The sequence below is a fragment of the Pseudorca crassidens genome, chromosome 9 (genome assembly GCF_039906515.1).
Source record: "Pseudorca crassidens isolate mPseCra1 chromosome 9, mPseCra1.hap1, whole genome shotgun sequence".
Taxonomy (NCBI): Eukaryota; Metazoa; Chordata; class Mammalia; order Artiodactyla; family Delphinidae; genus Pseudorca; species Pseudorca crassidens.
The window spans coordinates 6,576,501-6,637,448 of NC_090304.1; the positions used below are offsets into that span (position 1 = coordinate 6,576,501).

Consider the following 60,948-nt stretch of genomic DNA (forward strand, 5'->3'; position numbering starts at 1 on the left):
ATTTTCAAATTGTATTGGTATCTTCTAATGCAGTCTTCCTGCTTATGCTGGGTCCCTTGCTATTGTCTACTATTGGGGTGAAATTAATGCCTCCTGGTTTCAGCTTGCTGCTTTAAAACTGACCTGTGAATTTTCCAGAGAGTAACTGTTCTCAGGTCTATGGTTTTCTTGTTTTCCTGCAGAGGTGCTGACTCCATGAAGGTCTCTGGGGGCTGTTGATGGTTTGTTCTTACCAACTTGTATTTTGGGTTGAAGGACACACTTTATCACCTAGTTTTGGTGTAAAAATCCCCCACAGGATTTGGTTATATTATCTAGTTGCTCTGTTTTCAACTGGGAATTCGTGGAGATTCAAACCCTGTACCTCAGCTGCAGCTCCTGTCTTACCCATTATTCTTTGCTAAGCCACTTGAGGATGCCAAAGGATTGAGTGTTAACCATTAAAGGGAATCCAAGGGGCTGCTGGTCACAATTTCTAAAGCTAAAGGCACTGCAACCAGCATGGTTTAGGTTTTTCAGGAATTTACAGTAAACCATCAATTACAAGGCTTGTTGTCCCCACGTGGGTGACAATAACTCCACTTACCAGATCGTGGACTTCCAAGGCCTGTCAATGGCCATCTTGTCCCATTCAAGGGACGCCAACTAAGTCAACCCCTTTCCTTCATCCTGGATGGCTCTGCTGTTTTCCCGTGAGCTTGTAAACAGGATTTGCTGCCAATATGGCAATTCTGAAAGGGCTGGAGAAATCCATCCAGAAGTGACCTTTATCTAGACTTTCCCAGATGTGTCCCCAAGTAGCTTCTCCTAAATGTTTTCCTACTGTTTCCTCCAGCTGCTGACTGATATTAGGGTGTCCCCTCTTTCTGACCCCAAAGTTTCTCTTACAAGGTGTGCTTACAGTTGCCCATATAGACCCTTTCTGCCTCCTGACATCAATGGTCTCTGGAACAGTTAGTAGCTCCAGAAAGTCTCTAGGGGTAGGACAGTTTGAGACCAGTTGGTAAATTCCTTATCCATTCACTATTCCACCATTAGGTTATGATCATACGTGTGTAATTTCCCACCAATTCCATATCTGTCCCTGAGTGGCTCCCAGGGATGGCCACAAGGATGTGCCTCTCAGCTGTGGTTTCCCATAGCGGTTCAGTTCTAATTTCCACCAGGCAGAGCTGTGAACTGTCTCATGAGCATTTTCAATTGGAGCCATATCTAGTAAATTCTTATAAGCCAACCATAATCCACGTGTTGCAGGTAGGCCACTGGTTGAAGATAAAAATTTCCGGGACTTCCCTGGTGATCCAGTGGTTAAGACTCTGTGCTCCCAATACAGGGCACCAGGGTTCGATCCCTGGTCAAGGAACTAGATCCTTCCTGCATGCCACAACGAAGATCCCGAGTGCCTCAACTAAGACCTGGTGCAGCCAAATAAGTAAATAAATAAATAATTTTTTTAAAAAGAGATTAAAAATTCCACATTATTCCTACACTCAGTGGGGTCAACCTTTGTGCACTTTATGTGAATCTTTGTGCATCATATCTGATCAGATTTGTTAATCCTTGAGATTCTGTATCAGTTAGTTATCGCTTTGTAACAAACAACCCCAAAGCATGGTAGCTTAAAACATTATACATTTATTATTGCACACAAGTCTATGGATTATCTGGGCAGTTCTTCTGGTGTTGGATGTGTTCAGTTAATGCTTTGTGGTCAGCTGTGAGTTGGGTAGGCAATTCTGCTGATGTTGGTTGGGATCTCCCACATGTTTGGGGATCAGCTGAATGTAGGCTGGTCCAGTATAGTCTTGAAAGGGACAGCTGTGCTCTCTTCCATGTGGTCTCTCATCCTCTAGCACCCAAGCCTGTGCTTGTCCACACGGAGGTGACAGGGTTCCTAGAGAGAAGTGGCATACAAAGCCTTCTGAGGCCAAGGCATGACATTGTGTTACTTTCTCCACGTTCTATATGGCCAAATCAGTCACAAATTCAACCCTGCATCAGAGTGTGAGGAGACCACAGAGTTCCAGGGCAAATGGTGTGGATGCAGAGAGGCCAGAAACTGGGGCCACGAATGCAGTTAACTTACCACAGCCTCCATGGGTTTCCCTACGACAGCCAGTTATGGTGACAGTGAATTATGCCTGCTCACACCTTGATTTATAAGAGGTTCATTATTCTATATTGCATTCCTAGAATTGATGTTTACCCGGTTCTGAATTTGTATTATTAGGCGGTCCGGTGGTTAGGACTTGGCACTTTCACTGCCCTGGCCCAGGTTCAATCCCTGGTCAGGGAACTAAGATCCTGCAAGCTGCACAGCACAGCCAAAAAAAAAGATTGTGCTATTAGGTTTCACAAGCACCACCCATAAATAGAAAATTTGAATCCACAGAACTTTATTTATTAGTAGCTAGAAGCCACTCAAGGCAGCTCACTATCATCCATGTATCAAGCGTTCAGCTGCAAGTAAAAGAAAATCAACTCAAAGTGGTTTAAAAATAATTAAATGTAATATCTCACAGATGGGGAAATCCAGAGGAAGGGTGGTTGATTTAAACTTCTGAGAATATCGTCAAGGACTCAGGATCATCCCATGTCTCTGTTCTGCCAGACTCAGCATGAGGTTCATCGTTTGAATGGGAGAAGCTGACGTCAGTGGTTAATATCCAGAGGAGAAAGAGAGCGGGTCTTTCTATTCCTGGATCTCTTTCTCAGAAGAGAGGAAGCTTCCTCCCCACCAAATCTCTGGTACTGGTTATTTTCCATTTGCACCTCCAGACCCACTTGCCACCTTCTCTAGCTTGCTCCAAGCCCTGGGAGGGCGACCTCTACAATAGCATCAGTGGGCTCCTTTGCCCATTTGTTGCCAGGCAATGTGGCCAACAGGAGTCCTTGGCAAGAGAATAGAAGGCAGGAGGAGAGTGAGTTCGAGGTATTCAAACCTCCCAGCTCCATTTCTGCTGGGCCACCATGGACTGGTGGCAGTTTCTGTATCAAAGACTGGAGCCCTCTCTCCATACAGCTTCCACTTTCTAAATTCAGGCTGAGGTGTGGTGATGGCCCTCTGCTCTTGCTCTCCGACCCTTGTTTCTCTAAACCATAGCTTTGTAGATAATACTGTTGTCCCAGTTTGTGCTATCTGCTTCGGTCCCAGGATTCTGACAGACGCCCTCCCCTACAGGTCTATCCCATTGGTTTCATTGGCTGGAATTGAGTAAGATTCCTATATCTGAGCCAGAACATAGTGGGAGGGAGCAACAATGTAAAATGATTATAAAGAAGATGATAGAGATGGAAGATTCATAAGTGAAGTCAAACATAGGATAACTGGCATTCCCAGTGAAGAGATCAGAAAACAATGCACAGTAAAATTATTAAAAGATATAGTATCACACTTTTCCAAAACAAGGAATGGCCTTTATATATAAAGAGCTCATAGATGGAAAAAGCACACATGTCCTAGGGGAGAGGAGGAATCACATGAAAGGATAGAACAAAGCTATATCCTGAAGGTACTAGATTCCACAGATACAGAAAGATTCCCATTAACATTCATGGGGGAAAAAAACTTGTTATATACAAGTAGGAAAGCATTATTCATTCATTCAACAAATATTCATGCTAGATCTTGCTCAAGACACTTGGGATACATCAGTGTACGAACCAGATGAATGTTTCTCCCCCTGTGAAGCTTACAGTCTAGTGAGGACAGACAGACCAAACAACGGACATTCTGTCTAAGAAAATTAGGAGAGGGAGTTCCCTGGTGGCCTAGTGGTTAGTATCCTGGGCTTTCACTGCTGTGGCAGGGGTTCAATCCCTGGTGGGAGAACTGAGGCCCTGCAAGCCATGTGGCGTGGCCAAAAAGAAAAAAAATTAGGAGGTGTTAAGTTTATGGAAAAAGAAAATGTAGAGCAGGGTTGTGGGATGGGGAAATTGGTTTGGAATTTTAAATAGAGTAACAGGAAGAACTTCTTGACAGGTAGAGCTGTAATGGTAGGCCATGTTATACTGTGGCAACAATAATCCCCAATTCTTCATGGCCCGTATCAGCAAAGAGATGTCAGGGAGGAAGATAGAAACGAGTGTGGGGACTTCCCTGGTGGCGCAGTGGTTAAGGATGTAGGGGACACGGGTTTGATCCCTGGTCCGGGAAGATCCCACATGCCGCGAAGCAACTAAGCCCGTGCGCCACAACTACGGAACCTATGCTCTAGAGCCCGCGAGCCACAACTACTGAAGCCCGCGTGCCTAGAGCCCGTGCTCCGCAACAAGAGAAGCCACCGCAATGAAAAGCACAAGCTCCGCAATGAAGAGTAGCCGCCGCTCACGGCAACTAGAGAAAGCGCGTGCGCATCAACAAAGACCCAACGCAGCCAAAAATAAATAAATAAATAAATTTTTAAAAAATAAAAATACGATACAAATGAACTTATTTACAAAACAGAAATAGAATGTTTGTAAATAGAAAACACACTTATGTTTAACTAAGGGGAAAGCAGGGGAGGGATAAATTAGGAGTTTGGGATTAACAGATATACACTACTACATATAAAAAAGATAAACAACAAGGACCTACTGTATAGCACAGGGAACTATATTCAATATTTTTTGATAATCTATAATGGAAAATATTTTGAAAAAGAATATATATATATTGCTGTACACCTGAAACTAACACAACATTGTAAATCAACTATACTTCAATTAAAAAAAAAAGAGGGTGTTGGGTCTGACAGAGCTGAGAACAAAGACTCCAGAACATCAGTTCTCAGCTAGGCGCAGTTTTGCCCCCAGGGCAAACTGGCAATGTGTGGAGACATTGATTATCACAACTGGGGGAAGGTGCTACTGGCATCTAGTGGGTGTGGTCTAGGACTCTGCTAAACATCCTTCAATGAACAGGACAGCTCCCACAACCAAGAATTATCCAGCCAAATGTCTGTAGTGCTGAGGTTGGGAAAAGACTATGTACTGTATGATTCTAACTATATGACATTTCAGAAAAGGCAAAACTATATTGACAGTAAAGAGATCAGTGGTTGCCAGGGGTTCAGGGGATGGAGGGAAGGTGTGAATAGGTAAAGCACAGGGGACTTTTAGGGCAGTGAAATTATTCTACATGAAACTGTAACAGTGGACACATGACATTATACATTTGTCAAAACCCATAGACTGTACAACACAAAGAGTGAATCTTAATGTAAACTACGGACTATAGTTAATAATAATATATTGGACTTCCCTGGTGGTGCAGTGGTTAAGAATCCGCCTGCCAATGCAGGGGACACGGGTTCGAGCCCTGTTCCGGGAAGATCCCACATGCTGCGGAGCAACTAAGCCCCTGTGCCACAACTACTGAGTCTGCACTCTAGAGCCCGCGAGCCACAACTACTGAAGCCCGTGTGCCACAACTACTGAAGTCCACGCGCCTAGAGCCTGTGCTCTGCAACAAGAGAAGCCACCACAATGAGAAGCCTGCGCCCCGCAACAAAGAGTAGCCTCCACTCACTGCAACTAGAGAAAGCCCGTGTGCAGCAGCGAAGACCCAATGTAGCCAAAAATTAAATAAATGAATAAATAAATAAATTTATTTTTTAAAATAATAATAATATATTGATATTGGTTTAACAATTGTAACAAATGTACCACACTAACACAAGATGTTAGTAATAGGGGAAACTGGACAATGGAGTGCAAGGGTGAGTATATGGATCTCTATGTATTATTTACTCAACTCTTCTGTAAATCTAAAACAGTACTAAAAATAAAATCTATTATTTATTTTTGAAAACCATGTTGATAATTTTCTCTTAGACTAATCACATTTCATGTATGGATAAAATGTATTATTTGTAAGTTTCGAGTATACACTGCATTTTTCAGTAACGCAGAGACTATGTAGAGGGACAGCTGCACTTTGTTTTGTTTGGAATTTTGCCAAGACTTGGTCACCCTTTCAGAAAATCACATCACCAATAGCAAACTAGTGGTCTTGGAGTGGCTGGTTCGCCTGTACTGTGTATGCATCCACAGCCATTGCATGAACAGTGGTTTTATAAAGAGGGGCCAGAATCAGACTGCTTCACTGTGCCTGAGCATTAACATATTCAAACACACATTATTTTATTACTAGATACTTCTCTCTAGCCTGGGTAGTACAATTAGGGTATTTTATTGACATTAACTTTTGCATATATAGATAGGTTTTATTACGGATGAATTTCACTGCAGGATAGTAACAAAATATTTTCTCTTAGAAGGATGACTGAGTCTGATTGAGTGGAGAACCCCTCCTTTAAAATGAAATCCACACTCCTTACTCAGCCCTCAGGCCGTTCATAACTAGACCGGCTGTCGCAGAAGCTCTGTCCCCTCCTCCTGCAGTGCCTGCCAAAGGGATCTATTTGTATGTCCCAGAATGTGTCGGCATTCTTATGTCCCTGACCGTGGTACGGGTTGTTCTCTCGGTGAAACGCCTTCATCGTCTTCGCTCACAGCCTCACAAATGCAATGTTCCTTAAACCTCAGTTCTTCATGTACTTCCATGGAAACTTGTGTCACAGCTGTGCCCCCCCCCATTAAGTGTATAAATGAATTCATTTTCAAGAAAAAGTATATCTTATAATAAATAGGAAACCAGTAGCCCTAAAATAAGTGGCCCTAAAAATAAAGTAACTATAAAAATAGATAGAATTAACGTAAGTTATTAATCTCTATTTAGGTAAATTTGTCAGCAGAAGCCCTGAGGCCAGTTTGTGTGTGTGTGTGTGTGTGTGTGTGTGTGTGTGAGAGAGAGAGAGAGAGAGAGAGAGAGAGAGAGAGAGAGAGATTAACAGGTGTTAGAAACATGCTAGCACCGCAGTTGAGACTTTCCCCCTTGTTGTACTCCGAAAGCTTGAAAGCAAACTGAAGAGAGAATAACTTTCTCACTCACTGTAATTTAATGATGTCTCCGTTCTCCCTAAAATCATTTGTATATCACTGCAATCCATTTATTAACCAAACATTTATCAGGCACCTGCTATGTACCGGGCAGTGGCGCTAGATGTTTGCAATAAACAGTAAATCAGGTAAGTAGGGACTTTCCTGGTGGCACAGTGGTTAAGACTCCACGCTCCCAATGCAGTGGGCCCGGGTTCAATTCCTGGTCAGGGAACTAGATCCCACATGCATGCCACAACTAAGAGTTCACATGCCACAACTAAGGAGCCGGCGAGCCACAACTAAGGAGCCCGCCTGTCACGACTAAGACCCAGTGCAACCAAATAAATAAATATTAAAAAAAAAAAGGTAAGTACAGTCTTTGCTTCACATACTCACAGTTGGCTAGAGAAAAACAAAACAAAACAAAACACAAGAACCTGGAAATGGCCAAAAAATGTCATTACTAATGAAAATAATTTGTGATTTAAAACCTCTTATTTCTCCAGCATCCCCAATACGCATGGCGATTGAAGAGAAGACAAACCCACTCGTAAATTATATGAGTTAGAGAGAATTAATTACAAAAGGGCAATGGTCTATCACCTTTCAAAGTTTTTAACGGAAAAAAGTGGGAAGTGGATGCATCTTAATGTTTGATAAGATGTGAGGTGGGACCGCTGAAAGTTTTTTTTTTTTAAGCGGCGGTGGTAGGAGGGCACCAGGCGAGGCTAGGGAGCGGGTCTGGGCTCACCGCCGGCTCACTCATTCCTCCGGACCCTTTGCTTAGCCCCTCACTGCTCCGGAGCTCAGCCACACCGCCACCGGGAAACCCGCCTGGAGGCCCCGGTGGGACTCGCCCCTCCGTTGTGCGCCCCAAAGTCCCGGCGCTTCCCCAGGCACCCACTGGAGAAGGGTCCATCTGTTCGTCTGTCTTCCAGACCGGCACCTGCACTTGGCCCTCCCCTCTGCCTCCCGGGGAACCCATCTAGGCGCAGCCCGCCAGGACCGCTGGCGTCAGACGGTCTCTCTGGCTTCCCCCAGCAACGGCCGCTCTCGGATTACACCCTCGGCCGGGGCTTGGCGGGCGCGCGGCGACCCGGCCCCTCGGCGGTCTCCCAAGTTAGCCGGCGCTAGCAGCGCCACGGCACCACCTCCGACTTGGCGGAGCCGGGAGAACACTGAGCCAGGTCAGCTCCACAGCACTCCGCTGCGGGGGTGGGGGGGCACCTTCCCCACTACCTCCCCCCACCCCGCCCGCACTGGTCCGGGCCAGGCGCCCGCAGAGAGGGGAGGCGGCGGGGGAATCTTCCCGGGCCACCGCCTCTTGGGCGGCACGGGGTGCGTTGGGGTCCGGGGACGGCACGGTCGGGCCGGGGTCAGACGCGGGAGTCTGGAGTCCCCAGTCCTGAGGTCGGGAGGGGTGGTGCGACCCTCTGTCCCCGCCCCGGGGGCGGAGCCGAGGTCGGAGCCTGCGGAGCCTGAGACTAGGCGAAATCGGCCCGAGGCTCCCTGCCCGGCTCCAGCCTCCCCCTACCCCGCTCCAGACTCGGGGAGACCCGACCCCCCCTTCCCCTGTCCACCACCTGCAAGACCTAGCCTCCTGGGTCCCCGGCTCGGCCCACGGGCCCCGGAGCAGGTGCAGGTGCGGCTTCCCCATCTCTCTCCCACCCGGGCGCATCCCGCTGGGCGGCCATGGCGCGAGGAGACGCCCCGCAGGACAGGCGAGTTGGGGACCGGATGGGGTGCGTATGGGGATCCGGTGGCCGTGGGCAGCTCAGACCCGCTCCCTTCGGGCTCTCCAAAGCGCAAAGCAGACCAGCTGGAACTACAATTCCCGTCAGCCGCCTCCCTCGGGTGCCTGAGCCTGGGTGATGGGGGTTGTAGTCCGCTCTCTGGAGGAGCTGCCCTGGGAGGTGGGAGGGGCCGCCGAAGCGGGACGTCCTCCGGGTGACCTTCTCAATGATCCTCACAGCTACCACCTGGTCGGGATCAGCTTCTTCATCCTGGGGCTGGGCACCCTCCTTCCCTGGAACTTCTTCATCACAGCCATCCCGGTGAGACTCATGGCTGGAGTGACAACCCCACGGTCACAACCACCGTCCGTCCCTCCAGCTGCCTTTCCCCACCACGCCGCCTTTGATTCCACATTAGGTCCGTTTGTCGGCTGAGGCAGGATCCTCAGAGAGGGGAGGTGCCTCTCTCATGGCTAGGACGAACAAGCTTTGAGGGATGCCCAGATCCTAGAGGGGCAAGGCCACCAGGTCAGGGGATCCTGTGGAACCAGCAAGGAGCTACCCACCTACTTCCCCTGTTTGTCATTATTCCTTGCTAGTCACTCAAAAATTGGGTTATCCAAGCCTTTGGTTTTCTTTGAAATAGCATGAATTACATTCATTCATCCAACAAATAGTTAATGTACACCTAGAATTCCTGGCACTGGGGGTACAGAAGGAAACATAGCAGAGGAAGGTTTCATCCTCACGGAGCTTACATTCTTTCAAGGGAAGGCAGGAATGTGGGGCTGGTGTTCTCCTTGGGACTGGGTTATTCTTATATATTAAATGCAACAACTTTCCAGATGCCTCTTTAGTGCCTGGCTCTGTGCTGGGCCCTGGAGACCCAGAGATGAATCAGCCCATGGTCTTGAGAGCAAGATGGGTGCATAAGAAGTATAAATAATGTAACATAACACGTGCCATCCCAGGCTTGGAGCAGAGCCCTGTGGGTCCCCAGGGGAGGGAGCAATTCCTTCTGCTTAACGGAAGAGGTGATTTGTAACTTGGGTAAAGCATTTGTGTTGGGGGAGGGGAGTGGTAGGAGGGGAGAGGGCACTCCAGGCAGAGACAGCAGCCTTGCAAAGACACCGAGAGGCAGGAGAGTACCAGCTTATTCAGAGAAAGGGCCAGAGCTTGGGGTGACTGGAGCTTAGCAGGACGGAACAGGAAATGGGGCCCAAAAGGGAGACCAGGGTCTGGTTCTGAAGGGGCCCAAATGCTGTTCCAAAACCTTGGGGCTTTGCCTTGCAGGCAACAGGGAGCCATGGACGGGGAGCGGGGGAGTTAAGCAGAGTCGTGGCAGGATGTGTGTTCCAGAGAGAAAGCAGTTGGTCAGCACCTGGGCCTGAGCCTGGCTTACAGTAGGAGCTCCATAAGTACTGGGGAACCTGGAAGCTGCTGCAGGAGTGGGGGTGGGGGCTGGAGCCAGGGCACAGGACAGGAGGGGTGATCCAGAGATGGAGCAAAGCCCAAGTTGGGGGTTCTTAGTGCTTGGGCTCGGTCCCAGACTTCAGCCGTTCAATTCAATGCACGTTCATCGAGCTCCAACTGTGTGCCAGGTGCTGGGGACAGTGCAAAGACAGAGAGTCAGTACCGCAGAAGTTAACGGAGCAATCCCAAGCATGGGAGGAGGCAGAGGGAGAAGGCTGGGGGGTTCCTGAGGGTAGGTTGTAGGGTGACCCTGTACCCCACTCCCCTGGCATCCTGGCAGTACTTCCAGGGGCGTCTGGCAGGGGCCAACGGCACCACTGAGACCCTGGGCACCAACCACACGAGCCCTGCAGATACCTTCAACTTCAACAACTGGGTGACACTGCTGTCCCAGCTGCCTCTGCTGCTCTTCACACTCCTCAACTCCTTCCTGTACCAGTGGTGAGAAGCCCTGCCCCTTGGGCTCAATGCCAGGCCATCCCTCTGTTGTCCCTTCCCCGCCTTTGCTGAGGCAGCTCCATCTGGGCCCAGGGAAGACCTCCCATGCTTCCTCCCCTCCCCCCTGCATCTCTCCCCAGCCCCCACTGTCCAGCCCTGGGATGAGACTCTTGCCCCCTCCCCTCACCTGGCCTGGGCCCAGCGATGCCCACGCTGCCCTCCTCCGTTCTGAGCAGCATCTCTGAGACTGTGCGGATTCTGGGCAGCCTGCTGGTCATCCTGCTGCTCTTTACCCTGACGGCGGTGTTGGTCAAGGTGGACATGAGCCCCGAGCCCTTCTTCTCCATCACCATGGCCTCTGTCTGGTTCATCAACTGTGAGCACCACTGTCCTTCCCCATCTCCCCACCCAGCCTCCCAGGGCTTCAGCCCAGCCTCTTCTTTTTACTGAAAGGGCCCAAGGTATCCAAGAAGGGAAGACAGCAGTAGCATCACCCATATCCCTGATGAGAAACTGAGGCCCAGTGGGGAAGAAAAGTCACTCATCCAAGGCCCCACAGTGACCTAAGAGCAGGTCTCCTGGCCCCTAGCCCCTCACACCTAGGGCTGCACCTCGGAGGAGGGATGAATGTGGGGTGTTACCTCGGAACATGCCTACCCAACCTAGTCCGGAGTCCCCTAGGCACCCTGCCAACACCTCCTCCAGGGAGTCCCCAAGGCCTGCCTAGTTGAGCAGCGGCCCCCAATCCTGTCCCTCCACAGCCTTCTGTGCGGTTCTGCAGGGCAGCCTCTTCGGGCAACTGGGCACCATGCCTTCCACGTACAGCACCCTCTTCCTCAGCGGGCAGGGCCTGGCTGGGATCTTCGCTGCTCTTGCCATGCTCATGTCCATGGCCAGTGAGTAGACTTGGGTGGCTGGAGGGCAGGGGTGGCCTCTGGGAATCTGGGGAGCAGAGAGAATGTGCCAAGAGCAGGATGCCTTGGGCTTTGGTGGAGATGGAGGTGATGGGGTGATGGGGGAGCTGGGGATTGGGTTTGGGGCTCTTGAGTTATACAATGAGAGAATGACTAGGTGAGGATTGGGTTAACTTGGGGCCAGGGGCAGGATCCCTGAGGCCAGCACTGGCATGTGGCAGTAGGCTGAGGTTGAGGGAAGGGGGCACAGGTTTGGGATTCAGATAGACTTGGGTTTGAATCCCGGTTCCACTGCTCCCTAGCTGGGGGCATTGGCTGGCCCTTACCTGTGTCAGGTTCCCCACCTGAATGATTATTATAGCTCCATCCTCAGATTGTAAGGAGCATGCAGTAATAATGAGCACATAGTAGGTGCTCAACAAAAATGACACATGGGGAAGAGCGAGAGGAGTGAAGGGCTGGGCTGGGGCCCCCGGCACAAGGGTCCTGAGTCTGTTAGTGGGAGGAGTGGAAGATGCCGGGAGGTGAATCTGAGACATGCATAATGCGAAGCAGGAAAAGAGTTGCTAGCCCTGCGGGAGCTGGTGGACCAGCCACCTCCCTTCTGCAGCTGAAGTTTCTGCACAGGTGGCGTGGATGCCCAGACCTCCGCCCTGGGGTACTTCATCACGCCCTGCGTGGGCATCCTCATGTCCATCGTGTGTTACCTGAGCCTGCCCCACCTGGTGAGCCTGGTATTGGGCTCAAGGCCCACTTCAGAGCATCACAGATACAGCTCTGAGTCTGAGGCCCTGAGAGAGGCCAAAGGAGGCAGAGGGGACCTGGGCCCAGCCCTGATCCCCAAAGGAGTCAGCCACTGGGGGACCCCAGCCTCTAAGTCAACAGGGTGGGGAGGGATCCAGGCACTTCAGCCAAGCCAGGCAGGGACAACGCTTTCCTTCTGCAGAAGTTTGCCCGCTACTACCTGGCCAAGAAACCATCAAAGGCACAAGGTCAAGAGCTGGAGACCAAAGCTGAGCTCCTCAAGCCTGGTGAGCCCGGGACCCTGCCAGGGAGGTGGAGGTCCCAGCAGAGGCTAGAGCCACCACCACAGGGAAGCATTTCCCCTCCGTCCCCAACTAGAACCCTCATCCCTAGTAGCCTCGTGTAATCAGAGGCAGAAGATCTTGAAGGGAAGTCAATGGGCTTAAAGTCATCCCTTTGCCCTCTGGGCCTCAGTTTCCTCCTCTATAAAATGGGGAGGCAGTAGAGCTTCAGGCATACAAGTTCTAGATCCTAGTGTGTCTGAGTTTGAATTCTAGCTTCATAACACCCAAGCTGTGTGACCTTAGTCAAGTCATGTAACCCCTCTGAGCCTCAGTTTCTTTATTTGTAAAGCAATGGCAGTGAAATAATCCATTTAAGGTGCTTAACTCTGCCAGGCACAAGTGTGGGCTTAATAAATAGTAGCTCGGCATCTTTCCATTGTTAATTCTTTGCCTGCACCCTGGGCTGGTGGAGGGTCACATGTTTTAATTGCTTGGAATCTCCTTCCCTCGGGCCTGGTTGTCACAAGTGTGGGTCACAGGCATGACCCTGCCCTCCCCTCTTGCCCCAGATGAGAAGAACGGGATTCCCAACAGCCCCCAAAGGGCAGTGCTGACTCTGGACCTTGACCCTGAGAAGGAGACAGAGATGGAGCCAGAGGAACCCCAGAAGCCAGGGAAACCTTCAGTTTTCATTGTCTTCCAGAAGGTTTGGCTTGGATATAGCCCCCAACCACCACCCCTGGGGAAGAGAGGGCTGCTCTCTCCAGCCTTCCCCAGAGACTCTTAGAATGCGCTGAGGCCTGTACTCACCTGGTCCACCCAAGGTGACAGGGTCATGGTGGATCAGAGACATGCTGGGCCAGGCCCCAGTGCCCTGTTCCTGGGCCAGGGCTTGAGCAGGAGGGTTTGGCTGCGTGTTGGGCTCTGGGTCTGCCTGCCTGCTCACACCCTTGCCTCCGACCCCCAGATCTGGCTGACGGCGCTGTGCCTCGTGTTGGTCTTCACAGTCACCCTGTCCGTCTTCCCAGCCATCACAGCCATGGTGACCAGCTCCACCAGCCCTGGGAAGTGGAGTGAGTGCTGGGAAGCGGAAGAGGACAGGGCAGTGGGAATGAAGGGCAGAGAGGGAAGAGGGCAGCCAGGACCAGGATAAGCCCTCTCTCCCTCCCAGGTCAGTTCTTCAACCCCATCTGCTGCTTCCTTCTCTTCAACGTCATGGACTGTCTGGGACGGAGCCTGACTTCTTACTTCCTGTGGGTGAGCACACCTAGGCTGGGGTGATCTGACGGTTTGGGGAAGCAGTCGGGGATCAGAGGGTGTGAAAGAGCATAGAAAGGTGATGTCCCAACAGTCCCACTGGTCTGGGTCTGGTAATGGAACAGCTGGCTGGTTTAGCAGTGAGCACCTGGCCCCTGGAGATATGCAAGCCAGGGCTTAGACTGTGAACTCTTTGAAAGCAGAAGCCTTGTCCAATTGACCTGTGTCTCCAGCATCCAGCCTAGGGCCCAGGCCCTAGTGCTTAGGGGCGGTTATGTGGAGTTTCCAGCACCACGTGGGAGGTCAGACAAGATTCCTAGTATTTAGATTGCTTTTAGCCAAGATGCTGCTTCTTTACATGAAAACTTCCAAGGACATACAACAAACAAAGTAGATCAAAGAGCAGCTGCTCTGGGAATTCCCCAGCAGTCCAGTGGTTAGGACTCCGAGCTCTCACTGCCAAGGGCCCATGTTCAATCCCTGGTCGGGGAACTAAGATCCCACAAGCTGTGCATCCAAGCCAGGACAGGGCCTGGATCCCCAGCTTCCAAACCCATCTTCCCCAAAGGGGTCTTTGGAACCCAGGGTGATCAGAGCCACCGACGTTGAAAACCGAAGATGCTTGTCTAGTTCTGCCGTGGAGAGAGCACGAACTGGAGCTCAGGAGAGGCAAAGTCTAGCCCCAGGCTGGTCCTTGATTGCTGGGTGGCCTTGGCCCAGCCGCTCGCTCTCCAGAGGCCCAAGTGCTCGGTCCTCACTGGCACACATGGAGTAGGTCAGGGGAAGTGATAGTTGAGTCTATCTGGGGTGTCCCCGGAGCAGAGACCCTGCTCCCAGGGACCACCCTCACCCCAACCTTCTGCCGCAGCCAGACAAAGACAGCCGGCTGCTGCCCCTGCTGGTCTGCCTGCGCGTCCTGTTTGTGCCACTCTTCATGCTGTGCCACGTGCCCAAGAGGTCCCGGTTGCCCATCCTCTTCCCACAGGACGCCTACTTCATCACTTTCATGCTGCTTTTTGCTGTTTCAAATGGTTACCTGGTGTCCCTCACCATGTGCCTGGCGCCCAGGTCTGGGGGATGGGAAGGTGGGGGGGAGGGCCTGGGAGCAGGGAGGTGGGCTAGCTCTTTGAGGGGCCTCACTGGTGCCACCTGTCAGGTCAGGCTTTAACTGCTGAGCCGGTCCCAGGCCAGGAGCTGGGGAGAGGAGGACTTGGCTGGGGAGGTTCCTTCCCAGTAAAGTAGCCCAGGCACTGATTTTGGGGCCTCCTCTCTGGTCCTCAGTTTCGCCATCTGTGAAATAAATGGGTTGGACTGTCATTCCTTAGGGCCCAGCTACTCCCCCAAATTCTCAGTTGCAAGGGAGCTAAGGTTTTGATCACAAGCAGAGTTCCTGGGCTATTTACTCTAGGGAAAATGGAGTTGAGAATCCGGGGAGAGCAGAGGTGACCGGGAAGACCAGGTAGGGGACATTTTGCCAGGAAGGAAGGCAGTTGCATCTAGGCCCCAGGGGCGTGAGAGATGTCTATGTCCAGTGGCCCCATTTTACAGATCAGGAAACTGGAGACCAGAGAGAAGGGCCTAATTATAGCGACCAGAGGTTGGGTCAGCCCAGACTAGAACTCAGGCGTCCTGTTGTTAGGAGGGCGGAGGGCACAGGGCTGGGTCCAGGTTGGGCCTGACATTTTCTAAGAGCTCCTACTCCTGTGTGTTCTAGGCAGGTGCTGCCACATGAGAGGGAGGTGGCCGGCACCCTCATGACCTTCTTCCTGGCTCTGGGGCTCTCCTGTGGAGCCTCGCTCTCCTTCCTCCTCAAGGCGCTGCTCTGAAGTGCTCCGTCCAGGTCTCTCCCAGCATCTTCTCTTCGGAGCTGAAACCCAGCACAGGGGGAATGGTGGGCCAGGCTCAAGCCTCTGCTGGGCTGGGGCCCCGCGGTCCGAGGGTCCCAGGAAGAGGCGGGTGCTGCTCTCTTTCCTGGGCTGGTGGCCACCTCGGGTGCTGCAAGGAAGAATTCACCACCTGCCATTCTAACCCTCCCCAGGAGTGGAGTTGACGCAGAGACAGACTATCTAGATGCACACAGACCTCACTGAAAGGATGATGATCAGGAAAAAGAGGGCCGAGGACAATGGCCCTTCCTCACCACCAGGAGTGCATTTGTTAATCGTGAGAAACTCACTGGCCAAGTGCTGGGGCTCAGAGGCCACAGGTGGGAACTTGCCAACTGTGTGGCTCGTGTGGCCGCAGCTTCAGATTCAGAGTGGGAGTGGGGGCCAGCCCTGGACAGGAGCTCCTCTTCTCTCCAGGCCTCAGTGACACCATGGTCAAGTCTCCTGGACTCCAGAACAGAGGATTCCAGGGAAGTTGAGGGGACAGGGAGAAGGAGTTCAGGATCTGAGGGTGCTCGAAGGACCCTCTGGGCCTCAAACAGGGTTTTCTTCGCCAGCATTTACTGTGTCCACTCCCCAGAGCCCAGCTGGGCCTGGGTCGCAGAACTGCAGTTAGCCTGCATGTGTGCGCCGCACTTTACAGTTTGCAAAGCTCTTCTGCACCCGCTGTCTCACTGAAGCCACACTGAGGCCCTTGGAGGGAGGCCAGCAGGGATTGTGCTCCCCTCTGTACAGGTGAGGAAACCGAGTCCCAGGGGGAAGTGACCAGTTCTTGGCAGAGCCAGGACCCAGCCCCCACCTCCCTGTAGGTGCTGTTCTTCCTGCCCACGGCCTGCTTCCCTTTTCCTTGAGGGGCTCAAGGCGAGAGCCCTAAGCACTTACTCCACCTTTTTGCTTGTTTTTTCTCTCTGACCCTGCTCCTGGGTCTAATAATAACCTTCTCCATTTGTACAATGAATTCACTTTCCAAAGTGCTTTCAGCTCTATTGGCTTTGATGAGCTGGGTGGGGTGGGGATGATTGTACCCACTTGACAGATGGGATGACCAAGGCCCTGAGAGTGGCAGGGATTTGTGGGCATCCCTGCGCTGGGCCCTCTTGACCACATCATGGCCCAGGGGTACTGGCCTGCAAGGAGCCCTGTGCTCCCGGGCAGAGTGCCTGGCCGCATGGATGACTATCGCTCTCTCCCCCACCGGTGTCCTCTGCTTCCCCACAGCGAAGGAGTTGTGACCCTCCTCCCAAGGCCATGGGAAATAGAATGTAACTTGTGATGGGGCTTGTGAGGACACTGCAGAATGTGTAATATGAAACTCTTAGAAGAGAGGGCCAGTGATCTCAACTGGGAAGTTGGGGCAAGCATCCCTGAGGAGGTGTCCCCTGAGCTGGGCCTTGAGGGATGAATATGAGCTTGCTGGGCTGAGGTAGGGGAGGGGCATCCCAGGAGAGGTACCAGAAAATGTGGAAGGCATGGACACGGAATATTCAGGGAACAGTGGGGACTTCTGGCGACAGGTCACGGGGGAGCGGAAACTCCTAGGGTGTGAGGAAAGGGACGGGAGAGGATGAGGCTGGGGCAGTGGGCTGGGGACAAACGCTGAAGGGCCTTAGGCCTGAGGCCTAACCAGGGGATTAGAGAGAGGAGAAGGCACACAGAAGAGAAGGCTGCTGCCTCTACAGAGGCCGTTTAACTTGGTGGTTAAGTGCATGTGCCCTGACCCACAGTCCTGGGTTCGAAGCCAGGCCCTTTCCCAGCAGTGGGAACTGGGATTCCTGGAGACTGCAGTCCTGGAGAAAGCACTGGAGTACAGACTGACATTTACTAAATGGTAGTTGTAGTTCTGGGATTATTTTGTGCAGACCACTAGACCTAGCTGTACCCTTTGGCTGGGACTGGTGGGAGCAGGACCCCAGTACTTCCTAGGTCCCCTTCTCCTTCTCTACCTTCAGAGACTGTTGTCTGTTGTACCCAAAAGCTCCCTAGACCTGCCAGACCCAGCCACCCCGGGGAACCCAGTGGTACTGGTCCGCGTTCAGCCGGGTTGGGCTGAGCAGTGGACGATGGGCCCAGAAAGATATCCTTATGATGTCACAACATGGAATTCCTTCTTCCTGTCCTCCTTCCCCCTGTACCTAGCCCAACTTTCCCATCAGATCAGGATGCAGCTGGTTTTGATGTTAGAAAAATTCTTGGGCTGATGGGCTACACTTGGCTCATCCCTCTCCTGATGCCCAGCCCCCCTGGCCACCGCCACATCCCCAGCCTGACACAGCTCTGCCAACAGGCCCAGGTTCCCTCAGAAGCAGCCAGTGTCCATGAGCAAACAGTTGGAGAGGGCTCTGTGTGGAGGGCACTGAGACAGGCTTGGTGGAGGGACACAAACATTGCAAGGTCAGTCCTTATCCTCCAGTTGCTCACCTTTTTATGAGGAGGACACCTGCTGGTTTGTAAATTGATTCAGCTCTCCAATTAAAAGTCAAAGATTGTCAGAATGGATTTGAAAATGATTCAACTATATGCTTGCTATCTACCAGAAACTCACTTTAGAGCCAAAACCACAAATAGGTTGAAAGTTAAAGAATGGAAAAAGATATTCTATGTAAACAGTAACCAAGACAGTTGGGGTGGATATACTAATATCAGAAAAAATAGGCTTTAATTAAAAAATCATTGAAGAGACAAAGAGGGATATTATATATTCGTAAAAGCGTAACTCCATCAAGAAGATATAATAATTATAAACATATACACACCTAACAACAAAGTCCTAAAAACTATGAAGCCAAAATTGACAAAATTGAAGGAGAAACAGACATCTCTACAATGATAGAGACTTCAGGATCCCACTTTCAATAAACGATAGAACAACTAGACAGAAGATCAACAAGGAAACAGGACTTGAACACACTCCAAACCAAACAGGCCAGACATACACACAACACTCTACCTAAAAACAGCAGAATATACCTTCTTCCCAAGTGCACACGGAACATTCTCCAGGGAAGATCATATATTAGCTCACAAAACAAAGTTGCAATGATTTTTTTAAAATATTTATTTAAAAAAATATATATTTATTTAGGGGCTTCCCTGGTGGCACAGTGGTTGAGAGTCCACCTGCCGATGCAGGGGACACAGGTTCGTGCCCCAGTCCGGGAAGATCCCACATGCCGCGGAGCAGCTGGGCCCATGAGCCATGGCCGCTGAGCCTGCGCGTCCGGAGCCTGTGCTCCGCAACAGGAGAGGCCACAACAGTGAGAGGCCCGCATACCGCAAAAAAAAAAAAAAAAAATTATTTAGGCTGCACCAGGTCTAAGTTGCGGCATGCAGGATCTTTAGTTGCGGCACGCAGACTCCTTAGTTGTGGCATGCATGCAGGACCTAGTTCTCCGACCAGGGATTCAATCCGGGCCCCCCGGAATTGGGAGCGTGGAGTCTTACCCACTGGACCACCAGGAAAGTCCCTGCAATAATTTTTAAAAGAGTAAAATCACACAAGGTATCTTTTCCAATCACAGTGGAACGAAACTAGGAACCAATAATAGAAAAACTGGAAACCTCACAAATATGTGGAAATTAAACAACATGCCCCTAAATAACTAATGGGTTAAAAAAGAAATCAAAAGAGAAATCAGAAAATGCTTTGAGACAAATGGAAATGAAGGTAACATACTAAACTTTATGGGATGCAGCAAGAGCAGTGCTGAGAGGAAATTTGCAGCTGTAAATGCCTCATTAAAAAGGAGGATATCAAGCAAATTAAACCCAAAACTAGCAGAAGGAAGGAGATGATAAAGATTAGAGTGGGCATGCCACGGAGCAACTAAGCCCGTGAGCCACAACTACTGAGCCCGTGTGTCTAGAGCCTGTGCTCCGCAATAAGAGAAGCCACCGCAATGAGAAGCCTGTGCACCGCAGCAGAGTAGCCCCCGCTCACCGCAGCTACAGAAAGCCCGTGCGCAGCAACGAAGACCCAATGTGGCCAAAAAAAAAAAAAAAAAGATTACATTGGAGATAAACAAAATGGAATATGAAAAACAACACAGAAAATCAATGAAACCAAAAGTTGGTTCTTTGAAACGGTCAATAAAATTGACACACCTTTGAGTAGACTAAGAAAAAAAGTGAAGACCTGAAAATTACTAAAATCAGAAATCAAAGGGGGTCATTACTATTGATTATACAGAAATAAAAAGCATTATAAGAGAACACTATGAATAACTGTATGCTAACAAATGAGATACCTAGATGAAATGGAAAAATTCCTAGAAACACACAAACTACCAAAAGTAACTCAAGAAGAAATAGAAAATATGGACATATCTATAACAAGGAATGAGATTGAATCAGTAATCAAAAACCTCCCAGGAAACTCCAGGACCAGATGACTTCCCAGGCAAATTCTACCAATCATTTAAAGGATTAACACCAGTCCTCAAACTCTTCAAAAAAATACAAGAGGAGGGAACACTTCCTAAGTCATTCTATGTGACCAGCGTTACCCTGATGCCAAAGCTAGATAAAGACATCACAAGAAAAGAAAACTACAAACTAATATCCCTTAGGAATATAGATGTAAAATTCCTCAACAAAATACTAGCAGACTGAACCCAGCAACATATTAAAAGAATTATACACCATGACCAAGTGGGATTTACTCTAGAATGCAAGGTGTTTCAACCTGCAAAAATCAAACATTGTAATACACCAAATATGAAATGAAGGGGAAAAACCACATGATCATCTCAACTGAGGCAGAAAAAGCATCTGACAAAATCCAACATCCTCTCAAGATAAAAACACTCAACAAACAAGGAATAAATAAGAACTTCCTCAACCTGATAAAGAGTGTTTATGAAAAATCCACAACCAATTTCATGCTTAATGGTGAAAGACTGAAGTCTTCCCCCTAAGATCAGGAAAAAGACAAGGCTGCCTGCTTTCACCATTTCATCTATTCAACTTCGTACTGGACATTCTAGCCAGAACAACTGGGCAAGAAAGAGAAATAAGAGGCATCCAAATTGGAAAGGAAGAAGGAAAATTATCCATAATCACAAGTGATACACACACATACAGAAAATCCTAAAGAATACACACACCGACACATACAATTCGAGCTAATAAATGACTTCAGCAAAGTTGCAGGATTCAAGAATACACAAAATTCAGTTTTATTTCTATACAGACAATTTTGGCATCAATTCTGATGCGTGGTTTTTTCCCCCCCATACCAAGCAATTCTCTGACACCAGCTAAGTGCTCTACAACACAACTCAGTTCTGACATTGTCTACCTGGAGACAGCATCAGATTCCACAAGCTGGAGCCGCAGAATATAGGTCTCCTGATCACTCTTCAACTCAACAACCTTGGCTCCCTACTGTGTGTGGAGTAGCCGGCGAACACCTTATCCTGACGTTCCAGGTCCTCCCCTGACTGTCCTAAAGCACCTTTCCAAGATTCACAGCGCTCGAACAGTTACTACAATACATATCAAAGTACCTGCCCTTCCCCACAGCCTCTCCTCTTTGAAAGAGTCCATGGAGCAATCATTCCACAAACACTTATCAAGCACCTTCTGTGTACGCTGACTGGTGTTAGATATTCGAGGCCTTCTGCTTAAGTGTGTGTGTGTGTGTGTGTGTGTGTTAGGGAGGCAGGTGTGTGGATACAAACAAGGTCTCTGCCCTGGGAGAAGTGCTGGGGGAGGGGAATCAGTGCGCTGAATAGATTAATAATTTAAATGATCAAGCATCACCGCCACTGCCACCATCAAGTTCCAGTACTTTAGACAGAGCAGCTCCTCCAGGGTGGTTTTCTCTAGTTCCTGCGGAAAACATATTGGCCCCCAATTTAGCATTGGCCAGAATTCCGGTTCTGGTTTTTAGGTGCCACCAAACCCCGGGCCCTCTTTCTAGGGAGAAGGAAAAGCACACCTCCAACCTCCTCCCATAAGGTCCAGGTACCTGGAGTATGAAACGGCCAGGAATGCAGGTTGAACAAAGACAGAAGAGAGGCCCGGTCCGGACGGAACTGGGTCCCACCTCCTGTTCAGTTCTCTTCGACCCGCTGCTCCAGACATCGGGTTGTGAAAATTAAGAATCATCTCCACTGTAAAACACGACCGACGAGGATGGGATTCGAACCCACGCGTGCAAAGCACAATGGATTAGCAGTCCATCGCCTTAACCACTCGGCCACCTCGTCCCACGTGCAGCACTCTTTTCCACATTCCTTTATCTCTCATCTCCGCGCCTCCCGGCACCCTCGCAGGCATTCCTCAGTACAGACGTGATGAGACCTAGAGGAGGGAGAGACGGCGGACAGAAAGGGGCTTTTTGTGTTCCTTTCCGCCTGCCACAGGCGGGAACCCGCGCCATCCTTCACCACTCTGCAGCCAAGCTCTGCCACAATTTCCCCTCCCTAAGTCGGGGACGAGCGCGCCGGGGTTTCAGGACGCGCTTGGTCCAGGAGGTCGCGCACTGACCCGGAGGAGGGGGGTGCCTGTTTCTGGGAACCCAGCAGGCGCGGCGGAGCGGTGGCGGCCAGTTTCCAGCGTTTACAAAGCGCGCGGCGCGGGCAGAGAATGCAGTAGCTCCTCCCGGCGCACAGGGGGCGAGCTGGCGCGCCCGAGGCCGGCGCGGGCGGGCGGGCGCGGCTGCGCGAGGGGCTCGGCTCGCCTCGGCTCGCTTCGGCCGCGCTCGGCAGGCTGCGGTAAATCCGGGCTTGCGGCGGCAGGCAGAGGCTGCGGCCCGGTGGTCTCTGCTGCGCGCCGCGAGCCCCGAGAGCCATGCAGATGTCCTACGCCATACGGTGCGCCTTCTACCAGCTGCTGCTGGCCGCGCTAATGCTGGTGGCGATGCTGCAGCTGCTCTACCTGTCGCTGCTGTCCGGGCTGCACGGGCAGGAGGAGCAAGACCAATATTTTGAATTCTTTCCCCCGTCCCCGCGGTCGGTGGACCAAGTCAAGGCGCAGCTTCGCACCGCGCTGGCCTCCGGAGGCGTCCTGGACGCTAGCGGCGACTATCGCGTCTACAGGGGCCTACTGAAGACCACCATGGACCCCAACGATGTGATCCTGGCCACTCACGCCAGTGTGGACAACCTGCTGCACCTATCGGGCCTGTTGGAGCGCTGGGAGGGCCCGCTATCCGTGTCGGTGTTCGCCGCCACCAAGGAGGAGGCGCAGCTGGCCACGGTGCTGACCTACGCGCTGAGCAGCCACTGCCCCGATATGCGTGCCAGGGTTGCCATGCACCTTGTGTGCCCCTCACGCTATGAGGCCGCCGTGCCCGACCCCCGGGAGCCAGGGGAGTTTGCCCTGTTGCGGTCCTGCCAGGAGGTCTTTGACAAGCTAGCCAGGGTGGCCCAGCCCGGGATCAATTACGCGCTGGGCACCAATGTCTCCTACCCCAATAACCTGCTGAGGAATCTGGCTCGTGAGGGGGCCAACTATGCCCTGGTAATCGACGTGGACATGGTGCCCAGTGAGGGGCTGTGGAGAGGCCTGCGAGAAATGCTGGATCAGAGCAAGCAGTGGGCGGGCACAGCGCTGGTGGTGCCTGCCTTCGAGATCCGTCGAGCCCGCCGCATGCCCACGAACAAAAACGAGCTGCTGCAGCTCTACCAGGTGGGCGAGGTGCGGCCCTTCTATTATGGGCTGTGCACCCCCTGCCAGGCGCCCACCAACTACTCCCGCTGGGTCAACCTGCCAGAAGAGACCTTGCTGAGGCCTGCCTACGTGGTGCCCTGGCAAGACCCCTGGGAGCCATTCTACGTGGCCGGAGGCAAGGTGCCCAACTTCGACGAGCGCTTTCGGCAGTATGGCTTCAATCGTATCAGCCAGGTGCTCATAAGGGAGAGGGCAGGGGAAATGGGGCAGGATGGATGGTGGGGTCAGGGAGCTATGAGTGGCTCTGGATGGAAAAGAGGCAATGAGGCAGGAGGGATCATAGTTCAGGAGGTGGTTGGATGGTTGGAAGATCCAGGATGCCTCCAGAGGAATGGGAATGCTGGAGCGAGCAGGGATGTCAGTCTCTGCCCTAGGAATGTCATCAAATTTTGCTGACCTGTCTCTTCCCCCACAGGCCTGTGAGCTGCACGTGGCAGGATTCGATTTCGAGGTGTTGAACGAAGGTTTCCTGGTTCATAAGGGCTTCAAAGAAGCTCTGAAATTCCATCCCCAGAAAGAGGCCGAAAATCAGCACAATAAGATCCTTTACCGTCAGTTCAAACAGGAGTTGAAGGCCAAGTACCCTGACTCCCCGCGTCACTGCTGAGCCCTTCCCTCCCCTAGTCTGAGAAGTCTCAGCCTCCTCACTCCTTAGGCCGCGCCTCAGGCCTGACTGGGGTAAGAAATGTCACTCCACTTTACAGTGGTAGCTGTGGTGTTTGAACACTGGACTTGAGTATGGGATGCTGGGATCAAGTCCTAGCTTAACCACTAACTAGTTGTGTGGCCTTGAGCAAATCCCGTTCGCTCTCTGAGCCTCAGTTACCCCATCTGTTAAAGGGAGGTGAGAATACCTACCTCACAGAACTGTTGGGAGGTTCAGATGAGATGCTACATGTGAAAACATTCTGTAAGCTTCGTACAAATGTGAAGTATTATTAATATTATTACAGTATTATTATTGTTGTTATTATTATTGTTATTAACACTCTTGGGTGGGTGGGCTATAGGAGAGCAAAAAGTATGAATGGGGCAGAGCTGAGAAGTCCGAGTACTTAACAAAATGGGCATTTTGGAAAGAAATCAGTTGAAGGCGTTGAATTTAGTTCTTAGCTTTTGGGCAACTTCCTGGTTGTCTTAGGCCTCCGTCTCGGGGGCCCTGGAGAAGGGATGGGTCTGCAGGCTCTGTGCGTGGGAGTCTGAGATCTGGACCTCTGAATAGGCTGGGCTGGGTAATTTGCCTACCGACTACAATGTGTAAATAAATGAGTGTTCACACCTAAAGCTGGCTCCATTACTCTCCTGAACCGGGCGGGGTGGGGGAGCAGGTCGCGGGCTCTCCCCTTTCAAGCCGTGGGTGGTGGCTGCGGACAGAGGCGCGCTGGCTGCAAAGCAAGAAACGCACGAGGGCCTTCCCTGCCTGTTGAAAGCCTGTGTGAATTTCAGTCGGTTGCTATGGAAACCGGCCCGCGGTATCCCGGCATGCCTAGCCCCGAGCTGTCCAATTGTGAGCACTCCGACGGGCGCCTGCTGATGACGCATGCGGAAGCGTGGACAGGCTCTCGCCTCAGGAAAAAAGGCTCTCTCGGCGCTTCTGGGAGCCCCGCGGCGGTGGACAGTACCGGCTGCCTCCGGCACCTCTCAGGGAGTCTCGGACGTGAGGCCGGAGGCCCCACTCCCCGCGGGTGCGTAACGCCAACCCTGGCGCCTGGTTCGCCCTCTCCGGCCAGTGGGTCGGAGCCGGCCCAATCTCCAGGGCCGAAGCGGAGACTTAACCGGCCGGATGCGTGCCGGGGGCCGCGGGACCGGTGCTGGCCGTGGAAGAGCCAGTGATTGTCCCGCCCGCGCCCGCGCGTACGCAGATGGAGCGGGACGGGGGGCTCTCGGCGCGCCGTAGAGGGGCTGTGTTGGCTTCTTCGAGGGTAGGGAAGAATCTTCCTTTCGAGGAGGCCTGCCCTCGACATGCTCACTTTCTGAGAGATAAACTGCCTGTACACAGTGCCTTATAATTTGCTTTTCCATTCCTTATCGCTTGCAATCTTTATTATTCTCTTTTTATACCCAAGGTAAGGAGGGGGAGGTTGTGATTTAATTCAGCTCACCCAGTAGACTCAGACTGCTGGAGAGACCTCCCCCAACCCCTCACCCTTTCTGGTCCGGAAAGGTAGGACTTACCTACCGCTGCATCTTCCAAAATTAATATATTTAACAGTGAAGAGGAATTGCGAAGTTTGGGAAATGCAGGAACTGAGGGTTGAGAATGGGAAAGATGAGGCTGGTTTGGAGAACCGAAGTTTTCAGGTCAGGGTCAGATCATTTGTGAAATCATTGAGGAATGTTTCGAAACTGTCCTCTAGGCTAGGCCAGTTAATTTACTTGAATTGACGTTTGCTACCACTACAGAGGCCGGGGGCTACCAAGAAGTAAAAGCCAATCCCTGCCCTGCAAAAGTTTGTTTGGTTTAATTTGTATTTGCAAATCCTCCAGTCATCGAATGAGTTAGTACTGTGCTAGGCGAATAAAGCGCATGTGCAGCCCAGCCCTGGTGAGGCTTACAGACTGGTTGGGGAGACAGACATGAGAATGGGCCAATAGACATGTAAATAAATAAGGAAGGGTGTCTACACGGAACTAAAGGACTACAAGAGAAGTGCCCAGACAAGCATATCACAGTGAACCAGAAGCCCCCAGTAGACAAAGAGATGATCTGTTGAGAAGACTATTTATTCTTCCTCTTGAGTGATCTTTTGGCCGCACTTGGCACTGTCACGTCTCCTTCATTCTGAAGTTCTCTCCATGCTTTGAGTTTTCCCTCCTCCACCTCTTGCTACTTTCCTTCTGTTTTGCAGGGGTCGCATCATCTGCCCCTTTGGTGACCCTGGGAGTTCCATCACGAGCCCCTTCTCACTCCACACATTCTGCCTTGCTGGTTGCACCCTCTCCCAAGGCCTGAAGAACTCACTATATGTGATGACCAGATCTCTGCAGCCCAGATTTCTCTCTGAGGCTTAGACCCAGGTGCCCCCAACCCTGCCCCTTCTCTCCTTTCGGGGTCTTTGCTCACACTACTTACTCTGGTTAAATGCTCCCTCCCTCAACCAGCTCAGCTCATCTGTCTGGCCCATCTTCCTCTGCCCTCAAAACTGCAGCAGGCTCCAGGTCCCAGTTTAGCTGTCTCTCCCATATGCCCCTCATCTTAACTCCTCTCACTCCACAGTAATGATCTGCTTCTTGGCCTCTCTCTCATCCAGGAACTTGTAAACTCCTTGAGGTCAGAGACTGTCTTTCTGTCACACTTGTGCCTGCCTTCTACCGTGGTGTCTGATGGTACCTAGCATATGTTAGATTTTCAATAAAGATTAAATGAGTGAATAAATGAAGGAATGCTTAACAGTGTTCAGTGTTGCTGAGAAGTCAACCTGAGGTAAGCACCAAAAAATACTGGCATTAGGTACAAGGAGGTCATCTGTTAACGCTGCAGGATCAGTTTCAGCTGAGAGCGATGATACAGAAACAGACTGGAACAAGCGGGAGGTGAAAGGAAGAGCAAGGCCTGGAAAAGGTGGAAAACGGGGGGCGATTGAGTGGAGTGGGGTGAAGTTTTGTGTTTCTGCTTTTTCTATATGGTGGGAAATTCCTGAGCGCGTCTAAAGTTTCATGGGACAGAGCTGTCAAGAGGGAGAGTGGAGGATGCAGAAGACGGGAGCACTGATGACGTGAGGTCTTAGAGGAAGCAGAGGGAGATAGGATTTGAGCACGGTGAGAAGATGAGCATTGTAGAGTGTTCTCAGGAAGAGAAGTGGTGGCATCATAGGCAGAAGGAGCAGCACGGTGGGCGGGGGGCGCTGGGTAGGAAGTGCATGGTATATTTGAGAACTAAGCATTAGAAGGTGGGGTGAAGGAGCCGGACCAGCAGTTCAAGTCCAGTCTATGTAGGGCCTTGAAAGCCCCAGTCAGATGTTTGGGCCCAGTCCCACAGACAGTGGGGAGCCCACCCTTGGCCTTTCCCATGTTATGGATCGTCACCTTGGCCACTCTTCCCGGGATTGGGATCACTGGCAGCGTCCAAGGGCATGGGCATTTCTGTGGTTCCCAGGCTTCGGGAGATGTGCAGGCAGGGCCACTTGCACCTGCCCCACCCAGTGTGTGCCCAGGGTGTGGCGAGTCCAGTCACCCCCCCGGTTGTCCCCGTCAGCAGTGAGGCTTGGTTTGACTTCCCAAGTGGCCACTTTCCCGCTCAGAGCTGTGGGCAGTGGCGAGTGATGGCTCCACTCCTACTCCCAGAGCCCAGATGCCCGTCCAGCCTCCAAGCAAAGACACAGAGGAGATGGAAGCAGAGGGCGACTCAGCCGCCGAGATGAATGGGGAGGAGGAAGAGAGCGAGGAGGAACGGAGCGGCAGCCAGACCGAGTCCGAGGAGGAGAGCTCAGGTGAGCCCCACACGCCCGCGTGCCGCCCGCCCCCGCTCTGCCCGCCCTGACTGGCCTCTTGTCCCAGAGATGGACGATGAGGGCTACGAGCGCCGCCGCAGCGAGTGCGTCAGTGAAATGCTGGACCTGGAGAAGCAGTTCTCGGAGCTGAAGGAGAAGTGAGCAAGGGACCCTGGGGCCGGGCAGGGCTGGCTGGGGCCTGCTGTGGAGCGGGCACTCCGCTCGTGTTTGACGGGCGAGCACACGGGTGCGCGGCTGCCTCTTACCTCCCAGGTTGTTCAGGGAACGGCTGAGTCAGCTGCGGGTGCGGCTGGAGGAGGTGGGAGCTGAGAGGGCGCCCGAATACACAGAGCCTCTCGGGGGCCTGCAGCGGAGCCTCAAGATCCGCATTCAGGTGGCAGGTGTGTGCCCTGTTCCCCTACCAGAAGCCATGGCTCTCTGGCCCCTTCCCCTCTCGTCCCTGCTCTGCCTCACCCGTGCCCCTGGCCCCCCTTTATGGGCCCCTGGGTCCCTGGCCAAGCAGGACCTCCCTCTCCCTCCCTCCACAGGGATTTACAAGGGCTTCTGTCTGGACGTGATCAGGAACAAGTACGAGTGTGAGCTGCAGGGAGCCAAGCAGCACCTGGAGGTGAATGTGCCAGGCGCTGGGTGCTAGGTGGGGACGGAAGTGGCCACCCCGGCCTGCCTGGCTGAGCCACTCCGCCTCTTCCAGAGTGAGAAGCTGCTGCTCTACGACACCCTGCAGGGGGAGCTGCAGGAGCGGATCCAGAGGCTGGAGGAGGACCGCCAGAGCCTGGACATCAGCTCTGGTGAGGCGAGCGGCTGGCTGGGCACCCCTGCCCCAGGCCCTGTGCTTTCAGTGCCTGCCCCCCATCTCGGCCTCAGCTTCCCTGCCTGCACAGGGGGTTGTAAGAGGACCTGCTTCGTGGTCACTGTGGGGACTGAATGAAAGCAGCCAGGGAAGCGCCTAGCCCAGAGCCTGGCACACAGTGGGGACTCAGGAAGAGCGGGTCCCCTGCCCCCCTGCTCAGTTTCCAGAACGGAGGTGTCATTCTGACACACGCACATGCCATGGCCAAGTCCTCTCCATGTCCACAGGCCGACGTTCATACAGGGCACTGGGGAGGGAGGAATTATTATCGTACCCCTGTCCATGAAACAGATGAAGAAAGCGAGCCTCACAAAATCACAGTGACCTCTTTCCCAGGGTTGAACTCAGCTTCCAACCCCAAGCCCAGGCTTCTCTGCACTGCCCTGGTTGGGGTAGGGGCGCGAGTGATGGGGAAGGGCTGGCCTGGCCCGGGTGAGGGACACCGGCTACAGGGGTGGGGCGTCCTGGGATGGCCGGCACCCCAATCCTGACCCTGGTCTGGGGCACAGAGTGGTGGGATGACAAACTGCACGCCAGAGGCAGCTCGAAGACCTGGGGCTCCGTGCAGCCCAGCAAGAGGAAGAAGGCCCCTCTTGTTTCCGGTATCCTTTCCCCCACGGTGGCCCGAGCTGGGCGAGAGGTCAGGGCGGAGGAGGGTGGAGGGACACGCAAGACAGAGGCAGACCAGACTCATTTATGGTCATCTGGCATCCTGTGGCCATGTCCAGTCAAATCCAGCCGTCAGGGATTTTTTGCGGGGTCCTCCTAGGCTGTGTGGACCGTAAAAAAGTAGAAACATCCATCCAGAGATTTCCCCGTAATTTCCGGAGTGAGCTCTCCTTTGAGGCCCTTCTGGCTTTCCCATGACGTCCCAGGCTTTCCCACCCCCATGCCTTTGCTGACTTTCCGTTCTCCTATCGGCTGCCTTTGCCCGTGTGCCTGCTCAGTGCTCGTCTCGGTTGTTACTTCCTCCACGAAGCCTCTCCTAGTTTCCCCGCCGAAATGGCTATTTAGATATTACCCCTGTACCTAAACTGGGGCACCTGCCTCCCATCTGGGCATGGTCATCTCTGCCCCGCCCCAGGCGTGCGTCCCTTTGGTCCAGGGCCTGCTGTGCCTTCCTCCCTCCTGGCACAGCAGCACGGAGTTGAATTGAATTCTCTTGTGCACCCCACCCCACCCCTCATATTCCTGCAGCAACCAGATTCTCAGGGCACTGACCTCCTGGTGGTGGGAATCAGGTTCACGCAGGGAGGGAGGGAAGAATCTGGACTGCAGAGACTTGAAGGGTGAATGGGAGGTGAGGGTGTGGAGACATCAGGGGGACAGAGTGGCTGGTCCCCACAGGGGAGTGTGAGACCGAAGGAGGGTTGTTTTCAGGACAGAGGAGACTAGAGTCTCTTTGTAGATGGGGAAAGGGGCCAGATCCCTGAGTGGGTGGCATGGACCTTGGCCTTCTGACCTTGAGACCGGAGAATAGGTGAGGGGAGCTGAGGAGTGGTAGGGTTGAGACTGGAAGGCCCCCGTGGAGTGGGTGAAATAGGCCATAGCCATGCCACCTCTCCACCCTGCCGAGAACCCGGGGGCCAAGAGGTAGGAGGTGGAGCCTGAGCTCTTAACTAGGTCCTCGGCTCCCTGCCCCGATGTCCACAGCACCGCCTCTTCTGAGTGTTGGAGCTCCCGGGCCAAGGCCCGTCACCTGCCCCCTCCACCAGGCTTCCTGCTTCCTTGACCCCCATTGCAGGCCCTTACATCGTGTACATGCTGCAGGAGATCGACATCCTGGAGGACTGGACAGCCATCAAAAAGGTGGGTCCGGTGCTGCCTGTCTCAGGATGGGGGCTGGCAGTGCAGTGCCCCCTCCCCAACCAGATGCCAGCTTTGGGCTTTGCAGGCGCTCCACGTGTGGACTTCCTGAGGGCCTGGGAAGCTCTCTGCTCAGCCCTCGGCACCCTCTGCCTTCAGCCCAGGTTCCCTGGCATTGCTTGAGCTCACAAGCCTCGTTTGGCCTGAGGCTGTTCCGGAGGAGGGAGTTCCTAGTCTACATCAGCCCCTTGTTGCAGGGCAGGTTTTGATGGGGGTGGGGGTAAAGGGAGGGCAGGAAGGCGGGAAAGCAGCTGGGCTGCCTGAGTCTCTGACTGGAGAGCACATCAAACCTTTGCCTAGAAAGGGTCTTATACCCCGGCAACCCCTCTAGTGCAGCCCGGACCCAGCAGCACCTCCACCTCAGAAAGGCTGATGGTGGAAGGGGGATTTGCCAAGCTGGAGGCAGGCTCTCAGGGGGTTTTCTTCTTACCCACCCAGGCAAGAGCAGCCGTGTCCCCTCAGAAGAGAAAATCAGATGGTAAGAACCAGCAGGGTCGGGACTTCCCTGACGGTCCAGTGGTTAAGACTCCACGCTTCCACTGCAGGGGGCGCGGGTTTGATCCCTGGTCAAAAAAACCCACAAACTACTGGGGTTGTTCTTCCTCCCCCAGCCCAGCCTCCAGGAAAGGAGCCCAGAGGGAGGCAGGGACTGTGTCAGATCAGTGACCTGAGAGAGTCAGGACGGTCTGGGTGTGAGGGCATTGTGGGAGCTACGGTGGGGGTGAGTAATGGGGCTAGGTGATGGACCCGCCCCGCCAGCTCTGGTTAGGGAGGGTGGAGTGCTGAGCCCTAGCAGCCGGCCTGGCGGGCCCAGAGTACCAGAGAGGCCCAGGAATCAGCGGTGTGGAGCTGACCTGTGCCCTCCTGGCCTTGCCTGCTCTGGGCCAGACTGAGGCCACTCCTCTCAGTGCCGCACATGAAGTGCCTGCTTCCCTCTTGGTTCGGCGTCCTCTCACCTGCAGTGGTTTTTCCCTTCCTGTGTACCCCCAGGACCTTGACCCTGCTGTTCACAGCCAGGGGGCCCTTGGAGCAGCTGGCAGCAAACCCAGCATTTGAACTTACCTGCTGCAGAAAGGCAGACTGACAGGCCCCTCAGCGTCTGCCCAGCCAGCCCTGCAGTGCTGCTGTGGCCCTCCCCTCCAGCCGCCACTGGTCTGGACTCCTCCTCTGCCCCTCCTCGGGGCCCTGTTCAACTGTGGCCTGGAGCTGCCTTAGCCAGGCAACACTGTCTCCTCCATCCCCGGCCAGCCCACCACCTGCCCCCACCGAAGGTCAGCCTTCGCGGTGCCCTCCCTGATGATGATGTGTCTCATCTTAAGCCAAAGCAACATCCTTTCTGCTGACCTTGGACCTGGCTCCCTAGTCACCGAGCCAGTGAGCTGGGTCCCACTTCACGGGAACTCTGGGTCAGAAATGATATTTGGGGGACCTTTGTGTCCTGGCTGTTGTTGGAGGTGAGAAGGCAGGCTCCCCAGGTCTTCCTTCTCAAGGCGGTTCCTGGTGTCCGCCTCCCAGATTTCAGGGACTGGAATTAAAACCTTTTCTGGGACTCTGGCGTGACCGGCGTGTGTCTAATTTACCTTGCAAGGGAATCAGGGCTCTCATGGAGAGTGCTTGTGACAGGCAGTCTCTTCTGGGGTCCCTGGTACCTCTTCTCACTGCCTAGCGGGAGCCTACCCACTCGAACTTGGAGTATAGGCTGGGGAAGGGGGGTTCTCCCACTTGCCTGCTCCCCAGAGGTTGGGGGGCTGGGCCCTGGACTGCCTGGTGCTGGTGAGCAACGTCTGAAGCAACATGTGGCACAGGCAGAGCACGTGGCCTTGGGTGGGGACGGGGACTGGGTACTCGGTGCTTGGAGACTGGATCATGTCTGCACCTGCCCCAGTCACTTGGCAGATTGGCAAGGCAGGCTGGCAGAGCCTGTGTGCGTGGGAGGCAGCTGGCAGCAGCGCCATGTTCTGACGACCTCACAGCCAGACTCCCCCCTGTTTAGCGCTGACTGTTAGAACCGCCCCCAGAACCTCAGTTAAGCAAAGAGGTTAGTTTCCATGGAGACACAGCATCCTTTCTCCACGGCAACCTGAAATCCCAAAACGCAAGTTAAGCTCAGGAATGCGTCATCGGTGACCTGTAGGGGGCGCTCTCCCACAAGGCTGAGCTCAAGACCGTGGACAGATGAGCAGTTGACCACAGACCTAAAGATGCCCCAAAGGCGAGGCCTGTGGGGACCTAGATAGGCCCTGCTTAACCCCTTTCTGCCCACCTGTATGATTCGAGGAGGCTGGCAAGGCTTTAGGACGCACTGTGTGGAGGTGGTAGCCCCACAGCTGGGGCCCTCGGAGGGCCACTTGCATGGAGACGATCCCTGCCCCCAGAGGCTGGGCCCAGAACAGAGGAAGCAGGCACTGCCCGGGCTGAGTGGACACACAAGAGTTAACTGGCGGCTGTGACAGGGCGAACCGCCCTCAGGAAGTGTTACTCACCACTGGGAATGTGAGTGCTCTTGCCTTGGGGGCTGGATTCTCTTCCTGAGTCCCCGGAGATACCGAAGGAGCTCCCAGCCATGGAAGCCCCTGGAGAGTCTGGAGCAGGCCTTCTCGGAGCCCCCAGCCCAACCAGCTTCGCACCTGGGCACCTGGAGAGAGAAAAGTTAGTGAAGTTGGAAGGGCAACCCGGTGGGGCAGGGGCGGGGGGACCACAGAACTGGGTCTGTCCTGGGCAAGGAGGGGGAGAGGGTTGGGCAAGGTTCCCAGCCCCTGGCCCCCTGCTCAGGTCTGGCGCCTGCCCCCAGGCCAGCGCAGGACCCGCTGTACGATGTGCCTGATGCCGGCGGGGCACGAGCAGGTGGGCCTCAGCAGCCCGGGCGCACCGTGAGCCTGCGGGAGCGCCTGCTGCTTACCCGGCCCGTGTGGCTGCAGCTGCGGGCCAACGCCGCGGCCGCGCTGCACGTGCTGAGGACCGAGCCCCCCGGGGTGAGTCTTCCCCCACCCCTGGGGCTGGTGGCCGAGGGTGGGAGGGAGCGGGGCTGGACGCGGAGGTCCTGAGCCTCCGACCCCTGTCGACTCGCAGACATTCCTGGTACGGAAATCTAACACTCGCCAGTGCCAAGCCTTGTGCATGCGGCTGCCCGAGGCCAGCGGCCCCTCCTTCGTCTCCAGCCACTACATCCAGGAGAGCCCTGGGGGTGAGAGGGACCGGCCTGGAGGGAGGGGCTGGAAACCATCAAGGCAGGGCACCGGGGTTCCCCAGAGAACAACCTCACTTCCCGTCTCTCAGGCGTCTCCTTGGAGGGCTCAGAGCTTGTGTTCCTGGACCTGGTCCAGCTCATCTGTGCCTACTGCCACACCCGGTGAGCCTGCCTGCAGGGCGCCTGCTGTCCATGGGGCCCTACTCCCTGGGATACCCTGTCCTCCTCCCACACAGACGCTCTCAGTGCCCACAGCCCGGAGCTTTCCTCACTCCTGACTTTTTGCTCCCCTCTCCGGCCTCAGGGACATTCTTCTCCTCCCGCTTCAGCTCCCCAGAGCCATCTGCCAGGCAGCCACCCGCAAGGAGCTGGAAGCCATCTCCCATCTGGGCATTGGTAAGGGCTCCCCTGCTACCCGTTGCTCAGATGGACAAGCTGAGGCCAAGAGGGAAAGGGAAGGCATGGGCACACAGCCTGAAGCCTGTGCCTTTCCCTCGGTTGGGCCCCCTCCCTGAACCCCCTGAGGCCCCAACCTGTTTCTCTTCCCTAGAGTTCTGGAGCTCCTCCCTCAACACCAAGGCTCAGCCAGGCCCATCTGAAGGCCCACTGCTGCCCAGGCTGAAGCCCCGGTCCCCACAAGAGCTGGACCAGGGCACTGGAGCTGCCTTGTGTTTCTTCAACCCCTTGTTCCCAGGGGACCTGGGCCCCACCAAGCGGGAGAAATTCAAGAGGAGCTTCAAAGTGCGTGTGTCCACAGAGACCTCCAGCCCCCTGTCTCCACCAGCTGTGCCGCCTCCCCCAGTCCCAGTGCTGCCAGGGACAGCCCCCAACCAGACAGAAAGGTTGCCCTCTCGCCAGCTGCTGCGGAGGGAGAGCTCAGTGGGGTACCGTGTGCCAGGGGGCACCGGCCCCAGCCTCCCGCCACTGCCTTCCCTCCAGGAGGTGGATTGCGGCTCCCCCAGCAGCTCAGAGGAGGAGGGGGTGCCAGGGTCCCAGGGGAGCCCAGCAACCTCACCCCGCCTGGGCCGCCGGCGGCCGCTGCTTCGGTCCATGAGCGCTGCCTTCTGCTCCCTGCTGGCGCCCGAGCGGCAGGTGGGCCGGGCAGCCGCAGCGCTGATGCAGGACCGACACACAGCCGTGGGCCAGCTGGTGCAGGACCTACTGACCCAGGTGCGGGCCGGCCCTGAGACCCAGGAGCTGCAGGGTATCCGCGAGGCGCTGAGCCGGGCCCGAGCCATGCTGAGCGCGGAGCTGGGCCCGGAGAAGCTGCTGCCACCAGAAAGACTGGGTGAGACTCCAGCCCGGGGCTCTGCCGGTTCAGCACTGTCTCCCCATTCCACTCTCTCTGCCTCCCCACACTGCCAGCCTGTCTCTCAGTCTGTTCTGCGGCTTTACAAACCCACCTTCTCTCACCACCATTCAAGCAAATTCTGTCCACCGCCTGCCTCCCTGTCACCAAGTTTCCAAATCTTTTTTTAATTTATTATTTATTTTATTTATGGCCGCGTTAGGTCTTCGTTGCTGCATGCAGGCTTTCTGTAGCTGCCGCGAGCAGGGGCTTCTCTTTGTTGTGGTGAGCAGGCTTCTCATTGTGGTGGCTTCTCTTGTTGTGGAGCACGGGCTCTAGGCTTACGGGCTTCAGTAGTTGTGGCGCACAGGGTCAGTAGTTGTGGCACACGGGCTTAGTTGCTCCGCGGCACGTGGGATCTTCCCGGACCAGGGATCGAACCTGTGTCCCCTGCACTGTCAGGTGGATTCTTAACCACTGCGCCACCAGGGAAGTCCCAAGGTTCCTCCTCTTTTTCATCCCTCTCCTCTCCTGATCATGCCCTTCCTCCCAGGGACTCTGCCCCCCTGGTTCCCCTGACCCCAGCCTACCTCTCCCCCGCAGAATGCGTCCTGGAGAAGTCGCTGCATCGCTCCGTGCTCAAGCCTCTCCGGCCCATCCTGGTGGCCCGCCTGCGGCGCCGTCTTTCCACCAACGGCTCCCTGGGCCGCCTGGCTGAAGGCCTCTGCCTGGCCCGGGCCCAGGGCCCCAGAGCCTTCGGGTCCCACTTAAGCCTGCCCTCCCCAGTAGAGATGGAACAGGTGCGCCAGAAGCTACTGCAGCTACTTCGTGCCTACTCACCCAGCGCCCAGGTCAAGCGGCTCCTGCAGGCCTGCAAGCTGCTCTACACAGCCTTGAGGACCCAGGCAGGTATGCCCCCTCCCACCACCTCCCACTGGCTCCTGCCAAGTCAGAGGCAGGCCACCAGGCAGAGGCTCCAGGAATGGCACAGCAGGGAGGGGGAAAAAAAAAAAAAAGGGTCCAACCCTCCCATTTCACAGATGGTAAAACTGTGGCCCAGAAAGCAGAGTATCCACTCCCCAGGCCTTGCCCCCTGGTTGCCATAGAGACCACAGTGCCCAAGGCCTGGCAGGCGGAGGGGAGGGTCCTTGTCTAAGATAAGTAGTGGATTCTGACCCTGGGGTCCCAGAGGAGCCTGAAGCTTCCTCCTCCACCACCACAGGGGAGGGTGCAGGGGCCGATGAATTCCTCCCACTGCTGAGCCTCGTCCTGGCCCAGTGCGACCTTCCTGAGCTGCTGCTGGAGGCCGAGTACATGTCAGAGCTGCTGGAGCCTGCCTTGCTCACTGGAGAGGGTGAGGAACCCCACACACGCCCCTTCTGTCTGGGTGGGGCTGGGGCGCCCTGACTGAGCAGAGGAGGCAGAAGGAGCAGGTCACTCACGCCCAGCCTGAGCCGCATTCCTCCCCTTGTGTCCCAGGCGGCTACTACCTGACCAGCCTCTCGGCCAGCCTGGTCCTGCTGAGTGGCCTGAACGAGGCCCACACCCTCCCGCTGAGCCCCTCGCAGGAGCTGCAGTCCTCCCTCAGCCTCTGGGAGCAGTGCCGCCTGCCCGCCACCCACAGCTTCCAGGTAACAGGACTGGCCACCCCCGGGGGGAGTCTGGCATTGTCTGGCGCAGTCCTCTCCTTTGCCCAATGAGACCCAGGAAAGGAGGGGGAAGGGGAAAGGCCAGTCCTGCATTAGCCCACGACAGAAACAGCGCCCCGTGTGTAACACACGTCCGAGCCAGGCTTTCTGGAGGCTGCGTTCCACGAGCCGGCACTGTGCTCAGTGCTCTGGCGGCTCAGCCTTGAATCTTCACAGAAACTCTGAAGTGGGATCATTATTATCCCCATTTTACAGATGAGGAAACTGAGACATGACATGGGGAGGGAGAGGGACACAGGCAGATCCTGGCTTCTGGCCCCCAACTGGACTCAGGCTTCCAGCCCGTGACCCCCATACCCTCCCATCTGGGCTCAGGCGTGGTGTCCTCAGAGCCAAACAGCATCTCTGCCCTTCACCCTCCTTCCATGCAGTCAAGAGACCCTTTCTAGCCTTGGCTAAGAGTCCAGATTTGATAGCCAGATCCTGGATCCAAATGCTGGCTCTGCTGCTTTTTGGCTCTGGGAGCCTGGGCAAGTTATATAACCTCTTTGTGCCTCAATTTTCTTGTCTATAAAATGGGGTAATAGTATCTACCTCCTGGGGTTGATATTTGGATGAAATGGGTTAATTCAGGACAAGTACTGAGGGCGCAGAGTAAGCTCTACCTGAGTAGGATTGTTAGGCTGTAGAGGCCTGCTGGGGCGTCCTTCCAGCCTGCAGCTGTGACCCGCTAGCCCAAGCACATCCCTCCCTTCCTCAGAGCCCCTGCTCAGAGCTCACCTTATTCACAAAGCTTTTGCCACTGGTTCTACCACTGGATATGCGCCGTCCCAGCCCTGTTCCTGCAGAGCTTCTACTGAGACCTCAAGCTTTGCAGCCAGATTCGCACCAGGCAGGACTGAGTTCTTGATTTTGCTTCTCCTGCACAGCACCTCCTCCGCGTAGCCTATCAGGACCCCAGCAGTGGCTGTACCTCCAAGACGCTAGCCGTGCCCCCAGGGGCCTCGATTGCCATGCTGAATAAGCTCTGTGCCACCAAGTTCCGGGTGACCCAGCCTGATACTTTCAGCCTCTTCCTATACAAGGAGGAGGACTACCACCGCCTGCCCCCCGGAGCCCTGGCCCACCAGCTCCCCACCACCGGCTACCTCATCTATCGCCGGACAGAGTGGCGCGAGACCCAGGGCACCTCCCCGGGGGCTGCCCCAGAGGAGGGCAGTGGGAGGCCAGAGGCAGAGGGCAGGGAGCAGGAGAAAGGGGGCCGGGGAGATGGGGACACCAAGGTCAAAGCCAGTCCCAGGGACAGCAGGGGAGAGTCTGAGACGATGGCCGAGGGGGGCGAGGACCAGGCCAGGGGAGGCCCTGCCCAGCCAAGGGGGCCAGAGGCTGAGGGAAGCCAGGCAGCAGAGGAGTAGCTGGGAGTGGGCAGAAGGGCCATTTGGGGCAGAAAACTCTGAGCCTGGGGGGAAGGCCTTTCAGAGCCATCCACCCCACTGGCCAAGGCACAGCCCCTTAGTCTTCCCCACCCCGGGCCGCTCCGTGTCTGCCACCTCCTCTGACTGTCTAGTCCTCTGATCACACCTGCTGGGAGGTGCCTGGACTGGCCACATCTGGGCACTGGAGTAAAGCCCAGGGGGTTTTGGGGGGGGGCCCAGACGAAGGGCCCAAGGCCCCTTGGCCTCTCATCCTTCTCCCCCAGCTGGAGGCCAGCCGTCCCGCAGTGGTGAGTGTGCCCAACAGGGGACAAATCAAACAGGGGCCTGACCTCTGGCAGTGGAGGGTGGGGCTTCAAGGCCCTGAAAGGCCCCACCCACTCCTGGGTGTCAGGAGGATTTGGGGAGGCAGCAAGATGTTGGGGCCCAGTGCTGCCCAGACCACCTGGAGGCCAAGCACCTCCAAACCTCAGTGTCCTCATCTGTGAAGTCGGGGTGCTACTGCTGCCCTACCTTCTCCCAGAAGTCTTCCATGGGTCAGAATGGATGGTTTTGTGGCAAAGCAGAGCTCAGACTAGGGGAAAGGGGAGGGAAGGAGGTTGGATGCTAGCAACACACATACACACACCTCTCCAAGGGTCTGTTCTTCACTCTCACAGAAGGGAGAGGCTCTCCAGGCAGCCCTGGGGACTGGGTCGGGTCCAGCTGAGAGAACACCCACATTCTGGTCTTTCCCCAAGATGGGAAGTCCTCCCAGGCACTGTGATGTCCCAAGGGAATGGGACAGAGGAGACAGGCTTCTGAAGTGAGGTGAGGATTCGGAAATCATCTTCTCTGCACTTGACTCTCTTGGACCTCACAAGAGCTTTACGGGATACAGGGCCTGGCTTTTTACCCACTGAGGCTTGGGAAAGTGACTCCTACGACACCACACAGGAGGCCATTGGGATCCCCACACCCAAACCAGGGGTCAGGTTCCAGCTACTCCTTGTGTTCTAAACCACCAGTAAATTAACCCTCAAGGTCCGGTAGACCCCAAAGGGAGGCCCGGATCAGGCAACAAATGAGCAAAGAAAATACCAGCAACAACCACAAGGGGGTGCACATGGCTCAGGAAGCTGCCAAGAGGGTGACCTGATGGACGAACGCAGCTCCAGGGCAGCGGCAGTGTAGGTGGTCACGGGGTTTGCAGTCTGGCAGCTGCCAGGCAACTTGGGGACAGTGCCAGGGCCAAGACCTCTGGCCCTCAGCTGTCTTGGGAGTCAGGGGTCTGAATGAGGCCAGCCTCAGGGGACCACTCCCTGGGAAGGAACTAGCCCCTGGTGGAAGGAGGACCCTAGCCAGTCTCTGAGGTGCTCCCTCAGACACTGAGCACAAAGGGACATCAGCTCATATATCAGACATGACAGCTGGAAGGTAGAAATCCTGGACATTGGGATTTCAGACCCTCCAGATACAGCCCAGGTTGCAGGGCTCCCAAATTTCTCACTAGGCCATCAGCAGCTCTAACTTCCCCCACTTCTACCCGCCCCCCACAAGCTTCTCGCTGGTGGGGAGTCTCCCTTCACTCTTTTGTATGTCCCCCCCAGTCCCTCACCCACCCGAGTGCCCTGTACAGTGCTGGGCACTCCACAGGCGCACAATAAATGTTGTCCACTAATTGGAGTTTGATAACTAAGAGGGAAGGGCAGCGGGCTGGGAGGTTAAGGGAGGGCTGGGTTCTGGGAACCAAACACAGGATGTCTCAAGTTCAGTCTCAGAGGAAGGACCTGGAATGGTTGCAGGGGGTGTTCAGAGAACCCCAGGGCCGGATGAAGAGCTGGTCTCATGGGAACTAGGGCTGGCTGAGGCTTCTGGGCCCCTGCGAGGGGGCCTCTGCAAGCCCTTCCCACCTCCTTCCCATGCTCAGTCCTAATTCCTGGCTCTGAGAATTCAGCATGCCCCCAGCAGTGGCTCATTGGAGCACTGCCAGGCCCTGCCTGCTCCCTGAATCTTCTGGTTTACCTTCTGAAGAAATTCTGATGGGTTAGGGGTCCCGGCCAGATAAATCAGCATGACCAAGGGTCATGAGACGGGGGTTGGGGCTCCAGGCAGGGCAGGCAATGACAGGCTGGTCTAGAACTGATCTTATTGTCCCCATTTTATAGATGAGGAAACTGAGGCTTGCTCAGGCAAAGTGGCTTGTTACAGGGCAGAGGACTCAGACACCAGGTTCCGTGGAGCTTCGGATTCTGCAATCCTCCAAAACAGAAGGAGTTGTTTACTTATCCACTCAGCAATCTGTTGTGTCCGTATGGACCAAGCATCCGCAGCCCCAGCCAGAGGGAGACAGCTGTGATCTGGGCAGTAACGGCCTACTGTGCGCTCGGACTCTGTACTGCCCCCCCCCCCCACTCCCACTACTGCCTTCCACCTTTGGCCTTCTGGAAGAGGAAGTCAGGGCTCTGAGAGGTGCCGTGCCATTTCCAGCATCCACTGCTGCAGGGCAGGGCTGGAACCCTGACGCTTGGATCTCTGGAGGAGCAGCAGAGTCATTTCCTCACTTGGAAATGTTGCACTTATCACCTCACAGTAGTTCCCTGTGTGAGTTTGTTTATTGTCTGTCTTCCTCACCAGAAGGCCAGAGCCAAGTCGGCCTTGTTCCCTGCTGAATCTTGGGGGCCTAGAACAATGCCTGGCCCGGAACTGGCATGTAGTAAATATATGTGGAGTGATTGAAGACTCAGCCTAACTGTTCATCCCATGGCTTGGGACATGGGGCGGCACATCCTCCATTGCTGCCACCAGGGGGCGGGCGTGCCCCACTCCCAGTCACATGCCAGGTTCCCTTCTCTCCTGAGGCCCCCCCGGGGACCCAGGGCATTCAGAGGACCTGTGCAGGGCCTGGTGCCAGGAAGGGCCCTGGGACCGTCCTGCGAATGGGGATCCTGCTAATGGAGGTTGGGAAGGGAATGAGAGAACGGCCTCTTCCCCCCAGGGCTCTCTGGCCAGGCAGGCTCAGGAGCCAGGCCTGTGGGGTGGCCTGAGAGAGGACCCTGCCAGGGTGGTGAGGAAAGCGGTCATTGAGACCCACAACACCCTGACTCAATTTCAACACCAAGCAGTTAACTCCCCGCCATGGCCTTGTGACCGCCTTCATGTCCACAGCTTAACACGCAAACACCCTGACTCACATTTGCACACAGGCTGTGTGACACCCTGCCCTGCCAGGGTCACCTACAGTGAAGCCTGAGCACCGCCACCCTTAACAGGAACACCCAGAGTGTTAGGACACCCTGACACGGTTAGCCATTCATGCCCTGCAGGATGGGACACAGTGACACACATTGGCCCCTCCTCTGAGCCACACCCTGATGCAGACATCCCTAGATCTGCAAACTCAGAGATATTCCCTCACACTCTCCCTCTCGGGTTCAGAATGTGACACCCTGACGCACATACATGGAGACAGGCCAACACAGAGACATGTGGTGACCTGCTCCACAAGGACCCTCATGGCACGCTTACACCTACCCTTGCAGGACTGCCGCTGACATACCCAAGGCCCCCTCTCGGACATGCCTGCTGCTTCCCACGCTGCACAGGCGTGGAAGTGCAGACACACACACAAACTCAGAGACAAGTGCAGACACACACAGAGATACACATACAACATAACGACACACATACATTTTTGATGATGCAAAAGAGGTCCAAGTCCTTCTCCTGACTAATCTCACCCCCAGCCGTGGCCTATCCCTGCCACCACTCAGCTACCCCACCCCATGGTGGACCCTGCTGGGGGCTGGGAGTTGCTGAGAAGACCCTCTTGGGGGCGTGGTGACCCCACTGGCCAGGCAGAAGGCAGAGGCCGGCAGCACTGGGTGGGGAGGCCTGAGCTCATCAGATTCCAGCCTGAGTGATTCACGGGAAGTGCCTGGGGAAGGTGGGGGGGAGACTGGTCCAGGGGCAGGGGCTTTGGAGGCCTGGGTGGGCTTCAGATCAGAGGGTCTCGGGTCCAGAGCAAGCCTCTGGTCTGGGAGGGGGGCTTCCCGAGGGGGTGGCCCAGGCTGAAGGGGTGTCTGCTGGGTCTGGCTCCTGGGAGGGGCTTAGGACACAGATCTGAGTCGCAGGATGAGACAATCAGTCCCTCCTGCCCACCCCGCCCATGGCCTGGGCCCCTGACCCCGTGCCTTCCCGGCCCCAGCAGCTGGGTGTCTTTAGCAGGGGTTAGGCCAAGGGTGGGGGGGCAGGGGTGGGGTGACCTTCACGGCCATCTTGGCCCCTTGGGCCCTGGGGCAGGCAGCCCGAGTGGCCCCCAGAGGCCTCGAGGGGCTGAACCAGCCTGGCCCAGTCGGGGCCGACAGGGTTACAGACCCTCGCTGCCTGCCAGGCAAGACCTCTGCCAGAGAGCTGAGAACGCACTCCTGTCCCAGCGCCAGGGATGTTTTCCTGCTGAGATGCAGCCCTCTGCTCCTGCTGCCCCCGGAGCCCCTGCCTCCCAGGCCGGGCTGATGCTCAGAGGACACAGCTGCTCCTGCAGGGTGACAGAAAGAAAGAAAGGAGGGGACAGGGCGGGGGTGCAGGAAGTGCCTTTCTTGGAACTCTGCACCAAAATAGCCCACTCTGTTCCTACTCTGGGTCTCAGTGTCCCCACGGGGGAGGTGTGTGTCACCAAGGAGACCCTCACCAGGGAGGGGCCTGAGCTGACCTCAGTCTGGCTTCTGCCCGCCATCTTCCCACCCCTCCCACCCCTGACAGCCCTCACCACCCCCGCCTCGGGCTCTGCTCCACTTTGAAGTCCTAACATAAATACCATGTCTGCTTGGGTTCCCCTTCCCAGCCCGGTCACAGCCCCCAGACCTGGCTCCCACCCCAGCCAGCACTGGGGGTGCGAGCTGGGGGAGAGGAGCGAGGGAGGCCTGGACCACCCAGGGAAGGTGGCGAGCCAGAGACCCGGGGACAGGACCAGGGAGACAGAGCGGGTGAGACACCAGAGATGGAGAGGGGGGAAACAGAAGAGGGCAGAGAACAGAGAGACCCCAGAAACCAACAAGGTGACAATGCTGGGGACAGGAGAGGAGAAAGAGGGACCCCAGAGACAGACAGGGGAGCTAGAGACCCCGACAGAGAGGGAAGAGAGGAACAGGGAGGAAGAGACCCTGCAGTCAGAGGGAGGGACAGTGAGACACAGAGGTCCCCGGGGAATGTGAACGGGCAGGAAGAGAAGGGGAAAGTTCCAGGTGCCAGTGGAGACGGCAGGGGCGGAGACCAGGGTAGCAATGGAAAGAATGTGGTGGAAAGAGAAATGTCCCTGGAGACAGGATGACCAACCATCTTTGTTTGCCCGGGGCTGAGGGGGCTCCAGGGACACAGCACTTGCAGTGCTGAGACCAGGCAAGTCCTCAGCAAACGGGGAAGAGTGGGTCACCCTGGGTGGCAGGCCTTTGCCAGATGCCACAGGGATCAGAGTCCACTCGCATAGGTACCCTTCACACAGATGAGGAAGCTGTGGCCCGAGAAGGGCCATCCGGGACGTCCCTGGAGCACATGGCAGGGCCAAGGCAGGACCAGCTTCAGGGATGCTCCATGGAGCTGCACGGGCAAAGGGCTCCAGAGGGAGGACAAGAACAGTGAGGGCCGGGAGAGCACCTGTCCTGGGATCCCCAGGCTCGGATACAGTCCCCGCTCTGCCTCCGCCTGTGTGACCTAGGGCAAGCCTCGTCCCTCTCTGGGCCGTGTGAACACTGAGTGGAAGGGCCGGGCCCCTCTAGCTCTGATGGGAGCTCCAGGACTCATGGCCCCCTGGGCAGATGTGGCCAGATGTTCAGGTCAGGCATCTGCCAGGAGAGAGACTGGGGCTCCAGCTGGGCCCAGGTTGGGCAATCCAGGGGCAGCCATATGCTTCTCCCCTCACAGCTGTGGGCACACGTGCGGGCCCTCGAGGACACACACGTCACCCAGCTGTGCACACCCACAGCAGTGCCAGGCTTTCACAAGCGTGCGCGCATGCTCACACACACACACACACACACACACACACACGGTCATGCACAGACACCAAGGTACATCCACAAACACACAGTCTCTCTGTATGACAAAGACACCTCTGCCCCACCTCAGCCCCCTCCAGCTGTCAGAATCCTTTACCCCAGGGGCCAGGCCTGGAAGACAACCCTTCATCCTGGGTCCCACCTTCTCCAAGCCTCTCTCTCCCACCCTGTCTGGTCCAGCAACACACCTCTCCTGTGGGTCTCTCCCATCCAGAAGCACACAGGGTGTGGCACAGCACGTGGGGCAGGGGAGGGGGCCGCAATCAACCCCCTCCTTCCCAGATTCCCCTCCCTCCCCACTCCTGCCCTGGGACCTCTCCCGCCCAAGACCAGGCGCCTCCCGCCCACCCGTTGGCCCTTCCTCCTGAAGCCTGAAGGCTGGGGTGGTTTGGGAAGAATTTAGAAATGGAGAGAGGTGGGGGGATGGGGACAAAAGAGAAAGGAGGAAAGGAGGTGATTTGTACACAAAGCAATGTGCTGGCTCAGCGGCCCTCATGCCAATGCTCTCTAGGACTCCTGCCCCGGGGGGCGCCCCCCAATCACACTCGGCTCCCCCATGCTGGCTGCTCCACTGGGCCCTCTGAGGGCCAGTCCCTCTGCAAGCCGCCTTCACCCCAACACCAACAGGCCCACATACTGCATCCAGAATCACCGTCTGGCTTGTCCCAGTAGCTGGAAGACAACGTTCCTTCTGGGGAAGTGGGCTTCTGTTTCCATGGCCCTCCTGAGGTGAGCTCTCCCCAAAAGGGCCATGATCAGAGCAGGGAACCCCAGCCTCCTGACTCCCAATGTGAGTCAGCCACGCCTGGTGTCCTGAGCTGTCCCCACCCCAGCCAGGGAGACACATTGGCCTCAGGCCCCAACGGAGAAAACAGGCTGTGTGGTAACCGGGAAGCGTCACGCATGCTGCCTGCTGATGGTGACCCAAGCTGTCCCGTCCTCCTGGGCTGCACTCCTACAGACCCATAGGGTTACATTCTGAGTGTGCCATCCATCACAGTGGCAGGTAATTATAAATTAGCATTTCTGCCTGATTCCCTGTACCCAACCACGCATCTAAACATTTTCTCATCCACACACCCATCTACTTAGCCATCTATCCATCCATCCACTTACTCATTCCTAAATCCATCCATCTATCCATCCGCCCACCCATCCATCTATCCATCCATCCCCCCATCCTCCAAGCATTTATTGCATCAGTTAGCATCTTCTCTGTGCTATGGGGGAACCAAGATGAGTCCGGCTGAACGGGACTGGCATGAAGACCACAACAAGCCCCCCTCTATCCCCTCACCCCCAAATCCATGATGCTGTGCCCACTAAATACCTTCTCCTGACGAGGGTAGGAAATTCTTTTTTTTTTTTAATTCATTCATTCATTCATTTGTTTATTTTTGGCTGGGTTAGGTCTTCATTGCTTTGCATGGGCTTTCTCTAGTTGCGGTGAGCGGGGGCTACTCTTTGTTGTGGTGCGCGGGCTTCTCATTGAAGTGGCTTCTCTTGTTGCAGAGCACGGGCTCTAGGCGCCCAGGCTTCAGTAGTTGTGGCACGTGGGCTCAGCAGTTGTGGCTCGCGGGCTCTAGAGCTCAGGCTCAGTAGTTGTGGTGCACGGGCTTAGCTGCTCCGCGACATGTGGGATTTTCCTGGACCAGGGTTCGAACCTGTGTCCCCTGCATTGGCAGGTGGATTCTTAACCACTGCGCCACCAAGGAAACCTTAGGCAGCCTCCACCTCACCTCTCCCAACATGGATGGCCCTGGGGGTGGGGGGTAAGTGAGTGCTAGATGCCCACCCAAACTGGGCACCCAGGTGCATCTCCAAGTCTCATTCTCTACCTACCAAACCCTTAGTCTTGTTGGGGTCAGGGTGTCCCACTCCTCCCCACTACCGCCCGCCTCCTGGCTCAGGCTTCCCTCCACTTGCCCAGCCAGGCCATCTGGAATTTGGCCTTTGACCCTCCTCCTCCTGCCTGCCCCCCAATGCCTCACCCCCACTGAGGCTGTAGTCCTGACCTCTGATCTGACCCACCCACTCGCCAGACGGCCTGCAGCCTCCCCTCAGACGCCCCAGCACTGGCCATTGCCCGAATCATGACTGGGACCGCCACACCCTTGGACCAGGCTCCGGCCAGCCCCCGCCCGCCCCTGAAGAGCCTCTAGCGGCTGCCTTCCCCAGCCTGCCCCGCCTTGCTACCCAGATCTACAGCCAGCTCCCTCCCCTCTCCCAGACTATTGCAGCAACCTCCTGACTGGTCCCTGGCCTCCAGTCCCCCCTCCACCCACCGCATACCAGCCACAGGGATCTCTCATCACGCCTCTTCCCTGTGACCCCCATGATGGAGGCCAGCCTTCCAGGGGCAGCTCCATCGCTTTCCAGGCCAGGCCTCTACCCCGTTTCTGATACTTTCTCTCCAGTCTTCACTGTCCCTCTAACCCTAAACCTCCCTCCGGGCCCGGCAGAGTCCTTTGTATTCTCCAAACACATCTTGAGCTCTCCCAGCTCAGTAACTTTGTCTAGGCTGTGCCTTCTTCCCATCATGTCTTCCTTCCATCCTCATTTCTTGACATCATACCCAACTCTCAGACTGCTCCAACGACTCCTCAGGGCACTGCAGCAAAAAGAACTGGAAGAAGGGTCCGAGGCCTCCCACACAAACTCTCTGAGACTCCCTGGGCCTCAGTGTACCCACCCACAAAAAAGCTTGCTGATTTCCAGGGATCTCCCAGGCCTGGGATGGTATGACTTCTGGGGAAGGCTGGGTGAATGTGGGGAGCAGGTGGGCTTTGGCTCCAGGCAGAATCGCATCACCCCCCCTGCGTTGCCCTGAGCCAGATTCTTCACTTAGCTGAGTCTCATTCACTCATTCATGCGTGCGTTCATTCATTCTTTCGTTCAGCAAAACCCATTGAGCAGCATCTGTGGGCCAGGAGCTTTCCAGGCTCAGGGGATACAGTAGGGAATAAGACAATGACCCTGCCCAAATGGAGCTCGCAGTCTCCTAGGGCTGGAGTTCTCCACTAGGGGCAATGCTGCCCCCAGGGGACATGACATTTGGCAATGTCTGGAGTCTTTTTTTTTTTTTTGGCCGCACCGTGAGTCCTGCGGGATCTTAGTTCCCCAGGATGGAACCTGCGCCCCCTGCAGTGGACGCGTGGAGTCTTAACCACTGGAACACCAGGGAAGTCCCAAGGAGTCATTTTTTATTGTCCCAACTGGAGGGATGCTACTGGCATCTAGACAGAAGCCAGGGATGCTGCTAAACATCTTACAATGCACAACACAGTCTCTAGAAAGTATCATTACCCAACCCTGAATCTCAATAATACCGAAGGCGAGAAACCCTGGCTATTGAGGAATTCAGGCCAGCAAGCAAATATATACCACGTCAGATAGGGGTAAGTGCAAAGGAGAAAAATGGAACAAGACCAGGGGGCCAGGGAGCCCCAGCGTATGGCGGAGGAGGATGGTGGTCTGGGATGTTGATGCCTGAGCTGAGACCTGAAGAAAGTGAAGAAGCAGAGACTTTGCATCTTTCAGGAAGAGTGTTCTAAGCAGAGGAACAGCCAATACAAAGGCCCTGAGGTAGACATGTGCCTGGTGAGTTTAAGGAACATCCACAGGCCAGAGTGGCTGGAGCAGAGGGAATGAGGGGAAGGGAGAGGGATGAGAGAGGGAGTTTGTGGGGAGATCACAAGAGCCTGGAGGCCGAGCGTGGTAAAGACTGGCCTTTCTTCTGAGTTGAGACGGGGGCCTCGAGGGTTCTGAGCAGGAGGGTGACTGGATCTGACTTGGGGTTTAAAAAGATCCCTCTGGCAGGATGGAGAAGGCAAGAGAGAGACCAAAGGAGAGAGTGTTGCACAAATCTAAATGGACAAGCGTAGTGGCTTGGGCCAGACATGGGTGGCAAAGGTGGTGAGATGCAGTCAGATTCTGGATCTGTTCTGAAGGTGAAGACAACAGGATTTTCTGAGAGATTGGATGTGGGGTGTGGGAGAAAGAGGAGTCAAGGATGACCTCAAGGCTTTGGGTCTGAGCCAGGGGAAGGATGAACTGCCCCGCATTGACTTTCCTCTCATGAGAAGGGGGATAATTCTCTGTGCTTCACAGATGTAAACCTTGAAAGAATGACCTTCCTGGCATATAGCAAGCCCTTCTAAAGTCCTGGTTCTCAAGGGGATTGGCCGCGTCTGCAAGGCCAGCCTTGCCACTGTAAGAAGGTTAGCAAAGCCGCCCTGGTTCCATCCCCCGACCCCCCCCCCAGATTTGCTCAGAAGACTAAGGAACATTTGTCTCATGCTTTGCAGCTGACAAAGCACGTTTGCACACACTGAGTGCCATGATACAATAGCCCTGCTGAGCTGAAGGGCCCTGACACGTTAGCCCCGTTTTGTAAGTAAGAAAAGTGGAGACCCAGAGAAGGTCAGCGACTTCCTGCAGTCACACAGCCGATTGTGGCAGAGTGGGAAGCCGGATCACGACAGCACGCTGAGGGGCAGAACCTCTTCTCAGCATCCCCGCCCCGGCTCAAATTTCTGCTAAGAGTGCAGTGGGTGTGCACGGGTTAATCTGACAACCAGCTCCCCAGGGACCATCCTGAATAATGGGCTCAGTACACATGCCTCCAGAGGCTTCCAGGAGGGGCAGGAAGAGGACCCCAGCCAGGCCTGCGCAGCAGGCCCTGTCTGGGGGCAAGGAGAGCTCCACACATGTGACGGCTGTGTCACACACACGTGTGTACCATTGTGCGCCCCATGTCCATACGTGGCCTCTCACCAGTCCCCTCCCAGCCAGCCCTGTTCACCCTGCCCACCCCCTCCCCCATGCACCCTGCCCTCCTGCAGTAGGGAGCCCAGAGAAGCATTTCCTGTTTGGGGGCCGCCTCCTCCCCCTCTAAGTCCAGGTTCCCAGGGCCCCAGGCTGAGCAGAGGTGAAGGGAGGGCAGCCCCCTGCCCCTCCTCCTTCCCCAGCCACCCCCAACACCCGGTCCAGCTGGAGCCAGGAGGCTTGAGGGCAGAGGTAGGAGCTCAGTATATAAATGAGGGCTGTGGATGCCCACGCCTGTGTGATCGAGGTGCTTCCCACGTCCAGGGCCTGCATGCGAAGGTGGGTGACTTCCTGTGTTAGGGCCTGCAGAACGCCACACCACTTTCGCATGTACACCTAAAGGGTTTAGCATGTCAGAGTATGTGCAACCTGGGACGAAAGGACAGAGTATCGAGAGAGTGCTCTTGTGTGTGGAGAGGAGCATACACACGTGTGTGATGTGAGAGCGTGAGTCAGAGCATGTTTCCACACACATGACAAGCAGTTGTTCACGGGTGTGATGAGGTCAGTGTGTCCCGATTGGGGTCTCTGTGAGTCTCTGGGAAGCGACCTCAACCTCCGCCAAGAGCCCCAGACGGCGCTGGAGTTCTCTGAGGGTCGTCCAGCCTCCTCTTCTCGACTCCCAGCCCGTTAGCAGCGCCTCCTCCCCTCCCCTGCCCCCACTCCCAGCACCCCCCACCCCTGCCCCCCGCCCGACTGCTTCCTGCTCTGGCGGCCCCCGGGGAGCGAGAGAAGGGAGCTGGCAGCGGCCCCAGCCCACTCCTTACAAGGCCTGAGCCCGGCCCGGGCCCGCCCCCGGCCCGCCCGCCGGAGGCCCCAGTCACTCCCCCTGTCAAGAGCGGCTGCCGGCCGGGCCCGGGCCAGTCAGGGGGCGTCGCGATGCTGCTGCGCCTGCTGCTGGCCTGGGCGGCCGCGGTGCCTACGCTGGGCCAGGCCCCCTGGGCCGCCGAGCCCCGCGCTGCCTGCGGCCCCGGCAGCTGTTACGCGCTCTTCCCGCGGCGCCGCACCTTCCTGGAGGCCTGGCGGGCCTGCCGTGAGCTGGGGGGCGACCTGGCCACGCCGCGGACCCCCGAGGAGGCCCGGCGCGTGGACAGCCTGGTGGGCCCCGGCCCGGCCAGCCGGCTGCTGTGGATCGGGCTGCAGCGGCAGGCCCGGCACTGCCAGCCTCAGCGCCCACTGCGGGGCTTCACGTGGACCACAGGGGACCAGGACACGGCCTTCACCAACTGGGCCCAGCCCGCCACGGGTGGGCCCTGCCCGGCCCAGCGCTGTGCGGCCCTTGAGGCGAGTGGCGAGCATCGCTGGCTCGAGGGCTCGTGCACGCTGGCCGTCGATGGCTACCTGTGCCAGTTTGGCTTTGAGGGCTCCTGCCCAGCGCTGCCCGATGAGGCAGGCCAGGCCGGCCCCGCCGTCTACACCACGCCCTTCCACCTGGTCTCTGCAGAGTTTCAGTGGCTGCCCTTCGGCTCTGTGGCTGCCGTGCCGTGCCAGGCTGGCAGAGAAGCCTCTCTGCTCTGCGTGAAGCAGCCTGACGGTGGCGTGGGCTGGTCGCGGACTGGGCCCTTGTGTCCCGGTACTGGCTGCGGCCCGGACAACGGGGGCTGTGAACACGAGTGTGTGGAGGAGGCAGACGGTCGGGTGTCCTGTCGCTGCACCGAGGGCTTCCGGCTGGCAGTGGACGGGCGCAGCTGCGAGGACCCCTGTGCCCATGCCCTGTGTGAGCAGCAGTGTGAGCCTGGAGGGCCACAGGGCTACAGCTGCCACTGTCGCCTGGGTTTCCGGCCAGCCGAGGATGAGCCGCACCGCTGCGTGGACACAGATGAATGCCAGATTGCCGGCGTGTGCCAGCAGATGTGCGTCAACTACGTTGGTGGCTTTGAGTGCTACTGCAGCGAGGGCCACGAGCTGGAGGCTGATGGCATCAGCTGCAGCCCCGCTGGGGCCATGGGCGCCCGGGCTTCCCAGGACCTTGGGGACGAGTTACTGGTTGATGGGGAGGATGAAGAGGATGAAGATGAAGCCTGGGAGGTCTTCGATGGTGGCTGGACAGAGATGCCTGGGATCCCGTGGATGGAGGCCACGCAGTCACCTGACTTTGGCCTGGCCTATAGACCTAGCTTCCCAGAGGACAGAGAGTCACGGATGCCCTACCTGGACCCCACCTGGCCACCCCCGCTTAGTGCCCCTAGGGTCCCCTACCACTCCTCAGTGCTCTCTGTCACCCGGCCTGTGGTGGTCTCTGCCACACGCCCCCCACTGCCTTCTGCCCACCAACCCCCTATTGTCTCTGCCACGCGTCCACCCCTGACCCCTGCCCCTCAGCCCCCCGTGATCCCTGCAGTACAGCCAGCTTTGCCCTCTGACCACCAGTTCCCCAAGATCTCAGCCAACTCTCCAGATCTGCCTTCTGCCCACCGACCCCCCGTTATCTCTGCCACACACCCAGGACCGACCCCTGCCCACCGGCCCCCAAGTATCTCAGCCAAATATCCTGAACTGTTCCCCGCTCACCAGTCCCCCATGTTTCCAGATACCCAGAACGCCACTCATTTGCCTCGAATCCCAGCTAACCACGCCCCTCTGGTCACCACCTCCAGCGCCCATCAAACCCCTGTGACCCCAGATATCCCGGTCCTCAAAGCCCAGGCCACCCACCATCCCATTACTTCCACTGTCCAATCTTCTCTGATCACTACCTCCAGGCCCCCTGTGTCGCCTGCCCATCAAGTCCCCGTGCCTGCTGCCACCCAACCCCCAGCCTTCCACACTCCCCTGCCCCCAGAGAGCCCCACTAAACAGACCTTACTCACTAGCCCGACACACTCCCATTCCAAAGCCCGACAAGTCCCAAGGGAAGGTACCCCTGACCCCAACCTGGCCCCGTGGCTGCCCTCGGCAGTCCCCACAGCCCTGGGGGAGGCCAGTCCAGCAGGCCGCAGCCGCAGGGATGATCGGTGGCTGCTGGTGGCACTCCTAGTGCCAACATGCGTCTTCTTGGTGGTCCTACTTGCACTGGGCATCGTGTACTGTACCCGCTGTGGCCCCCACGCGCCCAATAAGCGCGTGACTGACTGCTATCGCTGGGTCACCCACGCCGGGAGCAAGGGCTCAACGGAACCCGTGCCCCACCGGGGCAGCCTCACAGGGGTGCAGACCTGCAGAACCAGCGTGTGATGGGGCGCAGCCCCCGCTCTGTGGGGTGGGGGAAGGGCCATGCGTTGGACACATGGGCCAGGCTGCACCAGGGACCCACGGGGGCTGCCCAGCTGGACAGAAGGCTTCCTGGTCCCCCGGGCCCAGCCAGGCTCCTCTCTCAGTCAACCGCTAGACCTGACTCTTGGGAGCTCTGTTTCCTGGCCCAGCACTCACGACGGAGGAGATGCCGAGGCCCCCCAGGACCTCAGGGGGTGGGTTCTGGGGTCTTCTCCAATAAACGGGGTGCCAACCTCACCCAAAGCTCCTGACCCCCATTGGTGCCTGAGGGGAGGGTCTGGGAGGACTCAGAAAAAAAGAGGGGATCTTCCTTCAGCTTTTTTGGGCTCCCCAGGAAATAAGGTAAGACTCCTCAAGGCAGGGTATGCTTTAGAGATTCTCAGGGAAACAGGAGCCCAGAGAGGGCAGAACTTTGCCCAAGGTCACACAGAGAGCCTAGGAGTGGGAGGTTCGGCATGAAGAGAATTTCATATTGGTTCCTCTTTTTACCATAACTCTTAGAAGGTGGGACTGAATCTGGAATGAGGGCTTCTGCTGAACTGGAGCCAAACTGGGGTTTAGGGGGTCAAAGGCAAGTTCTAGGCCTGGTGATTCTGGGGAGTGAAGGCGGTCTAGAGAGTCAGCTCTGGTACTTCCCTTCCCCTCCTCAAAGGCCGCCCAGAAGTTGGTGTCTGGGGCTCAGGCGGCTTGAGTCAAGGGTGCTGTCACCCCCCTGGGTTGTAGGCGATGGGAGGCACTCCTCTCTGCTCTGGGGAGGCGGTGGGAGTAAGAGCCTAGAAGCTGGGCTGCGGAGAGCCAGGAGCCCAGGAGCGAGATCCCACACGCAGCTCCCTGGGCAGCCTCCTGAGCAAGGCCTTCCCATCTTGGGCCACACTGTGCCCTTCTCTGTGTGGATGGTGCTGGGAGAGGAAGAACAGCAGACCGAGCAAGGCTCAGGCTGCTCCAGGCTGAGATGTGCCATGAACGGGAGGAGGGGATGGTAAAAAAAAATCACAGCCTGTGGGGACCCAGCAACCTCCCTCATCCTTGGCTCATTGCCTTGGGGGGACCAAGGAGGGGGAGGCGTGGCAGGGGGAGGGGGAGGGGGAGGCGTGGGTTCCCACCACCTCTGTGATTTTTCAGTTGCAGCTTCTAAGGGACCTCTAATTAGGACGGAGCAGAACCACCACGACCACCCGGGCAGGCGAGGAGGGGTGACCCAGATCCCCCTTTCCTATGCAGTGCCCTTTGCCACCCTCTGACCCCAGGGGCTGGGCCTGGGCTAGAAGGCTGAGCTGGGCCCCAAGGGACCAGGAGAGGAGGGGCGGGAGTTGGGGACGAATAGAGGCGCGGGGTGGGGGGCGGCACGGAGGGGGCGGAGGGAACGCTACGCACCGCCCCCCCTCCGCTCTCACGTTCCCCTAACTCAAACCAGACGCCCCCGACAGATCCAGCCCAACCTTTTAACGTTGGAGGCGCCGCCGGAGAGGTTCACTGGATGGGAGTGGGGGTCGCGAGGTGGTCCAAAGGCCTAGGTCTGAGAAGAAGGTGGGGGGCGCAGACTGGGGGTTGACAAAGCCTGCTAGGACGGGAAGAACTAGAGCTCCCTCCTGTGACCCTGGGCAGGAGATCCACAGCGCCCCGAGGGCAGGAAGGAGTTAAAAGCACTGCTGTCGGAGGGCGGGGATGGGAGTGGGGAAGGGGGCCCAGAGCCGGCTCTTTGTCATCCTGTAATGAGCACCAGATGCGGAGCTGCGTGCGGCCCTAAACAGACAGCCTCCCAGGGCAGAGCCCCCACTAGCGCCGAAATGGGGCTCCGCCCAGACCCAGAGCTGCGTTTGAGGCTCCGCCCACTGATTCAGGCCCCGCCTCCTCCAGGCGCGACCCGGGCCTGCACTATCAGCTTGGCTTCTCGGAGCTACGAGCCACGCCCACCCACTGCTGTCTGGCGTCCCCTCGGGAACTCTCCAGAGGCAACGCCCACCAAGGCCACAAGCCTCGCCCCCTGCCAGCTCAGAGGTTCTCGCCGAGCGATTGCCCCGCCCCTCTGCTCTATCAGCTCCGCCCCGGCCAAGGCAGTGCCTAGGCCCCGCCCACCAGGGCCATAGCCCCGCCTCCTAAGCGCAGCTTGCGCTAGGAGACTGGAGGTTATTAGTTGCAGCTTCCAGGAGGTATGAACTCCGCCCAGAGTTTGCACATTCTCCTCACGCAGCTCCGCCCTTTGCAGAGCTGGGGACTAGGTCCACGAGTGTAGGGAATCCCGCAGAGACATGAACTCTGTCCGGTAGAGATGCAAACTCCGCCCTCCAGGGGTTCACCGCGTTCCATTCTAGCGTCTCTTCAGGCTACACACCCAGCTACAAGCCACGCCCCCCCCAGCATCCAACATCGTAGGGTCGGGACCCCAGACCGGCCTCACCAAGGGAAGAGCTCCGCCCACGTATGGCTAACACACTTTCGCTTCTTACTGAGGTAATGGCCCACCTACACAGAGCCCCAGGGCCCTCCCACTACGAATGCCCAGAAGCCCCGCCCTTGATGGTCCCTTAAGTCCCGCCCACCCAGAGCGCTGCTCTCTGGGGCTTTGAGCACAGGCATCAACCACGCAGAGAAAGTAACCCAACCTCTCCTCTCAGGCTCCGCCTCCTGTTAATGTATAGCCCCACCCACCCTAGGCCCCACCTTCTCAGGACGGAAGCCACGCCCGCTCCGGACCTGGGACCCTCGAAGTCCTCACTGCCTCTGGGTATGCTCAGACTACTGGGTCCGAACCCTATTGACCAGGATGCCCCTTGGACCCGACCCGGGCGCCCACTCTCCTTCCCTGCCCCCGGTTTCCGTTCGTCTAGATCGCGGGTTCTTTGGAGGGAGCTCCAAGACGGTATCAAGAGTCCGGCGGACGGTGTCCATGAATGGGCCTTTGGCGCCACCTACCTTCGGTGGCTTGAAGCCACCAGAAAGCCTCAATCCGGCCTCTCCCAGAGCACACTAGTGTTCAATGAATAGTTGCTTAATTTATTAAATGTTTATTACTGTAATATCTGCCGAGTTCCCCCGGCAAAATGGCAGATCTGCTCGCAGGTGCCCTCCGTCGTATTTGGAAGACCCCAAGACGGCTTCACATTGGTCCTCAAGCTGAGGCTGTCCCTGCCAGTCTTCATAGCAGCTGGTGGGACTCTTGCTGTTCTTCCTCTTGAATCCTGTTTCCCGGGGGCGAAAGAACAGCGTCTCACCTGGGGTCAAGAACTGTTAGTGCTGGGCCCTCCCTTCCCCCAACTAGCGCTCGGATGTGTGGACACCTTTCATAGGGGTGTGTGTTTAGCGGGAGGGAGTGGGTTTGGGCTCAGAGGTCCTCAGCTGGGATCTGACAGTCACAGTTTTTGGAGCGGAATTGATCTCAAGGCCGACCTCTATATCAGTGCTCATCCCTACATTTGAAAATATTAGTCTGCTGACTCCTACACTAGACGGGGTTTGGGGGGAGTTCTCCAGGGAGCCCTGGAGGTTCTGGAGTTCAGCGCTAGGAACTCAATAAAATATTCTTCAAACAATATTGGAACAGACCGGGGAGCTATAATTGAGGGGGGTTGGAACTAACACCTACTGAGCTCAACTAGGTGCCAGCACTCCCTGCTTCAGAACCACACCCGGCAAACTCAGGCCTGGGGAGTAGGATGCCTTCCAGAGGGGATTCCACCTCTGGTGTCCTGGCCTCTACAAATGCGAGTGGGGTTTGGTGCCAAATACTAATTAAAAGAATAGTAGATGCTTGCAGCCTTATTATATGCCTAGCCCAATTCTAAGGGCTTTACATTTAAGAATCTTTTAAGAACCATAGCATTTAAAGAACATTTAAAAGGGCTTCCCTGGTGGTGCAGTGGTTAAGAATCCACCTGCCAATGCAGGGGACACGGCTTCGAGCCCTGGTCCAGGAAGATCCCACATGCCGTGGAGCAACTAAGCCCGTGTGCCACAACTACTGAGCCTGCACTCTAGAGCCCGTGAGCCACAACTACCGGACCCGCGTGCCACAACAACTGAAGCCCACGCACCTAGAGCCCATCTCCACAACAAGAGAAGCCACCGCAGTGAGAAGCCTGCGCACCTCAACAAAGAGTAGCCCCTGCTCGCCGCAACTAGAGAAAGCCCGCATGCAGCAACAAAGACCCAACACAGCCAAAAATAAATAAATAAAATAAGTAAATTTTTAAGAAAAGAACATTTAAGAACCATAACAATCCCCAAGAATTGCCATTTTTACCACAATTTATGAATGAGGAAGCTGAAGGCACTTGCCTGAGTGCCTTGTGTTAAGCCACCTGCCCTACTTGACCAAGTTAGCAAGTAGAGGTTTGAATCCAGGTAGATTCTGTGATCCTCACCCCTAGAGCAGAGCCAGTGCATAATGACCGCCATGTCTCTGATCAGAAAACGCCCATTTCCGAGGAAACTTGCTTTTAGGGGTGAGGCTGCAAGATGTGGGCTCCCAGGCTGATCATGATGTGATTGGGTGCGGGGGGGCAGGTGAAGCCTTCCTCACAGTCAGTTGTTATGGTTTTGGTGAATGATGATGCTAAGTGAGGCATGGCCTGTGACCTCGTGGGATCCAGACAAGGGGCCCAGACCAGATGCAGCTTTAGGGCCCCTGAGAGTGGCCATGCTTTAGCGTGATTTTGGTGAGTTTGGGGATTTCTTTCCAGGAGACCAACTGGCAGTGGTTAAGACCAGGCACCCTAGGGACTTCCCTGGTGGCACACTGCCAATGCAGGGGACACGGGTTCGAGCCGTGGCCCGGGAAGATCCCACATGCTGCGGAGCAACTGGTCCCGTGCGCCACAACTACTAAAGCCCGCGCGCCTAGAGCCAGAGCTCCACAACAAGAGAAGCCACCGCAATGAGAAGCCCGAGCACCGCAACAAAGAGTAGCCCCAGCTCGCTGTGACTAGAGAAAGTCCGCGCGGCAATGAAGACCCAACGCAGCCAAAAAACAGAAGACCAGGCACCCTGCACCAAACAGCCTTGCTTTGATTCCAGCTCCACTACCTGAGGGTTGGGGACATTAGGCAGGTTCCCTAATCGTTCTTCATTTGAACAATGTGTATACTATAATACCCATGATAGCCACAATAATCTGCTGGAGACGAGAAGGGTCTCTCTATGAGGAGAGGCAGGTTTCTTGATGGAAGCCTATGACATTCAGGGTGGCTGCAAGAACCTCCTGTAGGAAGTGCTGTCTGCTTTAGCTGCCAGTGGGGAGCCCTGAAGACAGAGTCCAGAAACTCATCATGGGAGAGCTGAATCCACAGAAACTGACATCCTACGCCCACCAAGTCCCTACAGCAGAGGTTCCCAAACACTGTCGGTTCACCACGTCCTGAGTGTCTCAGTTGATTTTTTCATGGTGTCCCTTGGTCACCCAACAGTTCCATTTAATAGTTAGGTTCAAATGACGTAAGAAGTACTTGTGTTTTAATACCTCAGTGGTCATTTGAGAAAATAATACACATACATTGAAAGATACAAAAGTATTTTATTCTTAAATAACCACAATCACTTGCTGATGGGTGTGTGCACCACTTCTCAAAACTTGGAGTGAGACAGGACATCATCACCTTCATTTCCTGTTCTGCACTGACTTTCCCTGTGGTACTTGCTTTTTATCATGGCAGCTGCCAAAAATCCAGCTGTGCAAAGATATTATGTCATCGAAAGGAACGTACTGCAATCCGATGTTGAAGCTGTGAACTGCCTCGAGCTAGCAGCTTGCCAGTTGTCTGACAGATATCCAGTATCTCTGTGTTTCCCTCAAAGTTTTATAATATTTCATGGCATCCCCATGAGTTTGCTGCAGTGCATGGGCCCTGCATCAAAGGAAGGATCTTGTTAGACGCCAGGATTCTGAAGGAGGATGCCTGTGAGGAGTGGGAAGAAGGTGCGAGGTTGCGGGTGCCTGGAACCCTTCCCCTTCCTCTTGCTCTACTCCATTGCCAGGTTTGTCCCATGATAGCTAATGAGAAGGAGGAAAATGAAAACAAAACGGCGGGTTGGGGGTGGTGGGGGTGGGGGTGTGATGAATTGGGAGATTGGGATTGAGATGTATACACTGATGTGTATAAAATGGATGACTTATAAGAAAATAAATAAATAAATAAACATTTTTAAAAAAAACACCAAAACCAAAATGGGCCTGTGGGTGGGCAAAATCAGATTAGAAAGATGATATCACTCCCAAGATGAATGACGGAAGCCTGTGGAGAAGAGGCAAACCTGGCTTTGGGGGTACACTACCAGGCAGCAGAAAGCAAAGATTTAGGTCTTAACACATGGATTGCCTTACGGGAAGCTGGATTTTCTCACTCTAATGCAGGCATCTGACAGCAGCTTTTTCAGAGGGCCCACTCCAGCCCCAACCTAGCACTGGTCGCACTGGGAAGAGTCAGACTTCCTTGGAATAATACAGAGGGAAAAATTCCGAGGCTTTGGAGAACAGAATGGTAAAATCAGTCTATCCCACCTGTTAGCTGACCAACCTCACAGACTGATGTGTCACCGGGTCCCAGAGATTCTCTGCTCTCAGTGGCCATTGAAAATAGGCTGATTAGGACTTCCTTGGTGGTCCAGTGGTTAAGATTCTGTGCTTCCACTGCAGGGGGCATGAGTTCGATCCCTAAATGGGGAAGTTCTGCATGCTGTGCGGTGCGGCCCCAATAAATAAATAAATAACTTTTTACATTAAAAAAAAAAGACAGGCTGATTAAAGAAGCCCTCGAAGGACTGATTAAAATGGGTGCTCTACCTGGATATTTCAGGATAATAATCTCCCTCTTTCAAGGTTCTTAACCTTAATCATATCTGCAAAATCTCCTTTTCCATGTAAGATAATATACTCACAGGTTCCAGGGGATTAAGATGTGGGCATATTTGGGGCCATCATTCTGACAGCCACACTTAGGGACCAGGCAAACAGTGCTGGGTTGGTGTGAAATCCCTCTAGCCACAGCGAGCAGGTCCTGCAGTGGAGCGCCCAGTAGGACAGATGATAAAATCTTCTTTTTATTGTCGGCTTGTTTACTAGTGAGAAGTTGCCAGCCACTTTCTGCTGCAGCCAGACTGCTGGGAGAGGTGCTGTTATCTGCCGATTTTCACCCAACAGTCATTCCTGGTCGTGTGGCCATGGCACTGGAGGGGACAGTGTGCTGCCACAGCTGTCACAGCCTTGGGAGTGAGGGGCTGCGTCAGGAGATGTTTCCAGCTTTGGCCTGTATCCAGACCCTCGTACTGAACTTATGTCTAGCCACCCCCTCTTGGGGGCCCTTGGGGTTCTTTCCTGCCATCTGATCTCAGTTCAAGTCCATCACCAGCATCTGGGGCTGTGTAATCACTTTATGTGTTGTTGTTGTTTCTTATTTATTTATTTATGTATTTATTGGCTGCGTTGGGTCTTCGTTGCTGCGTGGGCTTTCTCTTGCTGTGGCGAGCAGGGGGCTACTCTTCGTTGTGGTGTGCGGGCTTCTCATTGCAGTGACTTCTCTTGTTGCGGAGCACGGGCTCTAGGCACGCGGGCTTCAGTAGTTGTGACACACGGACTCAGTAGTTGTAGCTCGCGGGCTCTAGAGGACAGGCTCAGTAGCTGTGGCTCACGGGCTTAGTTGCTCCGCGGCATGTGGGATCTTCCCGGACCAGGGCTCAAACCTGTGTCCCCTGCATTGGCAGGCGGATTCTTAACCACTGCGCCACCAGGGAAGTCTCTATGTAATCACTTTAAACCTCAGAAGGAAAGGAGGTCTCAAATGCTCTCCTCCCAGGGGTACCTTGGCCCCCAGGCAGTCAGCAAACTTCGATGTCAAGCAAAATAGAAGGGAATCTTTGGTAGGACATTGGGAGCCGTGGGGCTAAGGGTTAATGTGGGCTGAAAGTCAGACCTGGACACAAGCAGAAGCTGGGGTAGCTTGGGAGGCTGGAGCGGGGACGCAGGAGCCGCGTGATCAGGCCACTGCCGGATGCTTGTCCCAGCCAGGCTCAGAATATGTGAGACTTTGCCTAAAATTTACATTCCAAGCATCCATTTGGCCTCTCTTGGATCATGGGCCTGCAATTGTGTTGGTTGAAGAGGAGGGGAAGTCTTTCAGAAGGGGAAGATTACAGAACCACCAGCTGGTTTAAAGCGGCAGGCAACCTCTAAGTGGCAGTTTCTCTCACTAATAAGGAAATAATTAAAGAGGAGATTTTAATTTTCTTCCCTAGTAGAGGCTCCGCCACAGAGCTTGCTCACAGAGGACCCACCTCGGACTATTTTCCTCGTTCCTGTGTGTAATTTAGGACATTTTGACACATGCAGAGCCCCATATCCCCATGGGAACAAGGGCTATTACAGGGAGAAGGGTCAAGTAGAGGCCACTGGAACCCCCCCAGACACTAAAACAACAAACCATTCACTCACTTGTCCAATATTTATCAAGACCGTACTATGCATCAGAGACTCCACAAGGGATCAGGGTTACAAAAGTAACCAGACAGGAGAGCAGCAAGAATACATAAGGTAAGGAGGGGGGCGAGGGGCAGGGAGAGAAATAGGTGAGGGAGATTAAGAGGTACAAACTTTCAGTACAGCATAAATGAGTCATGGGTATGAAATGTACAGTGTGGGGAATATAGTCAATAATTAGGTAATATATTTGTATGTGACAGATGACAGCTAGGCTTATCATGGTGATTATCTTGAAAGGTATAGAAATATTGAATCACTATGCTGTATACAAGGAATTAACAAAGTGTCATAGATCAGTCATATTTCAAAAACAAACAAACTCATAAAAAAAGAGATCAGATTTGTAGTTACCAGA

The 60,948-nt window shown here is 55.5% G+C and overlaps 5 protein-coding genes, 1 long non-coding RNA gene and 1 other non-coding gene across 19 annotated transcripts; 6 read left to right on the forward strand and 1 right to left on the reverse strand.

Moving 5' to 3' along the window:
* Nucleotides 1-7,960: 7,960 nt before the first annotated feature.
* SLC29A2 (solute carrier family 29 member 2) lies at nucleotides 7,961-16,614 on the forward strand. Of its 4 annotated transcripts, XM_067748240.1 has the most exons (13): nucleotides 7,961-8,114; nucleotides 8,472-8,648; nucleotides 8,900-8,981; nucleotides 10,414-10,574; nucleotides 10,808-10,947; nucleotides 11,333-11,467; nucleotides 12,113-12,210; nucleotides 12,432-12,516; nucleotides 13,083-13,219; nucleotides 13,481-13,586; nucleotides 13,685-13,770; nucleotides 14,639-14,838; nucleotides 15,485-16,614. In XM_067748240.1, exons 2-13 carry the CDS (start codon nucleotides 8,620-8,622, stop codon nucleotides 15,594-15,596), a joined length of 1,371 nt encoding a protein of 456 aa, XP_067604341.1. In that variant the 5' UTR covers nucleotides 7,961-8,114; nucleotides 8,472-8,619; the 3' UTR covers nucleotides 15,597-16,614. The 4 variants fall into 4 exon arrangements, with proteins under 4 accessions (XP_067604341.1, XP_067604342.1, XP_067604340.1 ...); XM_067748241.1 differs by having other exon boundaries at nucleotides 7,961-8,648; nucleotides 14,643-14,838; XM_067748239.1 differs by having other exon boundaries at nucleotides 7,964-8,648.
* Nucleotides 16,615-21,783: 5,169 nt separating this feature from the next.
* TRNAS-GCU (transfer RNA serine (anticodon GCU)) lies at nucleotides 21,784-21,865 on the reverse strand. Its single transcript has one exon. It is a non-coding gene; the product is annotated as a tRNA-Ser (tRNA).
* A 473-nt stretch (nucleotides 21,866-22,338) lies between these two features.
* B4GAT1 (beta-1,4-glucuronyltransferase 1) lies at nucleotides 22,339-24,614 on the forward strand. The gene is made up of 2 exons (XM_067748242.1): nucleotides 22,339-23,504; nucleotides 23,746-24,614. The coding sequence occupies exons 1-2, from the start codon at nucleotides 22,449-22,451 to the stop codon at nucleotides 23,935-23,937; spliced, it is 1,248 nt and encodes a 415-aa protein (XP_067604343.1). The 5' UTR covers nucleotides 22,339-22,448; the 3' UTR covers nucleotides 23,938-24,614.
* A 240-nt stretch (nucleotides 24,615-24,854) lies between these two features.
* Nucleotides 24,855-32,046, forward strand: BRMS1 (BRMS1 transcriptional repressor and anoikis regulator). 7 transcript variants are annotated; one of them, XM_067748245.1, is made up of 11 exons: nucleotides 24,855-25,015; nucleotides 27,615-27,760; nucleotides 27,828-27,918; nucleotides 28,043-28,161; nucleotides 28,309-28,388; nucleotides 28,473-28,569; nucleotides 29,141-29,233; nucleotides 30,376-30,440; nucleotides 30,936-30,975; nucleotides 31,109-31,218; nucleotides 31,488-32,046. In XM_067748245.1, exons 1-11 carry the CDS (start codon nucleotides 24,864-24,866, stop codon nucleotides 31,551-31,553), a joined length of 1,059 nt encoding a protein of 352 aa, XP_067604346.1. In that variant the 5' UTR covers nucleotides 24,855-24,863; the 3' UTR covers nucleotides 31,554-32,046. The 7 variants fall into 7 exon arrangements, 6 of the variants coding, with proteins under 6 accessions (XP_067604346.1, XP_067604345.1, XP_067604349.1 ...); XM_067748244.1 differs by having other exon boundaries at nucleotides 24,856-25,015; nucleotides 28,034-28,161; XM_067748249.1 differs by lacking the exon at nucleotides 24,855-25,015 and adding an exon at nucleotides 25,058-27,046 and having other exon boundaries at nucleotides 28,034-28,161.
* A 137-nt stretch (nucleotides 32,047-32,183) lies between these two features.
* On the forward strand, nucleotides 32,184-38,171 carry RIN1 (Ras and Rab interactor 1). Of its 4 annotated transcripts, none has more exons than XM_067748234.1 (10): nucleotides 32,184-33,146; nucleotides 33,289-33,469; nucleotides 33,567-33,681; nucleotides 33,774-33,846; nucleotides 33,989-34,080; nucleotides 34,235-34,972; nucleotides 35,576-35,881; nucleotides 36,195-36,326; nucleotides 36,452-36,603; nucleotides 37,551-38,171. In XM_067748234.1, the coding sequence occupies exons 1-10, from the start codon at nucleotides 33,061-33,063 to the stop codon at nucleotides 38,034-38,036; spliced, it is 2,361 nt and encodes a 786-aa protein (XP_067604335.1). In that variant the 5' UTR covers nucleotides 32,184-33,060; the 3' UTR covers nucleotides 38,037-38,171. The 4 variants fall into 4 exon arrangements, with proteins under 4 accessions (XP_067604335.1, XP_067604336.1, XP_067604337.1 ...); XM_067748235.1 differs by having other exon boundaries at nucleotides 33,299-33,469; XM_067748237.1 differs by having other exon boundaries at nucleotides 32,970-33,146; nucleotides 33,270-33,469.
* A 21-nt stretch (nucleotides 38,172-38,192) lies between these two features.
* On the forward strand, nucleotides 38,193-40,765 carry LOC137229947 (uncharacterized). The gene is made up of 2 exons (XR_010945927.1): nucleotides 38,193-38,344; nucleotides 40,202-40,765. It is a non-coding gene; the product is annotated as an uncharacterized lncRNA (long non-coding RNA).
* A 9,011-nt stretch (nucleotides 40,766-49,776) lies between these two features.
* Nucleotides 49,777-52,369, forward strand: CD248 (CD248 molecule). The gene has a single exon (XM_067748250.1). The coding sequence runs from the start codon at nucleotides 49,793-49,795 to the stop codon at nucleotides 52,085-52,087; it is 2,295 nt and encodes a 764-aa protein (XP_067604351.1). The 5' UTR covers nucleotides 49,777-49,792; the 3' UTR covers nucleotides 52,088-52,369.
* Nucleotides 52,370-60,948: the final 8,579 nt, after the last annotated feature.

Excerpts from the sequence above, each read along its gene's own strand:
- SLC29A2 (XM_067748238.1), top strand. The coding sequence starts at position 8,799 with ATGGGGGTTGTAGTCCGCTCTCTGGAGGAGCTGCCCTGGGAGGTGGGA. Across the intron at positions 12,517-13,082 it reads AGCTGAGCTCCTCAAGCCTG|ATGAGAAGAACGGGATTCCC; the intron begins GTGAGCCCGGGA and ends CTCTTGCCCCAG. Across the intron at positions 13,771-14,638 it reads TGACTTCTTACTTCCTGTGG|CCAGACAAAGACAGCCGGCT; the intron begins GTGAGCACACCT and ends CTTCTGCCGCAG.
- B4GAT1 (XM_067748242.1), top strand. The coding sequence starts at position 22,449 with ATGCAGATGTCCTACGCCATACGGTGCGCCTTCTACCAGCTGCTGCTG. Across the intron at positions 23,505-23,745 it reads GCTTCAATCGTATCAGCCAG|GCCTGTGAGCTGCACGTGGC; the intron begins GTGCTCATAAGG and ends CTTCCCCCACAG.
- BRMS1 (XM_067748244.1), top strand. The coding sequence starts at position 24,864 with ATGACGCATGCGGAAGCGTGGACAGGCTCTCGCCTCAGGAAAAAAGGC. Across the intron at positions 27,761-27,827 it reads GTCCGAGGAGGAGAGCTCAG|AGATGGACGATGAGGGCTAC; the intron begins GTGAGCCCCACA and ends CTCTTGTCCCAG. Across the intron at positions 27,919-28,033 it reads TTCTCGGAGCTGAAGGAGAA|GTTGTTCAGGGAACGGCTGA; the intron begins GTGAGCAAGGGA and ends CTTACCTCCCAG.
- RIN1 (XM_067748234.1), top strand. The coding sequence starts at position 33,061 with ATGGAAGCCCCTGGAGAGTCTGGAGCAGGCCTTCTCGGAGCCCCCAGC. Across the intron at positions 34,973-35,575 it reads GCTGCCACCAGAAAGACTGG|AATGCGTCCTGGAGAAGTCG; the intron begins GTGAGACTCCAG and ends TCTCCCCCGCAG. Across the intron at positions 35,882-36,194 it reads AGCCTTGAGGACCCAGGCAG|GGGAGGGTGCAGGGGCCGAT; the intron begins GTATGCCCCCTC and ends CCACCACCACAG.
- CD248 (XM_067748250.1), top strand. The coding sequence starts at position 49,793 with ATGCTGCTGCGCCTGCTGCTGGCCTGGGCGGCCGCGGTGCCTACGCTG.